The sequence below is a fragment of the Oncorhynchus clarkii genome, unplaced genomic scaffold, assembly GCF_045791955.1.
Source record: "Oncorhynchus clarkii lewisi isolate Uvic-CL-2024 unplaced genomic scaffold, UVic_Ocla_1.0 unplaced_contig_10383_pilon_pilon, whole genome shotgun sequence".
NCBI lineage: Eukaryota > Metazoa > Chordata > Actinopteri > Salmoniformes > Salmonidae > Oncorhynchus > Oncorhynchus clarkii.
Genome location: NW_027261118.1, coordinates 1 through 57,500, shown reverse-complemented (window position 1 = coordinate 57,500; position 57,500 = coordinate 1). Strand labels below are relative to the sequence as shown.

General features: G+C 45.1%; 3 protein-coding genes across 4 annotated transcripts in view; 2 read left to right on the top strand and 1 right to left on the bottom strand.

Annotated features, from left to right (window-relative positions):
* Positions 1-1,089, top strand: part of LOC139404929 (neurobeachin-like protein 2) — a 133,181-nt gene extending 132,092 nt beyond the window's left edge. The window contains exon 60 of the mRNA XM_071147468.1: positions 1-1,089. This exon is cut by the window's left edge and continues 1,777 nt beyond it. The gene's annotated coding sequence lies outside the window, so the exon portion shown is untranslated.
* Positions 1,090-13,001: 11,912 nt separating this feature from the next.
* LOC139404936 (tumor necrosis factor receptor superfamily member 16-like) lies at positions 13,002-28,455 on the top strand. 2 transcript variants are annotated; one of them, XM_071147477.1, is made up of 6 exons: positions 13,002-13,577; positions 23,329-23,461; positions 23,595-23,960; positions 26,186-26,429; positions 26,669-26,811; positions 27,063-28,455. In XM_071147477.1, exons 1-6 carry the CDS (start codon positions 13,536-13,538, stop codon positions 27,383-27,385), a joined length of 1,251 nt encoding a protein of 416 aa, XP_071003578.1. In that variant the 5' UTR covers positions 13,002-13,535; the 3' UTR covers positions 27,386-28,455. The 2 variants fall into 2 exon arrangements, with proteins under 2 accessions (XP_071003578.1, XP_071003579.1); XM_071147478.1 differs by having other exon boundaries at positions 13,030-13,577; positions 26,646-26,811; positions 27,063-27,368.
* An 8,211-nt stretch (positions 28,456-36,666) lies between these two features.
* Positions 36,667-57,298, bottom strand: LOC139404928 (histone-lysine N-methyltransferase SETD2-like; the record flags this gene model as incomplete). Its single annotated transcript, XM_071147467.1, has 12 exons — positions 36,667-39,044; positions 40,028-40,129; positions 41,372-41,446; positions 51,379-51,496; positions 51,683-51,831; positions 52,252-52,377; positions 52,549-52,755; positions 53,010-53,670; positions 54,897-55,215; positions 55,358-55,406; positions 55,501-56,952; positions 57,170-57,298. Coding segments are annotated over 12 exons (3,549 nt in total), but the record flags the coding sequence as incomplete, so codon positions are not given.
* Between the last annotated feature and the right edge of the window lie 202 nt (positions 57,299-57,500).

Sequence of the window (57,500 nt, the reverse complement as noted above, 5' to 3'; positions counted from 1 at the left end):
ACCTGTCGTCTTTTCCTCCAGCACTGATTGGCACGAGATGAGATGATCCCCCCTCCTCCTTCTTTTTTTCGGTCTGTCATCTGCTTGCCACCTTTCCCTCCCTCCCTCCTGCTCTGTCCATCACTTTTTCTTCTGTAGCAGGCCGGTGTTTCACAGTAGCTCCGGTCTTCGTAAGGACCTGCGTGTCCTCGGCAACCAAATCTGCATCACTTGTAACTAACGGTCATATTGTTGGTAAACTGTTATACAGACAGCTGTGAAAGTGTCCTCATCCATCAGGGCGATTTAACCTTTTATACAACTAGTATCTTGTTATTTTCTGAAGCACTGAGTTGAACCCTTTTGAACTAGAGATGGCTTGTGTCCCAAATGACACTCTTTCCCCTATTATAGTGCACTACTTTTGCTCAGGGCTCCGGTCCAAAGCACTGCACCATATAGGGAATAGGGTGCAATTTGAGAGGCAGTCGTGGTGTCTGTAGAACACATGGGTGGAAAGATAGACTTGGGCTCCCAACGAGCCAGTAGAGGAATGTACTTCCTGTGAAAACCCCCCTTTTTTCTGCGGTTGGGTTGGAGAGAGACTGTTGTTATGCACTGTCATGTTGGGATGGAAGAGATGCAAAGGGAGCGTTCCAAATAGCGCCATGTGTAGTGCACTACTTTTAAACCGGGGCCCCATATATGGTGGCATTTGGGACTCGGTCACAAAGACAAAAGGGAACCGTTGGGAAAATGCAATGGCAACAAAATCGCGTCTACCAGCTAACGTCTCCAGTCTCTACTAACAGGCTGCAGTCTGTGATTGGATGGAGAGTGAATTTTAGAGAAAAAGAGAGAATATTGCTGTAATCTTTTCCACCATTCCGACTCTCTCAGTAGCACTTGAGTCTGGGAACGAGGTTAATATTGCTGTAACTTTGATGGTTGTTTTACTGCGTGTCGCTATACTATGTGTGTTTAAAAGGTCAAGGGTCACAATATATGGTAATGCATTATTACATGTCTGTGTTAATGATCTGGCTGTGATGTTGACAGTATGTCTGGGTTTTATTGAAAAAGGTGGGCCTGAAATGCCTGCAGAAATTATACGTGTCTGTTTGCTTTATTGTCTATTGTCAATAGTTTCTCTATTGGCCCTGGTCCAAAGTCATACACTATATAGGGAATAGGACCTGTGGAACTCTGACTTGTTTTCATAATCAGTTCATCCACTTTTATCCTCCTGACTGATCTCTCACCAGACCTGGGTTCAAATACGATTCAGAATCATTAAAAATACTTTATCTGAGCTTGATTGAGCATGCCTGATTTGATGGACCAATAGAATAGTCCCAAAATGGGAAACGCCATTTGGCATTCCTGGCAGGCTAGAGCCAAACTCTCCAAATATCTGAAAGATTAAAAGTAGTATTTTGATCCCAGGTCTGTGTCCCACACCACAGTCTAGACACTGATCTAGAATCAGGTCCCTGAGCCCCAGGACACTACTGCTGAATAAAGATCTCCAGGTGGAAGTTGCCTCTAGACACTGATCTAGAATCAGGTCCCTGAGCCCCAGGACACTACTGCTGAATAAAGATCTCCAGGTGGAAGTTGCCTCTAGACACTGATCTAGAATCAGGTCCCTGAGCCCCAGGACACTACTGCTGAATAAAGATCTCCAGGTGGAAGTTGCCTCTAGACACTGATCTAGAATCAGGTCCCTGAGCCCCAGGACACTACTGCTGAATAAAGATCTCCAGGTGGAAGTTGCCTCTAGACACTGATCTAGAAACAGGTCCCTGAGCCCCAGGACACTACTGCTGAATAAAGAACTCCAGGTGGAAGTTGCCTCTAGACACTGATCTAGAATCAGGTCCCTGAGCCCCAGGACACTACTGCTGAATAAAGATCTCCAGGTGGAAATTGCCTCTAGACACTGATCTAGAATCAGATTCTAACCTTAAGTAATAATGGGGAAAATGAAAAATGTATCTAATGGCCGAACCGAACGTGTGTGTGTGCTCGCATACACCCCTAAAAGACCTTCGCTTGAAAAAAATATAAATAGTACTGTTTGTCCATTTTGAGACGCCATAGCCAGTATACACTTCCTCAAAGATAATCAGAATTAGTCTAAGATAATTTAAGAAATCTGTCATTAATTTTTATGTTTTTGCTGCGCAATTTTACAGTGGTGGGAAAAGTACTCAATTGTCATGACTTAAGTGAAAGTGAAATACTACTTAAGTAAAAGGCTAAAAGTATTTGGTTTTAAATGTACTTCAGTATCAAAAGTAAATGTAATTGCTAAAATATACTTAAATATCAAAAGTAAAAATCTTTTTAAATTCCTTATATTAAGCAAACCAGATGGCACAATTTTCTTGTTGTTTTAATTTACCGATAGCCATGGGCACACTCCAACATCATTCACAAACCAAGCATTTGTGTTTAGTGAGTCCGCCAGATCAGAGGCAGTAGGGATGACCAGGGATGTTCTCTTGATCTTGATAAGCACGTGAATTTTACCATTTTCCAAATGGGTGCCATTTGGGATGCATCCCATATAAATACTGTACATATCTGAGAGAGACTAAAAAGTGTGCTCATTTGCACCCAGCACAATCCCAACTGAAACCTGATGTGAGGTGAGGTGAGGTGTGGTGAGGTGAGATGAGGTGAGGGCAGGCCTGTCTTGGTTTGGACCTGTTCTACTGCTTCTGAACAACTGTTTTGGTGTCTCTAATGTTCTTCTAAGCTGTTGAAATAACAAGCTTTTCTAATCAAACTGCTTGTCTGTCATGTGCAACTTTTCCATAAGCACACAGCTCACATCGTCAAGGTAATTCTCTGTGAGGTTGTCATTTTTCTCCAGTGTGAGGATCATCAAAATCAAGACAGTGCCGATCTGATGTTACTTCTTCAACTCAGCCCATTTCTATCTGATGTTACTTCTTCAACTCAGCCCATTTCTATCTGATGTTACTTCTTCAACTCAGCCCATTTCTATCTGATGTTACTTCTTCAACTCAGCTCATTTCTATCTGATGTTACTTCTTCAACTCAGCCCATTTTGTTGTCAATGCAGAAGATCATTCATTCACATTTATTCATTCACTCAGAGGAAGAGAGAACATTTCAACACTGTTTATTCTGCCGCTCATCTCAACAGTCTTTCTGTTGTAGAGTTGTATGTTTTTGTTGAGAAGTTCACAGCAGCTACACCACATTTACTTAAAGGGGATCCTTTGAGCCAACATCCTGTCAGCCGGCCCATAAACACCTCTAGGGGACAATTCAGCAGGCCGTGGGGAGGGGGGGTAAAACAGGCCTGTAAGCCCTTCCAGTCAATACAAGCAGAGAAGACGAAGGGGGAAGTCAGGATGGGAGGGATGGAGGGGAGGAGGGATACAGAGGCTATTCTCCCTCTGATGTGGTCCTGTTGACAATGGGAGGAGGGCTTGACACCTTGCTCTCGGTTCTAGCAGGTAGATTGCTCCTCCTGTCCTATCCTGACCTCTCTAGTCCTGAGTGGAGACTGATGGTGGTGGGAGGCAGAGGTAGAACCAGGGCCCATAGTGTCCTGACCTCTCCTGTCTTGGGGAGACCTTCCCTCCGCGTCTCCCTGTCTCGCTCCCTCCCTCCCTGTCTTCTTCTCCCCTTCCCTCCCTCCCTCCTTCTCTCCTGTTTCCTTCCCTGTCTTCTCCCCCTCCCTGTCTTCTCTCCTCCCTCCCTCCCTGTCTTCTCCCCTTCCCTCCCTTCCTGTCTTCTCTCCTCCCTCCCTCCCTGTCTTCTCCTCTTCCCTCCTTCCCTGTCTTCTCTCCTCCCTCCCTCCCTCCCTGTCTTCTCCTCTTCCCTCCTTCCCTGTCTTCTCTCCTCCCTCCCTCCCTGTCTTCTCCCCTTCCATACCTCCTTGTGTATTCTTGGCTGTAGGACAGACAGATCAGGGTTGTATTACTGCCTGACCTCTCGTCCTGAGGGAAGACTGAGGGAAGCAGAGTATGGCGGTCAGGGGGAGGGGAGGAGGAGGGTGGATATCATGAGTTCCCCCTATCTTGGTGGTCTTCCTGACCAGAACCACAACTACCCTCAAACTATCTAACTATCCTCTGCTCTGACCTCTAGCTCCCTCCCTCCCTCTCTGTCTCCCTCCCTCCCTCCCTGTGTCTTCATCCTCTCCCTCCCTCCCTGTGTCTTCTCCCTCCCTCCCTCCCTGTGTCTTCATCCTCGCCCTCCCTCCCTGTGTCTTCTCCCTCCCTCCCTGTGTCTTCTCCCTCCCTCCCTGTGTCTTCTCCCTCCCTCCGTCTTCTCCCTCTGTCTTCTCCCTCCGTCGTCTCCCTCCCTCCCTGTCTTCTCCCTCCCTCCTTCCCTCCCTCCCTCCCTGTGTCTTCTCCCTCCCTCCCTCCCTCCCTGTGTCTTCTCCCTCCCTCCCTCCCTCCCTCCCTGTGTCTTCTCCCTCCCTCCCTCCCTCCCTGTGTCTTCTCCCTCCCTCCCTCCCTCCCTGTGTCTTCTCCCTCCCTCCCTCCCTCCCTGTGTCTTCTCCCTCCCTCCCTCCCTGTGTCTTCATCCTCTCCCTCCCTCCCTGTGTCTTCATCCCCTCCCTCCCTCCCTGTGTCTTCATCCCCTCCCTCCCTCCCTGTGTCTTCATCCCCTCCCTCCCTCCCTGTGTCTTCTCCCTCCCTCCCTCCCTGTGTCTTCATCCTCTCCCTCCCTGTGTCTTCATCCTCTCCCTCCCTCCCTGTGTCTTCTCCCTCCCTCCCTCCCTGTGTCTTCATCCCCTCCCTCCCTCCCTCCCTGTGTCTTCATCCTCTCCCTCCCTGTGTCTTCTCCCTCCCTCCCTGTGTCTTCTCCCTCCCTCCCTGTGTCTTCTCCCTCCCTCCCTGTGTCTTCTCCCTCCCTCCCTCCGTCTTCTTGGTTGTAGGACAGACAGACCAGGGTTTTATTATGTCCTTTACACTGAGCTGCTATTTCTCACCCTGGTATGATGACCACGGCCTGACCACTGACCTCCACCCCAGCCACTGGACAATATGAGGATGCTGATGGTTTGGAGAACCTAGTCATCTCTGACAACCGTCTATGTTCAAAAAGACGCCCTTTTCCCTACGTAGTGCACTACTTTTGACCAGAGTCCTATGGGCCCATCACCACATTGTGATGGGGTGCCGTTCGGGACTCAGCCCTAGTAATCACTGACTGTAGCCTATTGTTGTCGCAAGGATTTAGTCCCGAAAATGTACGATAAACTCACTTTTTGTGAAGTAAACCATTTTGAAAATGTATAAAGTAGTGGTGTTTATTTGTTATGTGTACTGTAACTGTACTCTGACTATACCAAACATTAGGAACACCTTTCTAATGTATATTTTTTGTCTTGCCCATTCACCCTCTGAATGGCACACACACAATCCATGTCTCAATTGTCTCAAGGTTTAAAAATCCTTCTTTAACCCGTCTCCTCCCCTTCATCTACACTGATTGAAGTGGATTTAACTTGTAACCTCAATAAGGGATCATATCTTTCACCTGGATTCACCTGGTCAGTCTGTCATGGAAAGAGCAGGTGTTCTTAATGTTTTGTATACTCAGTAGAATCCATACAGTATTTCACTGCAAAGAGTCATTTTAGAAAAACATTTTTACAAGGCTGGTTGGAAAACAGAGCTGAGCCTGAGAGAACGAACCACCAGAATAAACCAATGGAAATGTGTCAACTCGACCTGTCAGCACAAGCAGCTCACAGATGTTGTACTGGTCTGTGTTGAACTAACACTTGATGTTGTACTGGTCTGTGTTGAACTAACACTTGATGTACTGGTCTGTGTTGAACTAACACTTGATGTTGTACTGGTCTGTGTTGAACTAACACTTGATGTTGTACTGGTCTGTGTTGAACTAACACTTGATGTTGTACTGGTCTGTGTTGAACTAACACTTGATGTTGTACTGGTCTGTGTTGAACTAACACTTGATGTTGTACTGGTCTGTGTTGAACTAACACTTGATGTACTGGTCTGTGTTGAACTAACACTTGATGTTGTACTGGTCTGTGTTGAACTAACACTTGATGTTGTACTGGTCTGTGTTGAACTAACACTTGATGTTGTACTGGTCTGTGTTGAACTAACACTTGATGTTGTACTGGTCTGTGTTGAACTAACACTTGATGTTGTACTGGTCTGTGTTGAACTAACACTTGATGTTGTACTGGTCTGTGTTGAACTAAGACTTGATGTTGTACTGGTCTGTGTTGAACTAAGACTTGATGTTGTACTGGTCTGTGTTGAACTAACACTTGATGTACTGGTCTGTGTTGAACTAACACTTGATGTTGTACTGGTCTGTGTTGAACTAACACTTGATGTTGTACTGGTCTGTGTTGAACTAACACTTGATGTACTGATCTGTGTTGAACTAACACTTGATGTTGTACTGGTCTGTGTTGAACTAACACTTGATGTTGTACTGGTCTGTGTTGAACTAACACTTGATGTTGTACTGGTCTGTGTTGAACTAACACTTGATGTTGTACTGGTCTGTGTTGAACTAACACTTGATGTTGTACTGGTCTGTGTTGAACTAACACTTGATGTTGTACTGGTCTGTGTTGAACTAACACTTGATGTTGTACTGGTCTGTGTTGAACTAACACTTGATGTTGTACTGGTCTGTGTTGAACTAACACTTGATGTTGTACTGGTCTGTGTTGAACTAACACTTGATGTTGTACTGGTCTGTGTTGAACTAATACTTGATGTTGTACTGGTCTGTGTTGAACTAACACTTGATGTTGTACTGGTCTGTGTTGAACTAACACTTGATGTTGTACTGGTCTGTGTTGAACTAACACTTGATGTTGTACTGGTCTGTGTTGAACTAACACTTGATGTTGTACTGGTCTGTGTTGAACTAACACTTGATGTTGTACTGGTCTGTGTTGAACTAACACTTGATGTTGTACTGGTCTGTGTTGAACTAACACTTGATGTTGTACTGGTCTGTGTTGAACTAACACTTGATGTTGTACTGGTCTGTGTTGAACTAACACTTGATGTTGTACTGGTCTGTGTTGAACTAACACTTGATGTTGTACTGGTCTGTGTTGAACTAACACTTGATGTTGTACTGGTTGTACTGTGTGTGAACTAACACTTGATGTTGTACTGGTCTGTGTTGAACTAATACTTGATGTTGTACTGGTCTGTGTTGAACTAACACTTGATGTTGTACTGGTCTGTGTTGAACTAACACTTGATGTTGTACTGGTCTGTGTTGAACTAACACTTGATGTTGTACTGGTCTGTGTTGAACTAACACTTGATGTTGTACTGGTCTGTGTTGAACTAACACTTGATGTTGTACTGGTCTGTGTTGAACTAACACTTGATGTTGTACTGGTCTGTGTTGAACTAACACTTGATGTTGTACTGGTCTGTGTTGAACTAACACTTGATGTTGTACTGGTCTGTGTTGAACTAACACTTGATGTTGTACTGGTCTGTGTTGAACTAACACTTGATGTTGTACTGGTCTGTGTTGAACTAACACTTGATGTTGTACTGGTCTGTGTTGAACTAACACTTGATGTTGTACTGGTCTGTGTTGAACTAACACTTGATGTTGTACTGGTCTGTGTTGAACTAACACTTGATGTTGTACTGGTCTGTGTTGAACTAACACTTGATGTTGTACTGGTCTGTGTTGAACTAACACTTGATGTTGTACTGGTCTGTGTTGAACTAACACTTGATGTTGTACTGGTCTGTGTTGAACTAACACTTGATGTTGTACTGGTCTGTGTTGAACTAACACTTGATGTTGTACTGGTCTGTGTTGAACTAACACTTGATGTTGTACTGGTCTGTGTTGAACTAACACTTGATGTTGTACTGGTCTGTGTTGAACTAACACTTGATGTTGTACTGGTCTGTGTTGAACTAACACTTGATGTTGTACTGGTCTGTGTTGAACTAACACTTGATGTTGTACTGGTCTGTGTTGAACTAACACTTGATGTTGTACTGGTCTGTGTTGAACTAACACTTGATGTTGTACTGGTCTGTGTTGAACTAACACTTGATGTTGTACTGGTCTGTGTTGAACTAACACTTGATGTTGTACTGGTCTGTGTTGAACTAACACTTGATGTTGTACTGGTCTGTGTTGAACTAACACTTGATGTTGTACTGGTCTGTGTTGAACTAACACTTGATGTTGTACTGGTATGTGTTGAACTAACACTTGATGTTGTACTGGTCTGTGTTGAACTAACACTTGATGTACTGGTCTGTGTTGAACTAACACTTGATGTTGTACTGGTCTGTGTTGAACTAACACTTGATGTTGTACTGGTCTGTGTTGAACTAACACTTGATGTTGTACTGGTCTGTGTTGAACTAACACTTGATGTTGTACTGGTCTGTGTTGAACTAACACTTGATGTTGTACTGGTCTGTGTTGAACTAACACTTGATGTTGTACTGGTCTGTGTTGAACTAACACTTGATGTTGTACTGGTCTGTGTTGAACTAACACTTGATGTACTGGTCTGTGTTGAACTAACACTTGATGTTGTACTGGTCTGTGTTGAACTAACACTTGATGTTGTACTGGTCTGTGTTGAACTAACACTTGATGTTGTACTGGTCTGTGTTGAACTAACACTTGATGTTGTACTGGTCTGTGTTGAACTAACACTTGATGTTGTACTGGTCTGTGTTGAACTAACACTTGATGTTGTACTGGTCTGTGTTGAACTAACACTTGATGTTGTACTGGTCTGTGTTGAACTAACACTTGATGTTGTACTGGTCTGTGTTGAACTAACACTTGATGTTGTACTGGTCTGTGTTGAACTAACACTTGATGTTGTACTGGTCTGTGTTGAACTAACACTTGATGTTGTACTGGTCTGTGTTGAACTAACACTTGATGTTGTACTGGTCTGTGTTGAACTAACACTTGATGTTGTACTGGTCTGTGTTGAACTAACACTTGATGTTGTACTGGTCTGTGTTGAACTAACACTTGATGTTGTACTGGTCTGTGTTGAACTAACACTTGATGTTGTACTGGTCTGTGTTGAACTAACACTTGATGTTGTACTGGTCTGTGTTGAACTAACACTTGATGTTGTACTGGTCTGTGTTGAACTAACACTTGATGTTGTACTGGTCTGTGTTGAACTAACACTTGATGTTGTACTGGTCTGTGTTGAACTAACACTTGATGTTGTACTGGTCTGTGTTGAACTAACACTTGATGTTGTACTGGTCTGTGTTGAACTAACACTTGATGTTGTACTGGTCTGTGTTGAACTAACACTTGATGTTGTACTGGTCTGTGTTGAACTAACACTTGATGTTGTACTGGTCTGTGTTGAACTAACACTTGATGTTGTACTGGTCTGTGTTGAACTAACACTTGATGTTGTACTGGTCTGTGTTGAACTAACACTTGATGTTGTACTGGTCTGTGTTGAACTAACACTTGATGTACTGGTCTGTGTTGAACTAACACTTGATGTACTGGTCTGTGTTGAACTAACACTTGATGTTGTACTGGTCTGTGTTGAACTAACACTTGATGTACTGGTCTGTGTTGAACTAACACTTGATGTTGTACTGGTCTGTGTTGAACTAACACTTGATGTACTGGTCTGTGTTGAACTAACACTTGATGTACTGGTCTGTGTTGAACTAACACTTGATGTTGTACTGGTCTGTGTTGAACTAACACTTGATGTTGTACTGGTCTGTGTTGAACTAACACTTGATGTTGTACTGGTCTGTGTTGAACTAACACTTGATGTTGTACTGGTCTGTGTTGAACTAACACTTGATGTTGTACTGGTCTGTGTTGAACTAACACTTGATGTTGTACTGGTCTGTGTTGAACTAACACTTGATGTTGTACTGGTCTGTGTTGAACTAACACTTGATGTTGTACTGGTCTGTGTTGAACTAACACTTGATGTACTGGTCTGTGTTGAACTAACACTTGATGTTGTACTGGTCTGTGTTGAACTAACACTTGATGTACTGGTCTGTGTTGAACTAACACTTGATGTTGTACTGGTCTGTGTTGAACTAACACTTGATGTTGTACTGGTCTGTGTTGAACTAACACTTGATAGCTGCTTTATTGACTGTCGTGTTTTTATCGTACCAAACATTTGTTTGTTTGTTTCTTTACATTCCCCTCAGTTGAGTCACACTGTTAATCTTTGTTGACATGTTCCTCTTGCAGTGTGAGAGTCTGATGTGCAGCGTTTTGGCCCCGAGTTCTTCAAGTGGTCGAGTCACTTTCAAAGCCTATAGTTATTTTTCCTAGTGGTTACTGATATTTATATTTGTGGCTAATATTCTCCCCTGCCAGTATTTTTATTAACATGAATAACACTAATATTAGCCTATAGTTTTTGTAAATACCCTACATGACCAAAAGCATGGGCATTAATATGGAGTTGGTTCCCCTCTTTGCTGCTATAACAGCCTCCACTCTTCTGGGAAGGCAGTCCACTAGATGTTGGAACATTGCTGCAGGGACTTACTTCCATTCAGTCACAAGAGCATCAGTGAGGTTGGACGCTGATGTTGGGCGATTAGGCCTGGCTCGCAATCTGTGTTCCAATTCATCCCAAAGGTGTTCGATGGGGTTGAGGTCAGGGCTCTGTGCAGGCCAGTCAAGTTCTTCCACACCGATCTAAATAAATCATTTCTGTATGAACCAAGCTTTGTGCTAGTTGGCATTGTCATGCTGAAACTGGAAAGGGCCTTCTCCAAACTGTTGCCAGAAAGTTGGAAGCACAGAATCCTCTAGAATGTCATTGTATGCTGTAGCGTTAAGATTTCCCTTCACTGGTACTAAGGGGCCAAGTCCGAACCATGAAAAACTGCCCCAGATATTTATTCCTCCTCCACCAAACTTTACAGTTGGCACTATGCATTGGGTGGGACAGGTAGTGTTCTCCTGGCATCCGGCAAACACAGATTCTTCTGTCGGACTGCCAGATGGTGAATTGTGATTTATCACTCCAAATGACGCTTGGCATTCGGGTAGGTAGCGTTCTGGCATCCGCCAAACCCAGATTTGTCCGTCGGACTGCCAGATGGTGAAGCGTGATTCATCACTCCAGGTAATGTGTTTCCACTGCTCCAGGGTCCAATGGCAGTGAGCTTTACACCACTCCAGACGACGTTTGGCATTGCGCGTGGTGATCTTAGGCTTGTGTGCGGCTGCTCGGCCATGGAAACCCATTTCATGAAGCTCCCGACGAACAGTTCTTGTGCTGATGTGGCTTCCAAAGGCAGTTTGGAACTCTGTAGTGAATGTTGCAACTGAGGACAGACGATTTTTACGCGCTACGTCCTTCAGCGCTCAGCTATCCCGTTCTATTAGCTTGTGTGGCCTACCGTTTTGTGTGGCCTACCTGAGCCGTTGTTGCTCCTAGACGTTTCCACTTCACAATAACAGCACTTGGGGCGGCTGGTAGCCTAGTGGTTAGAGCGTTGGACTTGCAACCGAAGTCCAATGGAGATTACATGGCCCTGTGCTCAATGTTATTCACCTGTCAGTAACGGGTGTGGCTGAAATATCCGAAGCCACTCATTTGAAGGAGAGTCCACATACTTTGTATACATAGTGTAGGTACACACTTATAAAAGTATATGTTGTATACAAATTATATTGGATAATTAGGATGTCAATGTATAATATTGTAACCTAGCACTTGTAAAACCAGTATGTAGGCTAAGCTCTACTGTCGTAGCATGTTGAAGGACAATCACTGATATTTAGCTTAGGCCTAAATAATGTCTGGGCTATTTAATAGGCCTATTAGTTACGATCAGAGGTCATCCATTTTATGGGCGTGACCCAGGCATGCAGAAAGTAGCAGCTTTTCAAGTTCATGTTAGATCTTTTAAATGATACAAAAGGATTTCTAAGACAAACATTGGGTGAATGACACACCTTGTAAATAGTTAAGAAGGCACCGCATGGGGTCCTGGGGACTTCAGAGGGGGACAAATGGAGACGTCTCTCAGACACAATAGCAGTACCACTTCAAAGACTGTCTGGCTGCTGGAGAGAGAGAGAGGCAGAAGAGGAAGAGACAGCCAGGATAGAACAATCAACAGAGGAGGTCACTGATATGTTACAACTCTGGTAGGCTACTGTCGGAATGTCCCAATGGCACCTTATTCCCTATCTAGTGCACTACATTTGAGCAGGGCACCATATAGGGAATAGGGTGCCATTTGGGACGTAACAATAGGCTGCTGTGTGAGACTACTTTCTAGGCTACTAAAATTAAGTACCTGAAATGAGTTATGTATAGAGGCAGCTGGTCCAAAAACCTAAAATATAGAGGCTATACCATATACCTTCCCTGAATATTTGAAAACTGTTTAAATAATGTCTGGGCTATTACATCTATATTTTAGTCATTAGCAGAAGCTGTTATCCAAAGCGACTTGCAAATAGTACATTAATTAAATAGCCCTGACATTATTTAGGACTAAGCTAAATATCTGTGTTTGTGCTTCAATAGTCTATTACGGTATAGTTTAACCTACTTACCGGTATTACAACTGCTAGGTTACAATATTCTACATTGATATCTTAATTATCCTATATCATTTATATACAACATATCATTTTATAAGCATGTGCTTATTTACATATATACAAAAAAAATATAGGCTATTATTTGTGTTATTATTGTTAATAAAAAAAGAGTGTGACGGAGAATATTAGCCACAAAATAGTAATTTCTGTAACCCCCCTGGAGAAATAACCGGGGGTTTAAAAATTAAGACCGCAAAATACAGCCCGGGCTACATCAAAGTCCCAACGTCCATTCTTTAAACAGATCCCTAAAGGCATCTTCCGGAATGTATCCCCTTTATTTATTACAGTGTATCAAGTTTCATCTCCATTTGAATATCACTTCAATGTGTTTATTGCCGTCGCGTATCAGCCAATCACAAAGCGAGGACCCGGGCTCCAGCCGTAGAGAGCTGAAGGCGTCGAAAGTGAACCAAGCGCTTGAAGATCGAGGGGCCAAAACGCTGCGCTTCAGACTCACACTCTGCAAGAGGAACATGCCAACAAAGATTGAAGTGTGACTCAACTGTAGGGAATGTAACAAAGAAACGGTCTACAGTAAAAGTAGATGGTGTGTAGCCTAAAGAAGAGGATTTTTTACTGTTTTCCTGACGTTTTCTTTCATGGCAGTTGATTTCACTTAAGAGAAGCGGCACTCGGACTTGCTGTTGAGTTCTGAGGCAATTTTTCTTCCGCGGTATGTGTAAGGATACTTTGATGCAGTTAAAAAACATGCTCTCGTTTGGTCGTGTTCTTGTTACTCTCAAAGTGATTTCTTGACAGCTGTGAATAGTTTTTAGGAACCTAGGTGCGCTTTTTTGGCATTTACCTGGGTTACGTCTCACGGAGTAGGCTATTGAAGCCTTCTTCGGTCCCAAAGACTTTTGAAGGGGTATAGCCAACTCATTGTACGGGATTTTCCATCGGCGAAGAACTGTGACATGGATGCGCTTTGGGTCTGCACACTTTTTCTGTTCGTAAATGTAAGTGTCATGTCGCTCCTGTTCCTGATATACATAGGCTGTAACTCACTAATATATCTCATAGGCTACTGTACAGTAATACACGAACAGATCAATTCCCTCCCTGTTATTTTCTGCTGAGAGTGCAATGTATAGTAACGCACATTACTGTCCAACATGAGGCGAATTCATTATTTAGCCAATCTGCATAAAGTTAATGATTTTGGCTACATTGTAAACTATGTTGGCATTACGCACGCGCTACATTGTAATTACATGAATTTATTTTATGTAACCCTTATTTTACCAGGTCATTTGACTGAGAACACATTCTCATTTACTGCAACGACCTGGGGAATAGTTACAGGGGGGAGGAGGGTGGTGGTGAATGAGCCAATTGGAAGCTGGCAATGATTAGATGCCTTGCATCTTGGTTGTGTTACATTGTAATCTAGCCAACTTCTCACTCTACATTGACAATGTTCTGTATAGCTACAGAATGTGACATATTGTCATTATCTACAACTCTCCTGCTTTTACTCAGAGATAAACTCTATTTTTCTGATCTGAGTTTATCTTCCATACCAATTGATAAGGCTTAGGCTGTATTATAAGTGTGTGTCATTTAAACGTTAATGCAGGTAGTTAAAGTGAGAGATTTGATTTGTACAGATCAAAGTGTCAAAATAATCCTTTCCACAGCTGGAGAAGATGACAATTTGACACTCCATCTCCTTTCAAGTCCAACAGACCCGAGGGCCTGTAGAGGAGAGGAGAGGCGGCATGTCTTGTCATGTTCCCAGGGCCTAACCCTTTCTTCAAGATCAAAGCACTAGAGATAAAACTCCATCAGATCTTAATTCACTCTGCATTCATGTGACCCCGGAAAGATATTTATCTGTTTAATGAGGGGATAAAAACAACAAACGTTCATTTTAAATGGAAAACAACGGTTTGTTTCCCCAAAACACACCTTTGTTTCTATCACAGAGGTTTGTTTGAAAATTTTAAAAAAAACTTTTTTTTTTGTGAACTTCAGCAATTAGTTTTCTCTGCTTAATATGAATGTTTTTTCAAACCTCAATGTATTAAATATCATTATACTTGTCGTTGAATCACACCGGCCCACTAATGTTAGTGGTTTGATTGTCCAAGGTCCTCTGTTACATTACCAAACGGTATTACAATTCATAGATAGTGCCATAGTCCTTCCTTGCGGCAATTCCTGGTAGAAATGCGTCATGAGTAAAACTATCGCTGCGGTCTGGATATCCGGAGCAAAGAAATTATAATTTCTCTCAGTCTGTGGCGAGAGAAGGGCGACCCTGTTTGTAACAGAACAGTAAATGTAATTTCCATGTTGACGCTAAGCAGTTTTCTGGTTGGTTTTCACTTGAACTCACGACCGCCACTTTGCTTTCCCACAGCGACATCTTTGAGAGAGTAACTCAGCATTTTGAGAACTTGAATAATAAATTGCAGACAGACAAGCAGGCTTACAGTGGCATGGCTATTGGTATCCAGTAGTTTGTCATGCTGTTAGGAGGAGATGGAAAGCTCAGCATATTCCCTGACTGGAACAAAACATGGTTAACAAAAAAAAAGTTCCAGATTCCAAACGTTGACTTTTTAAAGATGACCTGCTACTGCTGATGACAGTAATCAGTGTGCAGATTAAAATCATGGACCAATCAGACAGGCAAGCAGCGCTAGCTCCACCCTCCCTACACTTCCCTCTGCCTTAGTGTGTCTGTCCCAAAATGGCACCCTATTGCGTATATAGTGCACTGCCTCCCAAATGGCAACCTATTCCCTATATTGTGCACTACTTTTGACCAGGGCCGATAGGTCCACATTTTGACCAGACTTGCCCAGATAATGAGTCATGGAGGCAATTATATGCATCCCAAATAGCACCCTATTCCCTACATAGTGCACTACAGGACCTCTATCTACATCTCCTGTTCTTCTGTTTCTGCTGGACGTCTCAGGGTGGAGCTGGTGACACCACGCTGCTGTCCTCAGGGTGGAGGTGGTGACACCACGCTGCTGTCCTCAGGGTGGAGGTGGTGACACCACGCTGCTGTCCTCAGGGTGGAGGTGGTGACACCACGCTGCTGTCCTCAGGGTGGAGGTGGTGACACCACGCTGCTGTCCTCAGGGTGGAGGTGGTGACACCACGCTGCTGTCCTCAGGGTGGAGGTGGTGACACCACGCTGCTGTCCTCAGGGTGGAGGTGGTGACACCACGCTGCTGTCCCCAGGGTGGAGGTGGTGACACCACGCTGCTGTCCCCAGGGTGGAGGTGGTGACACCACGCTGCTGTCCTCAGGGTGGAGGTGGTGACACCACGCTGCTGTCCTCAGGGTGGAGGTGGTGACACCATGCTGCTGTCCCCAGGGTGGGAGGGTCAGGGTGGAGGGAGAGCCCTGCCTCCTGGGGCTCCCCACCCTTTTATGTGCTCATCACTCTCACGTGGAAACTCCATGCTGCTGCAGCCAAGGAGTCAAATATCATGTCAAATGGGATCGCATTGCAAAAAGGCCAAAGGGCGGCTTTAGGGAGTGTGTGTGACTGCGCGCTTCTGTGTGTACATGTGCTTCTGTGTGTATTCACCCTTTTGTGTGTGTGTGTGTGTGTGTGTTGCTTATGTGTGTGTTGACGGAGTGACCGTGACAGCCGTGGAGTTCATAGCACCTTTTGAAAGCAGAGAGGGCTCCATGGAGGTCTCCTCTCACCAGGGAATCAAGTCCTCTAGTACTGAAGTGGAGAGAGCAACTGCGGCCCCTCAACTCTCGCCAGTGGCCCTGGTGCAGACAGATCAGGTCTATGTGTTCTCTTTTCTCATGGTCCTTGAGCCAAGGAGGTGTCGACTGTGTAGGCTACTTGGCTCTGTATGTAAGCAAGTCCTGAGCTACCCCATAACAGTCTGAAAATGGTTTATATAAGCTAGCATATAACAGCACAGTACACAATGATTCTAATATAGTTCATCAAAATTCTAACAAGTCAGCACTTTTTTTGGAACAAGATTCCACTCTGATGTCATATGCAAATCGGGTCACTTTTCATGTTGACTTTCTCAACTGCCTTTTCCTGTTCAGTAGGCGAGTACGGAGACCTTTTACACAAATTCCCTCTGAGGTCCATAAATCAGAGCTCTGTTAGTCCCAGTCCTGATTACTGTGGTCATTAAGCCCTGGGCAGGGTGGATGTTTATACACACACACACACTACACACGCGCACACACACACACACACTCCACCCCATGAACTGGTGCACGGAGGGGAATATTTAACTCTATATTTGGTCAGCACAAGAGGAAATGCCAATGGGTCTGGCTCTGCAGAGCAAAGTAGAGCTGGAGTGGACCATGTCTGGACTTTCTCGTGTGTGTGTGTGTGTGTGTGTGTGTAGTGTGTGTGTGTGTGTGTGTGTAGTGTGTTGTGCGCGTGTGTGTGTGCGGTTGCCAGTTTCTGGTCTACAGCATGATGAAGCAGCAGTTGGAGACACTACCAGACAGCATCGCTGCCACAAAATATTTATAATTCAGTGGATGAGTAATTGTATGTGTGGGGTACAGAGATGAGGTAGTCAATCAAAAATCATGTTAAACACTATTATTGCACACAGAGTGAGTCCATTCTACTTATTATGTGACTTGTTAAGCAAATGTTTACTTCTGAACTTATTTAGGCTTGCCATAACAAAGGGGTTGAATACTTAATGACTCAAGACATTATGGGGTCTTTTGTTTAGGCGACTTACACAAAATCTGAATCCAATCCATTTTAAATTCAGGCTGTAAAACAACAAAATGTGAAAAAAGTCATGGGGTGTGAATCCTTTGTGAAGGTGCTGTACGTTCCCAGTTTAAAATGATACCAGTAGACAATGTACACCAGATTTTGTACATGCCTTTTAAGTGCTGAAATATAAAATAGTTTAGTGCAAATCCAAGCCTTGTAATTTAGGTGCAAATCCAAGCCTTGTAATTTAGGTGCAAATCCAAGCCTTGTAATTTAGGTGCAAATCCAAGCCTTGTAATTTAGGTGCAAATCCAAGCCTTGTAATTTAGGTGCAAATCCAAGCCTTGTTATTTAGGTGCAAATCAAAGCCTTGTAATTTAGGTGCAAATCCAAGCCTTGTAATTTAGGTGCAAATCCAAGCCTTGTAATTTAGGTGCAGGATGACATTTGTTTTAGATGACAGTTAGGCTACAGGAGGTGAACATTACAGGTAATATTCAAGATGTTGTGAAGACCAGCGTGCTGTAAACATTCTAAAATGTTGTGAAAACCAGCGTGCTGTAAACATTCTAAAATGTTGTGAAAACCAGCGTGCTGTAAACATTCTAAAATGCTGTGAAACCAGCGTGCTGTAAACATTCTAAAATGTTGTGAAAACCAGCGTGCTGTAAACATTCTAAAATGTTGTGAAAACCAGCGTGCTGTAAACATTCTAAAATGCTGTGAAACCAGCGTGCTGTAAACATTCTAAAATGTTGTGAAAACCAGCGTGCTGTAAACATTCTAAAATGTTGTGAAAACCAGCGTGCTGTAAACATTCTAAAATGTTGTGAAAACCAGCGTGCTGTAAACATTCTAAAATGTTGTGAAGACCAGCGTGCTGTAAACATTCTAAAATGTTGTGAAAACCAGCGTGCTGTAAACATTCTAAAATGTTGTGAAAACCAGCGTGCTGTAAACATTCTAAAATGTTGTGAAAACCAGCGTGCTGTAAACATTCTAAAATGCTGTGAAAACCAGCGTGCTGTAAACATTCTAAAATGTTGTGAAATCCAGCGTGCTGTAAACATTCTAAAATGTTGTGAAAACCAGCGTGCTGTAAACATTCTAAAATGTTGTGAAAACCAGCGTGCTGTAAACATTCTAAAATGTTGTGAAAACCAGCGTGCTGTAAACATTCTAAAATGCTGTAAATCCAGCGTGCTGTAAACATTCTAAAATGTTGTGAAATCCAGCGTGCTGTAAACATTCTAAAATGTTGTGAAAATCAGCGTGCTGTAAACATTCTAAAATGTTGTGAAAACCAGCGTGCTGTAAACATTCTAAAATGCTGTAAATCCAGCGTGCTGTAAACATTCTAAAATGTTGTGAAATCCAGCGTGCTGTAAACATTCTAAAATGTTGTGAAAACCAGCGTGCTGTAAACATTCTAAAATGTTGTGAAAACCAGCGTGCTGTAAACATTCTAAAATGTTGTGAAAATCAGCGTGCTGTAAACATTCTAAAATGTTGTGAAATCCAGCGTGCTGTAAACATTCTTTTGTCACCAGTGCTTGTTTTGTTGAACTGTTGTCGTCCTCACTGTTGCTCCTACGGCACTAATCTGGTGAGCACCTTTTGGAGCTCCGCCCAAGCAGGTCATTGGATTGGTTTGACATGTTGTGAGGTGTCACTGATTTCCGGGTTCTGACCCCTCTTTAGCTGATTTCTGCCATGGAACTTCCCCGGGAAGCCTGGTTCACAACAATGCTTGTGCATTCCAAATGGAACCCTATAGGACTCTGATCTAAACAAGTGCACCAAGTAGGGAATAGGGTGTATTTGGGACACAAGCTAAATACACGGCCGTTGAAAGAGACTACAAGCCATTGGCCAAGCTCTTCTCACACAACTCACTGTGATGGGCCATTCTCACATGTACATTTTCTGTCATTTAGCAGACACTCTAATCCAGAGTGATTTACAGTCAGTAGTTATTTAGCAGACACTCTAATCCAGAGTGATTTACAGTCAGTAGTTATTTAGCAGAGACTCTAATCTAGAGTGATTTACAGTCAGTAGTTATTTAGCAGAGACTCTAATCCAGAGTGATTTACAGTCAGTGGTTATTTAGCAGAGACTCTAATCCAGAGTGATTTACAGTCAGTGGTTATTTAGCAGACACTCTAATCCAGAGTGATTTACAGTCAGTGGTTATTTAGCAGACACTCTAATCCAGAGTGATTAACCGACAGTGCATTCAACTAAGGTAGGTAGAACAACCACATATCACAGTGATAAGACAACCACAGCTCACTGTAGAAGCGCATGTGATAGCTGAGATGAATACCTGTTGAAACTGAGCTCCCATCACCCTGATACTGCAGATCTGTGCTAGCTGAGGTTCACATGTTGTCTGGCTCCTCAAATAATGGTGCAATAAAACCTCTGTGCTGTTTTTCTTGGCATGAAATGTGCCCTCCTTCCCTTCAAAGCTGTGATGTTGTTCTTGGAATGAAACATACCCTCCTTCCCTTCAAAGCTGTGATGTTGTTCTTGGAATGAAACATACCCTCCTTCCCTTCAAAGTTGTGCTGTTGTTCTTGGAATGAAACATACCCTCCTTTCCTTCAAAGCTGTGATGTTGTTCTTGGAATGAAACGTACCCTCCTTTCCTTCAAAGCTGTGATGTTGTTCTTGGAATGAAACGTACCCTCCTTTCCTTCAAAGTTGTGCTGTTGTTCTTGGAATGAAACGTACCCTCCTTTCCCTTCAAAGTTGTTCTGTTGTTCTTGGAATGAAACGTACCCTCCTTTCCCTTCAAAGTTGTTCTGTTGTTCTTGGAATGAAACGTACCCTCCTTTCCCTTCAAAGTTGTTCTCTTTCTAGTGGTGGAATTGTTTCGGTGCAGTTTTGTGACTGGAATGATCAAATTAAATTAAATGTTATTTGTCATATTGGCCAAATACAACAGTGAATTCTTACTTACAAGCCCTTAAAAATAGTGTTATATTTACTAAATAAACTAAAGTAAAAATGTTTTATTAAATTAAAAGTAGCACAATAAAATAACAATAATGAGGCTATATACAGGGAGTCAATGTGCAGGGGTACAAGTTAGTTGAGGTAATTTGCACATTTGGTCCGCACATGCTCTGAGTACACATCCTGGTAATCTTTCTGGTCCTGCGGCCTTATGAATGTTGATCTGTTTAAAGTTCTTGCTCACATCGACTACGGAGAACGTGATCAAACAGTCGTCTGGAACAGCTGGTGCTCTCATGCATGCTTAAGTGTTGCTAGCCTCGAAGCGAGCATAAAAGGCATTTAGCTCATCTGGTAGGCTCGCGTCACTGGGCAGCTCATGACTGTGTTTCCCTTTGTAGTCCATAATAGTTTGTATATGCCCTGCCACATCCGACGAGCACCAGAGCCAGTGTAGTATTCAATCTTTGTCTTGTATTGACACTTTGCCTGTTTGATGGTTCGTCTGAGGGAATAGCGGGATTTTTTATAAGCGTCCGGATTAGTGTCCTTCTTATTGAAAGTGGCAGCTTTAGCCTTTAGCTAGGTGCAGATGTTGCCTGTAATCCATGGCTTCTGGTTGGGATATGTACGTACGGTCACTGTGGGGACGACGTCGCAGATGCACTTATTAATGAGGCCGGTAACTGAGGTGGTGTACTCCTCAATGCCATTGGATGAATCGCGGAACATATTCCAGTCTGTGCTAGCAAAACAGTCCTGTAGCGTAGCATCCACATCATCTGACCACTGGCATGGTGTGTGTGTGCGTTGGTTCCTGTGTGTGTTGGGCTCGTTGGAGGCTCCACATGTTGACACAAGCTGCTTCTTGGAGCAGACATCGGAGACAGCGGTTTCTCCCAAATGGCACCCTATTCCCTACGTAGTGCACTACTTTTGACCAGAACCCTATTGGCCCTCGTTAAAAGTGTGTACTATAAAGGGAATAGGGTGCCATTTGGGAGTGAGTCGGGGAGAAATCAGAGGGTTGTTTAGCTGTTAGCAGGAGGTTAGTTGTTAGACATCTGTTAGTTCCTGTCTACCCTCAGGCTCCAGGGATAATGGCTAGTGGGTCAATCAGCCCTCAACATGGGCATGTTTCAGATGCCTGACTGCCTTAGAGGAGGGCCTTGATGGGGGGGGGGGGGGTGTGCGTGTGTGCGTGTGTGTGTGTGTGTAAATCTCGTTCTTAGACATAGTGAGGGGCAGTCGGGAGGGAGCGACACACACACACACACACACCTGCAGGGCTGGGGGGGGGGGGGGGACATCAAAGGCCCCCTCAAAATAGACACACATGCTGGGCTGCGGGGGCTAACTGACACACCCGCCTGGGGCTACAACGGTCTCCCCTCCTCCTCACCCTCCCTCCCTTCCTCCCACCCCTCACTGTGTCTGAGGACAAGAGACACACACACACACATTGTGACTATAATGTCATTCACACCCATGTGGAATGTGTCAATGTGGGAGGGAGGAAGCCCTTTCTACTCCTTCCTTCTTCCTCATGTCTCAGTGTTTTCCTTCTCCTTTGTTTTATTCTTTCCATGGGATTAAAGCCAGTCTGATTATAGCCAGTCTGATTTAAAGCCAGTCTAATTGAAAGCCAGTCTGATTTAAAGCCAGTCTAATTGAAAGCCAGTCTGATTTAAAGCCAGTCTAATTTAAAGCCAGTCTGATTATAGCCAGTCTGATTATAGCCAGTCTGATTATATATAGCCAGTCTGATTATAGCCAGTCTGATTATATATAGCCAGTCTGATTTAAAGCCAGTCTGATTATAGCCAGTCTAATTAAAAGCCAGTCTGATTATAGCCAGTCTGATTAAAGACAGTCCCTCCTGCTAGGCTGCACTGGGCTCTATAAGCCCTTAGGAATGTCTGATGTATCCCTCATGTTTAACACACACTGGGGCTGCCTCCCAAAAGGCACCCTATTCCCTATAGAGTGCACTACTTTTGAGCAGAGCCCGGCGAGCCCTATAGACCCTGGTCCAATGTAGAGCCCCATATAGGGAATAGGGTGCCATCTGGGCCTCAGTCTGGCCCCTCCATTACCCGGCCGGGGCAGATAAGCGCTCAGCACTCTGAAAACAGAGCCAGATCAAAATATAAAAAAAGACTATTTTCAATACGCCCACCTTCTCCCCATTCTTTCCATCTGATGTCGAGGCAGGAAAAGGGGTGTGTGTAATTGATTTCCTGATTTCTACACAAACATTGAGGTCTTATTTTTGAGTCTTTGGTTGGTGGAACTGGACTGGCCTTGACTGAGACCAGCCGAGAGAGACGCTTGTGCTCTTACTCCTCCAAACATAGCTTGTCACCATAGTTTCCATCATAATCTTGAACATGTCTATGTGTTGGCTTGTCACCATAGTTTCCATCATAGTCTTGAACATGTCTATGTGTTGGCTTGTCACCATAGTTTCCATCATAGTCTTGAACATGTCTATGTGTTGGCTTGTCACCATAGTTTCCATCATAGTCTTGAACATGTCTATGTGTTGTCACCATAGTTTCCATCCTAGTCTTGAACAAATCTATGTGTTGGCTTGTCACCATAGTTTCCATCATAGTCTTGAACATGTCTATGTGTTGGCTTGTCACTATAGTTTCCATCATAGTTTTGAACATGTCTATGTGTTGGCTTGTCACCATAGTTTCCATCCTAGTCTTGAGCAATCTATGTGTTGGCTTGTCACCATAGTTTCCATCATAGTCTTGAACATATCTATGTGTTGGCTTGTCACCATAGTTTCCATCATAGTCTTGAACATATCTATGTGTTGGCTTGTCACCATAGGTTCCATCATAGTCTTGAACATATCTATGTGTTGGCTTGTCACCATAGTTTCCATCATAGTCTTGAACATGTCTATGTGTTGGCTTGTCAACCACTTAGCACTCATCAGTTTGATCTATAAAAGAGTTCCCTCGTCACTGGCATCTGCAGATAAATACATCACTATATCTATCTGATCATTGATGCTAAGCTAACTGTTTTGTTTATCCTTCCAGGTTGCCCTGGGAGATGCCTGTGTCAGTGGGCAGTTCAGCCAGTCAGGGGAGTGCTGTAGCCCGTGTCCTCCAGGCCATGGGGTGGAGGTAGAGTGTGGGATGGAGGACACCAAGTGCCAGCCTTGCCCTGAGGGTGAGTCATGGAGGCAATAGGGTTTAGATGCTGTTGTTTATACCATTCCCCCAGTAGACATACAGCTATAGTACAACACATACTGATAACACTGTGAGATACATTCAAATCACCTATACCTTGTATGTTCTAGGAACATTCTCCCCATCAGACGGTCTCTCCCCGTGCCTCCCCTGTGCCCGCTGCCCGGCTGGCATCCCAGAGCTGACCTCCTGCAGCGCCACCCAGGATACCCACTGTGACTGTGACCAGCACTTCTACCTTTGGCGGGATGGGAAGAGTGTGGCAGGGCTGTGTGCCGCCTGCACCATGTGTGGACGGGGCGAGGGGGTGGTGAGGCTGTGTGGTGCCCAGGGGAACACCCAGTGCCAACCATGTCGCCCAGGAACGTTCTCAGAGGAGAAGAGTGATATCAAGCCCTGCCAGGCCTGCTCTCAGTGCTCTGACACTGAGGTGGAGATCAGAGCCTGCCAGCTCAACTCTGACACCCTCTGCATGGGTGAGTCTCTGTGTGTATGGTGTGTGCGTATGGACTTAAAGTTGACCGGGGCAGCTCTAGCAGGGCAGACATTTGACAAACTGACTTATTGGAAAGATGGAATCCTATGACGGTGCCACGTTGAAAGTCACTGAGTTCTTCAGTAAGGCCATTCTACTGCCAATTTTTGTCTATGGAGATTGCATTGCATTGCTGTGTGCTCGATACAGTTGTCAGCAACGGGTGTGGCTGAAATAGCTGAATCCACTCATTTGAAGGGGTGTCCACAGACACTATATATACAAAAGTATGTTTCCCATGCCAATAAAGCCCCAGAGAGAGAGAGAGAGAGAGAGAGAGAGAGAGAGAGAGAGAGAGAGAGAGAGAGAGAGAGAGAGAGAGAGAGAGAGAGAGAACACATGTGGCCAACACCTGTACCCACACCTAATCTGAACACTTAGCAACACTTGAGGAAACATGAGCACAGTCCAACAGAGAGAAAACACTCTTAAGTGCTGCAGTCAAATGGCTCGGAGCCGACAGCTCTTAAAAAGGGCCTGACAATCTAACTACCCCCACACCAGACCCCAGGGCCTTGGCACATTGGTGACCCCAACATGGTAACCCCTCACCGGCTCCAAATGACCAAGCCTTGGTCTAGTGGCCTGGATCTCCCCAGGAGTCTGGTCATCTGAACACACAGGTCACCCCATCTGACACTGTAGATAGAGGTCAGGGGAGTCCCCAGTCGTGTTTGATCCTAAAATGGGCCGGCTGTAGAAGGAGTAAGGAGGGGTTTGGGGGGGGGGGGGGGGTGACTGAGTCAGGGGCTGTAGAAGGAGTAAGGAGGGGTTTGGGGGTGACTGAGTCATGGGCTGTAGAAGGAGTAAGGAAGGGTTTGGGGGTGACTGAGTCAGGGGCTGTAGAAGGAGTAAGGAGGGGTTTGGGGGGGGGTGACTGAGTCAGGGGCTGTAGAAGGAGTAAGGAGGGGTTTGGGGGGGGGGGGTGACTGAGTCAGGGGCTGTAGAAAGGGGTAAAGAGGAGGGGGGGTTGACTGAGTCAGGGGATGGTAGCTGACTGGGTCGGGGGGGCTGGTAGCTGACTGGGTCAGAGGGGGCTGGGAGCTGACAGGCCCTCACAGACTACTGCTGCTGGATTAAATTTGGCAACAAGATCATTATTCAGATAGCTGGTAGTGTTATCAAATATGTTCACTGTTTGTGACTGTGTTTGCTTCAACTGTAGGTATGAAAGCCCTCACATTCTTTACACAGTCATTGACTTATTACAAAAAAACATTGTGCCAATGGTAGATGTGTCAAGGCCCTTGATTTGATGTTGAGACGGGGATAAGGACAGGGCAGATATGTTGAGACGGGGATAAGGACAGGGCAGATATGTTGAGACGGGGATAAGGACAGGGCAGATATGTTGAGACGGGGATAAGGACAGGGCAGATATGTTGAGACGGGGATAAGGACAGGGCAGATATGTTGAGACGGGGATAAGGACAGGGCAGATATGTTGAGACGGGGATAAGGACAGGGCAGATATGTTGAGACGGGGATAAGGACAGGGCAGATATGTTGAGACGGGGATAAGGACAGGGCAGATATGTTGAGACGGGGATAAGGACAGGGCAGATATGTTGAGACGGGGATAAGGACAGGGCAGATATGTTGAGACGGGGATAAGGACAGGGCAGATATGTTGAGATGGGGATAAGGACGGGGCAGATATGTTGAGACGGGGATAAGGACAGGGCAGATATGTTGAGACGGGGATAAGGACGGGGCAGATATGTTGAGACGGGGATAAGGACAGGGCAGATATGTTGAGACGGGGATAAGGACAGGGCAGATATGTTGAGACGGGGATAAGGACAGGGCAGATATGTTGAGACGGGGATAAGGACAGGGCAGATATGTTGAGGACGGGCAGGTTGAGACGGGGATAAGGACAGGGCAGATATGTTGAGACGGGGATAAGGACAGGGCATCTATGTTGAGACGGGGATAAGGACAGGGCAGATATGTTGAGACGGGGATAAGGACAGGGCAGATATGTTGAGACGGGGATAAGGACGGGGCAGATATGTTGAGACGGGGATAAGGACAGGGCAGATATGTTGAGACGGGGATAAGGACAGGGCAGATATGTCAAGTGGCCCCCTTCTATCCTTAGTGTTTCCTTCATGGTTCAGTGGTTCTCTAATCAACAGTCTCCCATCTCTCTCCAACCAACAGATAAGAAGCTCCACATCCTGTCTCGTCCCCCTGAGTCTGACGGCCCTCTGGCCGCTCCTCGCCTGCCTGGGTTAGGGTTGGTGAATGATGGAGAGGAGGCCAGCCCTGCCCCTGGAGGAGGAGCAGCCCCCAGGGCCCCCGGGTTCACCCCTCAGGATGATGGGAGCAGCAACCACATCCTGGTCTACGTATCTGTTCTGGCTGCTGTGGTGCTGGGCCTGCTGCTCTACGTCGCCTACAAGTGGTGAGTTGACAGGAGACACGCTGCCGTCTCATTGGCTGCATCCTGATTCTCCACACTTGAAGCATTGCATTGGTGTGAGCATTGGCTGGAGGGAGTTGTTAAATGCATAACGGGGGTGGAGAATTGTTTGCAAACCTTTCGATTGCCGTCGTGTATTTCCGTTATAGGTTGTGATAAAAATGATCCTGTTGTTATGTTTAGTAAAGAGTGTAGAAGTGTTTCCTCCCATGTCTCGTCAGCTGGACGTCGTATAAGCAGAAGCAGGCGTTGGGTAAAGCCCGCGCTGCAGAGCTGGGGACGTGTCCTGAAGGAGAAAAACTCCACAGTGACAGCGGCGTGTTCCTGGACTCACACAGCCTGCAGGATGGCCAACCAAGTAAAGGTAACAACCAACAGCCATCTCACGACTACGCCACAATTAACCTCACTGCACTACACTGTTACTGGAGTGAGAACAGAAGCCCAAGTTAAATACATGTTCTCATCTCTCTCAATGTAGAGCACATTTAGCATTTATCAGACACTCTTATCCAGAACAACTTACAGACGTCTTTTCTTATTGGCTATTCTCATCTATTATAACTGTTGAATGGACTTGTGACGATCTGTGTCTGTTGTGTATTCTACCCCCAGGTAGTAAGAGGGACAGTAAGCAGGACGGCCGTCTGTACATCAACCTGCCCCCCCACAGACAGGAGGAGGTGGAGCGTCTGCTCCAGGAGGGGAGCGGGAGCCGCAGAGGCTCCTGGAGGACCCTGGGGGCCGCGCTGGGCTACGAGCCCGAGCAGATGGACCTGTTTGGGCACGGCGAGGCCCCTGTACACACCCTCCTTTCCAACTGGGCTCAGCAGGAGGGCTCCACTCTGGGGCTTCTGTGCTCGGCGCTAGCCCGCATCGAGAGGCCCGACGTAGCTGCCGCCCTCACCTGCCCTGCCCAGGGGGTGTCTGTGGTCTGAGGAAGGAGCCATGTTTAGTCCCAAATGGCACCCTATTCCCTATATAGTGCACTACTGGTAAGCTAAAGGTCAAAAGTAGTGCACTATGTAGGGTGCCACAGAGCCTTCCTCATGAGCCTGATAAGACTGGGTGGCATTCATTAGGAACCAAACGCAAGAAAACGGACTGAATCAGGGAGTGACGACCTGAACTTGAACCAATAAGAAATGTTTGTTTTCCGTTGCGAAACATACTGCTGCGGCGTGTACTAATGAATACGAGCCTTGTGGACATAGGAGAGGATGGATGGGGCAAACAGCCCTCCTTCTCGCCCAGTGGGAGGGCATGGCATGCCAGGGGAGGTACTCGGCGAGGAGTACCCATAATGCCCCATAATGCCTCAGACATTTGAACTGAAGAGGACAGTGGAAGTGTTGTTGCTGGCTCGTTGAGCTGGGTCATCCTCTATTGGAAATGTACAGTATATCCACCATTCTGCCAGTATATATATATATATATTACCATACTTGTGTATAATCTGCCCAAGCGTTCTAGGAATGGGTATTTATTTGCAGCAATGTCAGAAGGATCCACTCTCTTTCCTGATTTGTTTTGTAGCAATGTGAGGAGGATGCACAACAGCTGACCGTAACTAACTGAACAGGCATGGGAATGAAATACTCTGTAGAATATTCTTTACATGAAATAAAGGCATTCTGTTCATATTAACAATCAGTGGTGAATTTTAAGACCTTTGTAAATATTTGATCATACATTCATTGTAATATAGTGTTAGAAAGGTTTTCAAGCGTGAAGGGGCAATCGCAAACATCTTTGACTGAGGATGCATGATGACTCCCTCTCTCTCTCTCTCAGCTACTCCATCTTAAAGACATTGGGAGGCCTCAACTCAGTGATGTACTATCAGCGTTGTTAGCCACTGCCTCTCTCCTATCATGGTTTCTGGTGTGGCTGGCTATCCAGAACATTATCGTGATGTAACAATCAATCACTTATTCTTGTGTATATTCTAACGTCATGGTGTGTGTTTTTCTAAGATGTCGTTTTATATAATAAATGCTTTTGAAGGTGTGAGAGAGTCAAACGGTGCTCTCTGAGCTTGTTGTGTTACATGCTCTGACAAGTACAGTGGTTTCTGTCCTACGCGGACGTAACAGCAAGCAGCTACCTGCTCTGTGGTAGTTTATTCTGGAGATAATCAATGGCCGTCTTTGTTTGTCTCAGTCACCTAACTGAACAAGGGGTGTGACTTGTAACATAAATTAAACAAGTATGTGGTCATGTCAGAGGAAAGTATGGAAGACTTCTATTTACAGTTGAAGTCGGAAGTTTACATACACTTAGGTTGGGGTCATTAAAACTCATTTTTCAACCACTCCACAACTTTCTTGTTATCAAACTATAGTTTTGGCAAGTCGGTTTGGACATCTACTTTGTAAACGACACAAGTAATTTTTCCAACAATTGTTTACAGACAGATTATTTTACTTATAATTCATTGTATCACAATTCCAGTGGGTCAGAAGTTTACATACACTAAGTTGACTGTGCCTTTAAACAGCTTGGAAAATTCCAGAAAATGATGTCATGGCTTTAGAAGCTTCTGATAGGCAAACTAACATCATTTGAGTCAATTGGAGGAGTACCTGTGGATGTATTTCAAGGCCTACCTTCAAACTCAGTGCCTCTTTGCTTGACATCATGGGAAAATCTAAAGAAATCAGCCAAGACCTCAGATAAATATTTTTAGACCTCCACAAGTCTGGTTCATCCTTGGGAGCAATTTCCAAACGCCTGAAGGTACCACTTTCATCTGCACAAACAATAGTATGCAAGTATAAACACTATGGGACCACGCAGCCATCATTCCGCTCAGGAAGGAGACGCGTTCTGTCTCCTAGAGATGAACGTACTTTGGTGCGAAAAGTGCAAATCAATCCCAGAACAACAGGTACTTGTGAAGATGCTGGAGGAAACAGGTACAAAAGTATCTATATCCACTGTAAAACGAGTCCTATATCGACATAACCTGAAAGGCAGCTCAGCAAGGAAGAAGCCACTGCTCCAAAACCGCCATAAAAAAACATTCTACGGTTTGCAACTGCACATGGGGACAAAGATCGTACTTTTTTGAGAAATGTCCTCTGGTCTGATGAAACAGAAATAGTGTGATTGGCCATAATGACCATCGTTATGTTTGCAAGCCGGAGAACACCATCCCAACCGTGAAGCACGGGGGTGGCAGCATCATGTTGTGGGGGTGCTTTGCTGCAGGAGGGACTGGTGCACTTCAAAAAATAGATGGCATCATGAGGCAGGAAAATGATGTGGATATATTGAAGCAACATCTCAAGACATCAGTCAGGAAGTTCAAGTTTGGTCGCAAATGAGTCTTCCAAATGGACAATGACCCCAAGCATACTTCCAAAGTTGTGGCAAAATGGCTTAAGGACAACAAAGTCAAGGTCTTGGAGCGGCCATCACAAAGCCCTGACCTCAATTCCATAGAAAATTTGTGGGCAGAACTGAAAAAGCCTGTGCGAGCAAGGAGGCCTACAAACCTGACTCAGTTGCACCAGCTCTGTCAGGAGGAAGGGGCCAAAATTCACCCAACTTATTGTGGGACGCATGTGAAAGGCTACCAAAAACGTTTGAACCAAGTTAAACAATTTAAAGGCAGTGCTACCAAATTCTAATTGAGTGTATGTAAACTTCTGACCCACTGGCAATGTGATGAAAGAAATAAAAGCTGAAATAAATCTCTCGCTACTATTATTCTGACATTTCACATTCTTAAAATAAAGTGGTGATCCTAACTGACATAAGACAGGAATTTTTACTCTGATTAAATGTCAAGAATTGTGAAAAACTGAGTTTAAACTTCCAACTTCAACTCTCGCCATTAGTACTGAATCTGAGGAGACTTCCATTTAACTCTCCCCAATAGTACTGAATCTGAGGAGACTTCCATTTAACTCTCCCCATTAGTACTGAATCTGAGGAGACTTCCATTTAACTCTCCCCATTAGTCCTGAATCTGAGGAGACTTCCATTTAACTCTCCCCATTAGTCCTGAATCTGAGGAGACTTCCATTTAACTCTCCCCATTAGTACTGAATCTGAGGAGACTTCCATTTAACTCTCCCCATTAGTCCTGAATCTGAGGAGACTTCCATTTAACTCTCCCCATTAGTACTGAATCTGAGGAGACTTCTATTTAACTCTCCCCATTAGTACTGAATCTGAGGAGACTTCCATTTAACTCTCCCCATTAGTACTGAATCTGAGGAGGTTTCCATTTAACTCTCCCCATTAGTACTGAATCTGAGGAGACTTCCATTTAACTCTCCCCATTAGTCCTGAATCTGAGGAGACTTCCATTTAACTCTCCCCATTAGTACTGAATCTGAGGAGACTTCCATTTAACTCTCCCCATTAGTACTGAATCTGAGGAGACTTCCATTTAACTCTCCCCATTAGTACTGAATCTGAGGAGACTTCCATTTAACTCTCCCCATTAGTACTGAATCTGAGGAGACTTCCATTTAACTCTCCCCATTAGTCCTGAATCTGAGGAGACTTCCATTTAACTCTCCCCAATAGTACTGAATCTGAGGAGACTTCCATTTAACTCTCCCCATTAGTAATGAATCTGAGGAGACTTCCATTTAACTCTCCCCATTAGTACTGAATCTGAGGAGACTTCCATTTAACTCTCCCCATTAGTACTGAATCTGAGGAGACTTCCATTTAACTCTCCTCATTAGTACTGAATCTGAGGAGACTTCCATTTAACTCTCCCCAATAGTACTGAATCTGAGGAGACTTCCATTTAACTCTCCCCATTAGTACTGAATCTGAGGAGACTTCCATTTAACTCTCCCCAATAGTACTGAATCTGAGGAGACTTCCATTTAACTCTCCCCATTAGTACTGAATCTGAGGAATATAATTCTATACTAGGAATAAGCTAATTTGTTTTTCCACAGAATGATCAGAGGGCACATATGGAGATAATAATTTACAGTTATTACATGTTGGTCTTGAATCGTAATACAACTCGTAATAACAGGTTTATTAAATACTCCTCAATTAAACCACTTGTTGGGTCACACAGTTAAGAGGTTTGGATGTAGGAGGGTATTTAAAGGGGTTGTGACAGAGACAGTATTAGGAGGGTATTTAAAGGGGTTGGGACAGAGACAGTATTAGGAGGGTATTTAAAGGGGTTGTGACAGAGACAGTATTAGGAGGGTATTTAATGGGTTTGGGACAGAGACAGTATTAGGAGGGTATTTAAAGGGATTTGGGACAGAGACAGTATTAGGAGGGTATTTAAAGGGGTTGTGACAGAGACAGTATTAGGAGGGTATTTAAAGGGTTTGGGGCAGAGACAGTATTAGGAGGGTATTTAAAGGGTTTGGGGAAGAGACAGTATTAGGAGGGTATTTAAAGGGGTTGTGACAGAGACAGTATTAGGAGGGTATTTAAAGGGGTTAGGACAGAGACAGTATTAGGAGGGTATTTAAAGGGTTTGGGACAGATACAGTATTAGGAGGGTATTTAAAGGGATTGTGACAGAGACAGTATTAGGAGGGTATTTAAAGGGGTTAGGACAGAGACAGTATTAGGAGGGTATTTAAAGGGGTTAGAACAGAGACAGTATTAGGAGGGTATTTAAAGGGGTTAGGACAGAGACAGTATTAGGAGGGTATTTAAAGGGGTTAGGACAGAGACAGTATTAGGAGGGTATTTAAAGGGGTTAGGACAGAGACAGTATTAGGAGGGTATTTAAAGGGGTTAGGACAGAGACAGTATTAGGAGGGTATTTAAAGGGGTTGTGACAGAGACAGTATTAGGAGGGTATTTAAAGGGTTTGAGACAGTATTAGGAGGATATTTAAAGGGTTTGAGACAGTATTAGGAGGGTATTTAAAGGGGTTGGGACAGAGACAGTATTAGGAGGGTATTTAAAGGGGTTGGGGCAGAGACAGTATTAGGAGGGTATTTAAAGCGTTTGAGACAGTATTAGGAGGGTATTTAAAGGGGTTTGGGACAGAGACAGTATTAGGAGGGTATTTAAAGGGGTTAGGACAGAGACAGTATTAGGAGGGTATTTAAAGGGTTTGGGACAGATACAGTATTAGGAGGGTATTTAAAGGGATTGTGACAGAGACAGTATTAGGAGGGTATTTAAAGGGGTTAGGACAGAGACAGTATTAGGAGGGTATATAAAGGGGTTAGGACAGAGACAGTATTAGGAGGGTATTTAAAGGGTTTGGGACAGAGACAGTATTAGGAGGATATTTAAAGGGGTTAGGACAGAGACAGTATTAGGAGGGTATTTAAAGGGGTTGTGACAGAGACAGTATTAGGAGGGTATTTAAAGGGGTTAGGACAGAGACAGTATTAGGAGGGTATTTAAAGGGGTTGGGACAGAGACAGTATTAGGAGGGTATTTAAAGGGGTTGGGGCAGAGACAGTATTAGGAGGGTATTTAAAGCGTTTGAGACAGTATTAGGAGGGTATTTAAAGGGGTTAGGACAGAGACAGTATTAGGAGGGTATATAAAGGGGTTAGGACAGAGACAGTATTAGGAGGGTATTTAAAGGGGTTAGGACAGAGACAGTATTAGGAGGGTATCTAAAGGGGTTGTGACAGAGACAGTATTAGGAGGGTATATAAAGGGGTTAGGACAGAGACAGTATTAGGAGGATATTTAAAGGGTTTGGGACAGAGACAGTATTAGGAGGGTATTTAAAGGGGTTGTGACAGAGACAGTATTAGGAGGGTATTTAAAGGGGTTAGGACAGAGACAGTATTAGGAGGGTATTTAAAGGGGTTAGGACAGAGACAGTATTAGATAAGTCTTCACCCAACCTGTTTTTTAAGATATGCTTTCCCTTTCCTTGAGATTCCTGCTCCCTCCCTCCCTCCCCTCCATCCCAACCCCCTCCTCCACGACTTCTACTCACTCTGTCCTCAGCTGAAATCTGTTCATGATTTCTCTCTCTGCCTTTACTCTGTGCTCTAAGTGGGAGCAGGCCTGCGTCTCTCTCTAGCAGGGCCCGGGGCAGGCAGCGTTCCATGATTTCTCTCTCTGTCTTTACTCTGTGCTCTAAGTGGGAGCAGGCCTGCGTCTCTCTCTAGCAGGGCCCGGGGCAGGCAGCGTTCTATGTCGTCATGGACACCAGACACTCCAGCTTAACTGTGGTCTGGAGCACACAGGCATGGGGCTGCGGAATGCACATTAACTCAGAGTGGGATGGAGGTGAGGGGGGGACCCGATACCCTATATAGTGCACTTCTTTTGTCCAGATCCCTATGGGTCCCATTTGAAATTTAGGGTGCCATTTGGGATGCAAGTCAGAGGCTCTCTGCCAGAAATGTTCCATACGCACAAAAAGCTAATTTCTCTAAATGTTTTGGCACAAATTTGTTTACATCCCTGATAGTAAGCACTTCCTCTTTGCCAAGATAATCCATCCACCTGACAAGTGTGGAATATCAAGAAGCGGATTAAACAGCATTGTCATTACACAGGTGCACCTTGTGCTGGGGACAATAAAAGGCCACTCTAAAATGTTCTGTTTTGTCACACATCACAATGTCACAGATGTCTCAAGTTTTGAAAGAGCGTGCAATTGGCACGCTGACTGCAGGAATGTCCACCAGAGCTGTTGCCAAATAATAGATTGTTAATTTCTCTACCATAAACTGCCTCCAACGTGGTGAACCGTGGTTTAAGAGAACAACCGCAGACTACATGTCCACGCGTTGTGTAGGCGAGCGGTTTGCTGTTGTGAACAGAGTGGCCCATGGTGGCGGTGGGGTTATAGTACGAGCAGGCATAAGCTGTGGACAACGAACACAATTGCATTTTATTGATGGCAATTTGAATGTAGAGATACCGTGACGAGATCATGAGGCCCATTGTCGTGCCATGTTTCAGCATGTTAACGCATGGGCCCATGTCGCAAGGATCTGAACACCATTCATGGATGCTGAAAATTTTCAATTTTTTTCATGTTCTATATACTCAGACATGTCACCCATTGAGCATGTTTGGGATGCTCTGTATTGATGTATACGACAGCATGTTCCAGTTCCCGCCAATATCCAGCAACTTTGCACAGCCATTGAACAGGAGTGGGACAACATTTCACAGGCCACAATCAACAGCCTGATACACTATGCGAAGGAGATGTGTCGTGCTGCATGAGGCAAATGGTGGTCACACCAGATACTGACTGGTTTTCTGATCCACGCCCCTATCTTTAAAAAAAAAATGGTATCTGGGACCAACAGATCAGTGTCAGTGGAGGCACCTCAGATGAGGACCACCCTCAGTAAATTTCATAAAAATAAAAATGTTAAGACATTGAAAAAGTTGACCTTTTTAGATAGACCTACACTAAATATATTCACGTCACCAAACAATTGATTAAAACACTGTTTGCAATGAAGGTCTACAGTAGTCTCAACAGCAGTCTGTAGGGTAGCACCATGGTGTAGCCGGAGGACAGCTAGCTTCCGTCCACTTCTTGGTACATTGACTTCAATACAAAACCTTGAAGGCTCTTGGTTCCCACCCCCTTCCATGGACTCACACAGTAATTATGACAACTTTCAGAGGACATCCTCCAACCTATCAGAGATCTTGCAGCATGAACTGACATGTCAAACCAATAAAAGGAGCAGATAATTAATCTAGAGCTAGCTAGCACTGCAGTGCATAAAATGTGGTGAGTAGTTGACTCAAAGACAAAGAAAATAGTTTAACAGTTGTCAACAAATTAATTTCTTCAAAAATGGAGGAGAAGCAAGAGCGCTAGTGCCATTCTTTCACTTTCAGTTTCACTTACTTAGCTAGCAAATGCAGCTGGCTAGTTTAGCCTATTGAAACACCCTGCTCAAACAGAGGGATGCTATGTTAGCTAGCTGGCTATGACAGATGGATGCCATGGTAGCTAGCTGGCTATAACAGAGGGATGCTATGTTAGATAGCTGGCTATAACAGAGGGATGCTATGTTGCCTAGCTGGCTATAACAGAGGGATGCTATGTTAGCTAGCTGGCTATAACAGAGGGATGCTATGTTAGCTAGCTGGCTATAACAGAGGGATGCTATGTTAGCTAGCTGGCTATGACAGAGGGATGCTATGTTAGCTAGCTGGCTATGACTACCCAACACAACACTGGATCTATTCCAAGTCAAGGTAAACTTTTAGTTGTATTAAGTTTTTGCCCCTGGACCGCTGGTGTAACGTTACTACATGATTGTAGCGGGTTTACTAACACATTAGTTATATTAGCTGTTGACTAGGACATTACTTTAGCTGATAGGAGGACAACAATGTAGGCTGTGTATAGCGGTTATGACATGGTCTGGTTTAGAAAGTTTTTTTCGTCTGGTCACATAAACGAAGGGAAAAGGTTGAGAGGGAATACGTGGCTGCTCTAACACTGAACTGTGTTTATGCGTGATCAGTGGTGTATTCTTCTGTTGAAACACGTTTCTTAAACGAAAGCAAACAAAACAGGGATACAAATTCCATGCATTTGCCCAATATTAATTCTCGTTTGCAACTGTTGGACTAATGATTACACCCTAGATCAGATAGATGCAGACAAGAGTGTGCAAGGCTGTATTGAATGTGTCACTGTCATCTTACATTTTTATCTCGACCTGTGTTGAAAACTTTCATTCATTGGCTAGGTTGTAGCAACCTCATGATGGGTATAGGGAACATTACAGTATCATGTAGTAGCCTAAACCTATCGATGTTACATTGAACTGGGTGAATGGAATATGAATGACAGTCATCCAATATGCTGGAATAGAAATAAGGCCACGCTCATGAAAAATAAAAGTGCTCCCTCAGAGGCACAGACCGCCACTGTAACAGATGCATATCTGTATTCCCAGTCACGTGAAAGCCATAGATTAGCGACCTAATGAATTGTTTTCATTATATGAACTGTAACTAAGTAAAATATGTGAAATTGTTGCATTTATATTTTTGTTCAAATCAGTAAACAGGGCATCTACATCTTGTCAAAAGTAGTGCACTAAATAGGGAACAGGCTGCCATTTGGGATGTAGCCAGCCTGTCCCTCCATGTGCACCCTGTATTGAAGGGGTAAGTACACAGTGAAACAGGGATTGGGTGGAATGCAGTGCACTACTGGGTGTCTAACCATGTAGTGGAGGAACTTCTCAGTTGGTTCTGGGTAAACGCTAGAAATATTTCAATAGTGTGCAAGTTGAAAATGGAATACACATTTTTACAAAAACTTTATTTTTCTTTTAAAATGTTTGTACACTCAGCATGACAATGTGCTTGCACAGTACTTACAGTAGAGTTGGGGTGAAACTCTTTTTGTACAAAAAAAAAAATAAAAGTCTCAAAACAAACAAAACAGAAAAATGCTGCAACCCCCACCACCAAAATAAAACTCAAACAAGAGGCTGTGAATCGGTGGAATCCTGGCTTTAGCTTACAGAGGAAGGGGGTGTTGATTTGAGCTGCTGGAGCAGACAGGGGTACTCACTTCGACCCCCCCCCCCCCCCTTCATTCACCTGTGTTTGGTATACTGACACCAGGCTATTGACAGGTTATATCACGGACCAACAGTCCATCCTTTCACAAAGACTCTGCTTACCTAAACATTCTCAAACTATTTCTCAATATATTCACATATAAAGCACTATAATACATGTGTGTTTGAACATGGTTTTAATGCAATTTAAATGGTGGTGAGAGAGTTACCTAAAGGATTAACGACCCCAAGTCTATGAACCGGTAACCCTGACGACAGGACACAAACCTTGTTACCCCGGAGACTAAGGAGTAAAACAGCTTGTGTAGCAACAAGACGACAGCACAGGCGCCTCTGATGCCCGTCTAAAGGAATTATAATAGTAAAAAAAAGAGTTAAAATGACCACGCCCCATTGTAGAGGAGGGGGGTCGAAACGGAACGAGGGACAGACTGACTGACACATAAGCATCATGTGTCTGATAGCATCCAAATCCTGTTCACTTCATAGTACAAGTTAATTAAAGACAAAAACATTGATCAATAACCCCGTCCCCTGCTGTTCCTTATTCACCACCAAGTCCTGTCTGTCTGTCTGTCTGTCTGTCTGTCTGTCTGTCTGTCTGTCTGTCTGTCTGTCTGTCTGTCTGTCTGTCTGTCTGTCTGTCTGTCTGTCTGTCTGTCTGTCTGTCTGTCTGTCTGTCTGTCTGTCTGTCTGTCTGTCTGTCTGACCCACTACTTGATACAGTCAGACGAGTAGGCGGACTGAAGAGAACAAGCTTCATAATAAAGTTCATTCTTCAATTTTTGTATTAAAAAAAAAATTTACTCAGGGAGGGAGCATTGGAACATGGACTACGTCCCAAATGAACACTATTCCCTACATAGAGCTCTCGTCTAAAGTAGTGCACTCTGGGATTCCCCTATAGGCCCTGGTCTAAAGTAGTGCTCTTTTTAGGAAATAGGGTGCTATTTGGTAAGCAGCCATGGAGGAATTCCCATAAGTACACCAGTCAGCACGATAGAACCGAACCCAGCCTCCATCCGGACCGAACCCAGCCTCCACCCGGACCGAACCCAGCCTCCATCCGAACAGAACCCAGCCTCCATCAAGCATTCATATAACAACAGAGGCGCCGGAGGATTGTGGTCTGAAGGCAGGGAGGGCACCAGATACCCTAGTCCAGTCAATAGCTGGCTTGGGGGTGTGGCGGGCGGGCGCACCAGGGGAAAGCCAGTCATATGGACAAACAGCGATTTTGTCTTTCTTTACACGGATCCATTTTGACCAGTTAATTGCCACTGCTGGACTTCATTCAGCAACATCCCAACAGTGGAAAAACATTGAAGAGCAATTTAAAATGGTGGTATGTCTGACTCTTTCATGAATCCTTTTCAGACAGGGGAGGAAGAGTTCTAGAGAGAATATGTAGATAAGATTTGAAAACATTGTTAGTTAGGTAAGAAAGTTAAACTGGAAAAAAAATGTAGAAAGCTAACATGATAGTGACACTATAGGTCAATGTAGCACCCCTCTCTGGGTCTGAGTGCCAAACAGCACCCTATTCCCTACTTAGGGCACAGAGAATAGGGTGCTAGTTGAGACGCAGCTTAGGTGTCGCACACTTCTCTGTGGACACTTCACCTGGATCCTCCGCCCTTTGGGAGACACCTCCCTCCTCGCCATGATTCTCGCCCCCCTCCCACTAGTCCCCTCCCATTAGTCAGTGGGCCCGGCGGCAAGCCTTCAAGGCATCAGTTTAAGACACCGTCTTAGTCAACATAAATATGTGTCTGGAGTGATCCCACCTCCACAGTTCAGTTTCCCAGCGTGACTTGACTTTAATCTGGGTTTCAGTGGGTCTCCTTTCACCGTTTGTGGGCCCCAAACAACTGTAGCCTAATCATATTTTCAAGTCTTGATCCCCGTTCTGTTCCTCCAGTCAGACGCAGTGTTAGTCCAGCTCAGTGTCCTCTTTGGGCCGGTAGATGTTGTCGAACTTCTGCATGTATTTCTTGATGTACTCCTTGGTCTTGTGCTTGACGTTCTCGTTGCACTCCAGGTCCTCTGGGTTCTTACAGGACTTCAGCTCCTTGTTCATCACGCCGTGAGTTAGCTGGAGGAATAGAAAGGGGGAGACAAGGAAGTCAGATGTTTCTCCTGACAACAACATCGGTAATGGGTAACTTTCCCATAATTCCCAAGTTTTCTAGAATCCTGGTTTGAGGATTCAGGATCTTCTGCTAATTCCGTCCCGATTCCATTAATCTTCCAAACATGATTTCTGGAAAACCTGGAAAGTTATGGGAATTTTACAACCCTGCAACAACAAAAGTGAAACTAGCTCCATCAAAAGGAAGAATGGAGGTTAGGTCACACTGTGAAGAGATGAGGCTTTCATTCTGACTGATCCATTTCATGAGCTTTGTTCTCCTCCTAAAAATGTAGACAGTGAAATATCAGGGCTGCGTCCCCAAAAATCGCAGCTTTCTTTATAAAACGAGTCAATCCAAAACTTTAGCTGGCGCTCTAGTTTTTAAGAGGTTCTGCTTTAAGGGTTTGTTCTGCACGGTATTAAATCAAAATGTGAGCCAGTTTACTTGGCCTCTCTTTTGTTTATTGTGACCATGTGCTCAAGAGTAGTAGTGTGTCCAAATGGCACTCCATTTAAACAAGTCCCCACCGAGTTGTGGTTGTCAACCCAGAGAAACACTCAAAACTACTTGAGGGGGAAAAAAACAGAGCTTTATGCCCTTTGAAAAAAAGAATGCTGGCTGAGCACTGAGTGAGAGAGAGAGAGAGAGTATGTCCCAAATGGCACCATTTTCAATACATAGTGCACTACTTTGGAATAGGGTGCCATTTGGGATACAAATGTGAGCTGAAGGTTCAGGCGTTTAGTTCTGGTCTGGGGGAAGAGCTTTAGTGAGATGTGAAGGGGAAAACCTTTATCCTTTCAAGTTAATTGCTATTCAGGACTTTAATTCAATACTCTGACTGTTGGGAGAGGTTCATGTTTTGGATGGTTTGAGACAATAAAATACAAATATCCAAATTATTGCTTTCCACACACAACCCCCCCCCCACCCTCCCCCCTACCTTTCTGGCAAGGTGTTTGAAATCCTCGGTGTTGACAATGCGTCCCAGTTTGCAGTCTGGTTTCCGGAACGGATTCAAGCAGGTCACAATGAACTGTGACATCTAAACACAGGAAATAGGAGGTCAAATCGATCGTGTAGAGATGACATTCATTACATTTCAGTCATTTAACAGACACTCTTATCCAGAGCCACTTACAAGTCCATTCATCTTAAGATAGCTAGGTGGGACAACCAAGTATCTCAGTCATAGTAAGATGGGCTTGACATTAACTTGTAACTTTTTTAGCCACTTGTCAAATGTGCAAACGCGGCTTTGATCTAAAAAAAATAACATCTCACAAATACATAATTGAAAGACCACTTGTGCCTGTCAACGCAGAACTACTATAATTATACTCTGATGAGCTCTGCAGAGACCGGTAGGACCGAGAGTAAAACATCGCATCCCGGGGACACTTTCCATCCCTTTCTGATCGGAGTAGCCTAATTGTTTGATATTGTTATTTTACTTGTCCATTCAGACAACTTAAAGGTGTTGAAAGCGTTCCACAGGGATGCTGGCCCATGTTAACTCTAATGCTTCCCACTGTTGTGGCAAGTTGGCTGGATATCACCATGTGCAATGCCAAGCGTCATTTGGAGTGATGAATCACAATTCACCATCTGGCAGTCCGACAGAAGAATCTGTGTTTGGCGGATGCCAGGAGAACACTACCTGTCCCACCCAATGCATAGTGCCAACTGTAAAGTTTGGTGGAGGAGGAATAATAGTCTGAGTCTGTTTTTCATGGTTTGGACTAGATCTCTTAGTTCCAGTTAAGGGAAACCTTAACACTATAGCATACAATGACATTCTAGACAATTCTGTGTTTCCAACTTTGTTGGAAGTTTGGGGAAGGCCCTTTCCTGTTTCAGCAGGACAAATGCCCTGTGCACAAAGCGAGGTCCATACAGAAATTATTTGTCAAGATCGGTGTGGAAGAACTTGACTCGCCTGCACAGAGCCCTGACCTTAACCCCATCAAACACCTTTGGGATGAATTTTAACCCAGACTGCGAGCCAGGCCTAATCGCCCAACATCCGTGCCCGACCTCACAAATGCTCTTGGCTGAATGGACGCAAGTCCCTGCAGCAATGTTCCAACATCGAGTGGAAAGCCTTCTCAGAAGAGTGGAGGCTGATATAGCAGCAAAGGGGGAGACCAACTCCATATTAATGCCCATGATTTTGGAATGAGATGTTCGATGAGCAGGTATCCACATACTGTTGGCCATGTGTAGTTGAGGAGGAGGTGAGGAGAGGAGGAATCACAGGAAGACTGAGATATGGACGTTGACTCACCTCTTTCCGGAACGTCTCCTTGCTCCTCTTGGCCAGCTCACTGGATGTGTCTGCCTCTGCTGTCTTAGTAGAGAACTGTGGAAACACACACACACACACACACGATGGGAGAGATGAGAGAGGTCAGGGAACATCTCAGTCTATAGAACAGTCACGTTTCGTTTGACTTGCTTGGTTCGGCCATGGATTAATCTAAAACGGTCGCCTAGCAGTCTGTCTTGGTTATAGCTACTGTCATTTTCTCAGCTGTGGCAGACAGCAGCAGGCGGCAGCCATTTCTTGTAGCTAAAAGGCCCAGATCAAAGGAAGTGAGGCTGTATCAGCCACACCATGGAGACCATGGATGAACCATGGCAGGTGTTGAGCCGAGGCCCTGGACTTCAAGGCCAGTGGGGAAGGCAGGCAGGCCACACCTGGTCACCAGCCCCCTCCAACAGGAAAGGAGGGAGCCACACAAAGCAGGGATATCCTGCCAGGATAAAGGCAGGGCTCCCTCTCCGGCTAACAGTACCCACCCTACTCAGCCCCAGAGACAAGCCGTAGACAGTTGATGATGCCCCCCCCAGAGACAGGCAGTAGACAGTTGATGCCCCCCCAGAGACAGGCAGTAGACCGTTGATGCCCCCCCAGAGACAGGCAGTAGACAGTTGATGTGCCCCCCCCAGCCCCAGAGACAGGCAGTAGACAGTTGATGCCCCCCCAGAGACAGGCAGTAGACAGTTGATGCCCCCCCCCCCCCCCCAGCCAGAGACAGCCAGTAGACAGTTGATGCCCCCCCCCCCCCCCCCCCCCCCAGAGCCAGCCAGTAGACAGTTGATGCCCCTCCCATGCACCAAACCAAGGTGGTGAGGATCAAAGGGAACCACAATAGATTCACACACAGCTCTCCTTCGTGCTTCCTGAGGGGTGGTGTGCCCACGGAGCGTACCAGGGAGAAGCATTCAGACTGACAAGAGAACACTTCATGAGCCAGTGTTTAACCTAGATTATTTTCCAGGTGGGATGCAAAGTCCTCTAACCAAAACACCAAATTATTATCAGGGGTCAACAGAGCTAGGGAAAAGAGAGAGAGAGAGAGAGAGATGGAGACATCTCATCGTAAAGAGAGAGAGATGGAGACATCCCATCGTAAAGAGAGATGGAGACATCTCATCGTAAAGAGAGAGAGAGAGATGGAGACATCCCATCGTAAAGAGAGAGAGGACATCTCATCGTAAAGAGAGAGAGGACATCTCATCGTAAAGAGAGAGAGGACATCCCATCGTAAAGAGAGAGAGAGAAGACAAGACATCTCATCGTAAAGAGAGAGAGAAGACAAGACATCTCATCGTAAAGAGAGAGAGAGAAGACATCTCATCGTAAAGAGAGAGAGAGAGAAGACATCTCATCGTAAAGAGAGCGAGAGAGAAGACATCTCATCGTAAAGAGAGAGAGAAGACATTTCATCGTAAAGAGAGAGAGAAGACATCTCATCGTAAAGAGAGAGAGAAGACATCTCATCGTAAAGAGAGAGAGAAGACATCTCATCGTAAGAGAGATGGAGACATCTCATCATAAAGAAAGAGAGATGGAGACATCTCATCGTAAAGAGAGAAGACATCTCATCGTAAAGAGAGAGAGATGGAGACATCTCATCATAAAGAAAGAGAGATGGAGACATCTCATCGTAAAGAGAGAGAGATGGAGACATCTCATCGTAAAGAGAGAGAGATGGAGACATCCCATCATAAAGAGAGAGAGATGGAGACATCCCATCATAAAGAGAGAGAGATGGAGACATCCCATCATAAAGAGAGAGAGATGGAGACATCCCATCATAAAGAGAGAGAGATGGAGACATCCCATCATAAAGAGAGAGAGATGGAGACATCCCATCATAAAGAGAGAGAGATGGAGACATCTCATCGTAAAGAGAGAGAGAGAGATGGAGACATCTCATCGTAAAGAGAGAGAGATGGAGACATCTCATCGTAAAGAGAGAGAGATGGAGACATCCCATCATAAAGAAAGAGAGATGGAGACATCCCATCGTAAAGAGAGAGAGAGAGATGGAGACATCTCATCGTAAAGAGAGAGAGATGGAGACATCTCATCGTAAAGAGAGAGAGAGAGATGGAGACATCTCATCGTAAAGAGAGAGAGATGGAGACATCTCATCGTAAAGAGAGAGAGATGGAGACATCTCATCGTAAAGAGAGAGAGATGGAGACATCTCATCATAAAGAAAGAGAGATGGAGACATCCCATCGTAAAGAGAGAGAGATGGAGACATCTCATCGTAAAGAGAGAGAGAGAGATGGAGACATCTCATCGTAAAGAGAGAGAGATGGAGACATCTCATCGTAAAGAAAGAGAGATGGAGACATCTCATCGTAAAGAGAGAGAGAGAGATGGAGACATCTCATCGTAAAGAGAGAGAGAGAGATGGAGACATCTCATCGTAAAGAGAGAGAGAGAGATGGAGACATCTCATCGTAAAGAGAGAGAGAGAGATGGAGACATCTCATCGTAAAGAGAGAGAGAGAGATGGAGACATCTCATCGTAAAGAGAGAGAGAGAGATGGAGACATCTCATCGTAAAGAGAGAGAGAGAGATGGAGACATCTCATCGTAAAGAGAGAGAGAGAGATGGAGACATCTCATCGTAAAGAGAGAGAGATGGAGACATCTCATCGTAAAGAGAGAGAGATGGAGACATCTCATCATAAAGAGAGAGAGAGAGATGGAGACATCTCATCGTAAAGAGAGAGAGAGAGATGGAGACATCTCATCGTAAAGAGAGAGAGATGGAGACATCTCATCGTAAAGAAAGAGAGATGGAGACATCTCATCGTAAAGAGAGAGAGATGGAGACATCTCATCGTAAAGAGAGAGAGATGGAGACATCTCATCGTAAAGAGAGAGAGATGGAGACATCTCATCGTAAAGAGAGAGAGATGGAGACATCTCATCGTAAAGAGAGAGAGATGGAGACATCTCATCGTAAAGAGAGAGAGATGGAGACATCTCATCATAAAGAAAGAGAGATGGAGACATCTCATCATAAAGAGAGAGAGATGGAGACATCTCATCGTAAAGAGAGAGAGAGAGATGGAGACATCTCATCGTAAAGAGAGAGAGAGAGAGATGGAGACATCTCATCGTAAAGAAAGAGAGATGGAGACATCTCATCGTAAAGAGAGAGAGATGGAGACATCTCATCGTAAAGAGAGAGATGGAGACATCTCATCGTAAAGAGAGAGAGATGGAGACATCTCATCGTAAAGAGAGAGAGATGGAGACATCTCATCATAAAGAAAGAGAGATGGAGACATCTCATCGTAAAGAGAGAGAGATGGAGACATCCCATCGTAAAGAGAGAGAGATGGAGACATCTCATCGTAAAGAGAGAGAGATGGAGACATCTCATCATAAAGAAAGAGAGATGGAGACATCTCATCGTAAAGAGAGAGACATCTCATCGTAAAGAGAGAGAGAGAGATGGAGACATCTCATCGTAAAGAGAGAGAGAGAGATGGAGACATCTCATCGTAAAGAGATGGAGACATCCCATCGTAAAGAGAGAGAGATGGAGACATCTCATCGTAAAGAGAGAGAGAGAGATGGAGACATCTCATCGTAAAGAGAGAGAGAGAGAGAGAGAGATGGAGACATCTCATCGTAAAGAGAGAGAGAGAGATGGAGACATCTCATCGTAAAGAGAGAGAGAGAGAGATGGAGACATCTCATCGTAAAGAGAGAGAGATGGAGACATCTCATCGTAAAGAGAGAGAGATGGAGACATCTCATCGTAAAGAGAGAGAGATGGAGACATCCCATCGTAAAGAGAGAGAGATGGAGACATCTCATCGTAAAGAGAGAGAGATGGAGACATCTCATCGTAAAGAGAGAGAGAGAGATGGAGACATCTCATCGTAAAGAGAGAAGACATCCCATCGTAAAGAGAGAGAGATGGAGACATCTCATCGTAAAGAGAGAGAGATGGAGACATCTCATCGTAAAGAGAGAGAGAGAGATGGAGACATCTCATCGTAAAGAGAGAGAGATGGAGACATCTCATCATAAAGAGAGAGAGAGAGATGGAGACATCTCATCGTAAAGAGAGAGAGATGGAGACATCCCATCGTAAAGAGAGAGAGATGGAGACATCTCATCGTAAAGAGAGAGAGATGGAGACATCTCATCGTAAAGAGAGAGAGATGGAGACATCTCATCGTAAAGAGAGAAGACATCTCATCGTAAAGAGAGAGAGATGGAGACATCCCATCGTAAAGAGAGAGAGATGGAGACATCTCATCGTAAAGAGAGAGAGATGGAGACATCTCATCGTAAAGAGAGAGAGAGAGATGGAGACATCTCATCGTAAAGAGAGAGAGATGGAGACATCTCATCGTAAAGAGAGAGAGATGGAGACATCTCATCGTAAAGAAAGGGTCTCTCCCTCTCTGGAGACACACATATGAAAACATTTCAGCTCAGAGACAAAAGGGCCCAGTGCGTAGACGCTAAACCAAGAAACCACAAACCTGGTTTCCATTACGATCAAAGAAGAGGGGAAACAAATGACAGAAAAGAGAGAGAGAGAGCGAGCGAGAGCTCAAGAGAGAAATGCATAATAACCATTCCTACAACCCATATAGGCCCCCTCAGATCAGACCTATGACACTCCTGCCTACCCCATGCCCCCCACAAAGAGGGCCTCAACATGGAAGTCACACATACACCCAGGCTAACAGGCCCAACCCCCACTCTTACACTAGCCCAAGCCAATGGCATGTACCAGATGCTCAACAGGCTCTGCTCACACTTACTGGTCTGGGGCCAAACCCCACGATTAACAACATTGGACACTTTATGGAACACAAAGCCTTCACTATCTCATCCTGGAATATCCAAGGCCTGAGGTCATCTGCCTTTGGCCTAAAGAGCAGGAACCCAGACTTCACTAAAGAAATACAGACATTGTCATCCTACAAGAAACACGGTATAGAGATGGACTTCAGTGGTTACCCTCTAGGTTACAGAGAGCTGGTAGTGCCATCCACCAAACTACCAGGTGTAAAACAGGGAAGGGTCTCAGGGACTTTGCTTATTTGGTATAGAGCAGACCTAACTCACTCTCTTAAATGAATCAAAACAGGAACATTTTATATTTGGCTAGAAATTCAAAAGGAAATGAACTAAACAGAGAAAAACATCCTACTGTGTGCAACCTATACCCCCCTACTAGAATACCCATACTTTAATGCAGACAGCTTCTCCATCCTGGAGGGGGAAATCAATCATTTCCAGGCCCAGGGACATGTACTAATTTGTGGCAACAAACACCTACCTGGAAGTGACAGCATTCCCTTACCCATCCATATAACCCCCTAGGCACAACTACGACAATCTAACCAACAAAACGGGTCAACTCCTGCAGCTCTGTCACACGCGGGGTATAGACACATAGTCCATGGTAGGCGTCGAGGGGACTCCTATGGTAGGTACACCTACAGCTCATCTCTTGGCAGTAGTACCGTAGACTACTTTATCACTGACCTCAACCCACATTCTCTCAGAGCGTTCAGTCAGCCCACTGACACCCCTATCAGATCGCAGCAACATCACAGTCTATTTGAAAAGAGCAATACTCAATCATGAAGCATCAAAGCCAAAGGAACTGAATAATATTAAGAAATGCTATAGATGGAAGGAAAGTAGTGTGGAAACCTAACCAAAAAAAAACAATTAGGCAAATTCAATCCCCGTTGGACAACTGCCTGGACAAAATGTAATAGTGAAGATGTAAACTTGGCAGTAGAAAACAAACAGTATTTTTCAGCTTCCCTATAAAATCAAAACTGTCAAGACAACCTAAGAAAAGTAGCAACAATGACAAAATGGTTTGATGAAGCAAAAAAAAACTAAATAAATAAATTGAGAAACCTATCCAACCAAAACCAGACCCAGAAAACCTCAGCCTACGCCTTCACTATGGTGAATCACTAAAACAATACAGAAAACCTGAGTCTACGCCTTCACTATGGTGAATCACTAAAACAATACAGATAACCTGAGCCTACGCCTTCACTATGGTGAATCACTAAAACAATACAGAAAACCTGAGCCTACGCCTTCACTATGGTGAATCACTAAAACAATACAGATAACCTGAGCCTACGCCTTCACTATGGTGAATCACTAAAACAATACAGAAAACCTGAGCCTACGCCTTCACTATGGTGAATCACTAAAACAATACAGATAACCTGAGCCTACGCCTTCACTATGGTGAATCACTAAAACAATACAGAAAACCTGAGTCTACGCCTTCACTATGGTGAATCACTAAAATAATACAGAAAACCTGAGTCTACGCCTTCACTATGGTGAATCACTAAAACAATACAGAAAACCTGAGCCTACGCCTTCACTATGGTGAATCACTAAAACAATACAGAAAACCTGAGCCTACGCCTTCACTATGGTGAATCACTAAAACAATACAGAAATACACTACGGAAAAAGAAGGAACAGCAAGTCTGAAATCAGCTCAATGTAATTGAAGAATCCATAGAATCTAACCACTTCTGGGAAAATGCTAAAGAAACAACACAAAGAGCTATCTATCCAAAAACAGAGATGTGTGGATAAACCACTTCTCCAATCATTTTGGCTCTATAACAAAGAACAGCAAAAACATATACATGATCAAATACAAATCTTAGAATCAACTATTAAAAGACTACCAGAACCCACTGGATTCCAGAACCCACTGGATTCCAGAACCCACTGGATTCCAGAACCCACTGGATTCTAGAACCCACTGGATTCTCTAATTACATTGAATGAACTACAGGACAAAATACAAACCCTCCAACCCAAAAAGGCCTGTGGTGTTGATGGTCTCCTAAATGAAATGATAAAATATACAGACCACAAATTCCAATTGATATGCGTCAACAACAACCTTGGGAAAATCGTCTGCATTATCATCAACAGCAGACTTGTACATTTCCTCAGTGAAAACAATGTAGTGAGGAAATGTCATGTTGGCTTTTTACCAAATTACCGTACGACAGACCACGTATTCATCCTGCACTCCCCACTTGACAAACAAACAAACCTAAACAAAGGCAGTTTTCTCATGCTTTGTTTATTTCAAAAAAGCCTTCCACTCAATTTGGCATGAGGGTCTGCAATACAAACTGATGGAAAGTGGTGTTGGGGGGGAAAACATACAACATTATAAAATCCATGTACACAAAACAACAAGTGTGATAAAATTGGCAACACACACACATTTCTTTCCACAGGGCCATGGGCTAAGACAGGGATGCAGCTTAAGCCCCACCCGCTTCAACATATACATCAACGAATTGGCGAGGACACTAGAACAGTCTGTAGCTCCCATCCCCACCCTACTAGAATCTGAAGTCAAATGTCTACTGCTTGCTGATGATCTGGTGCGTCTGTCCCCAACCAAGGAGGGCCTACAGCAGCACTTAAATATTCTGCACAGATTCTGTCAGACCTGGGCCCCGACAGAAAATCTCAGTAAGACAAAAATAATGGTGTTCCAAAAAAGGTCCAGTTGCCAAGACCACAAATACAAATGACATATAGACACCGTTGCCCTAGAGCACACAGAAAACTATACATACCTTGGCCTAAACATCAGCGCCACAGGTAACTTCCACAAAGCTGTGAATGATCTGAGAGACAAGGCAAGAAGGGCCTTCTTTGCCATCAAAAGGAACTTAAATTCAGCATACCAATTAAGATCTGACTAAAAAAAATACTTGAATCAATCCATTACCCTTTATGGTTGTGAGGTTTGGGGTCCGCTCACCAACCAAGAATTCACAAAATGGGACGAATACCAAATTGAGACTCCACATGCAGAAATCTGAAAAGATATCCTCGGTGTACAACGTAAAACACAAAATAATGCATGCAGAGCGGAGCAGGAATGATATGTGGGTTGGATCTTGTACCTCCTAAACCTAGTTCACCCTTACTTTCAGATGTTGATGAAGATGTGTGGGTTGATTTAACAGCTCCTAAACCTAGTTCACCCTTACTTTCAGATGTTGATGAAGATGTGTGGGTTGATTTAACAGCTCCTAAACCTAGTTCACCCTTACTTTCAGATGTTGATGAAGATGTGTGGGTTGATTTAACAGCTCCTAAACCTAGTTCACCCTTACTTTCAGATGTTGATGAAGATGTGTGGGTTGATTTAACAGCTCCTAAACCTAGTTCACCCTTACCTTCAGATGTTGATGAAGCTTTTAAAAAGATGTGATTCACTGCATCAAATCAACTGCATCTGCAGCTAGAGCTATAGTGTCTGTCTACATCTACTTTAGACCAGGACACATAGGGTAGTGGTGCACTATGTAGAGAATAGGGTGCCATTTTAGGATGTAGCCTCTGCATGACACTCCAGACTAGAGGCCCTTCGGGGGGGTGATTTTCTCTCCCAGGAGAGGAACCACAGCTGAAAATAATCCCTTTTCCAACATCTTCAATTAACCGATGGGAGGAACACCATCATCATGTTTTACACACAAGCACAAACATTCCAGGAAGCAAACCAAGCTCAAATATTTTTTCTTTCGCACCGATGAGTTAGAGTAGATCTGTTTTCCACACCATCATCTATTAGAAAAACCTTGTGTCCAAAAACCACAAGGCAATGTAATGGATATTATAGCAGGGTTTCTACTCCTAGACTCACACCACCACTAGGGGCTCGGACCTAAAGACTGTATGGAACTCTGCTGACCATGTATGACCATAGTCCCGTGGACAAATTACACTTTAGTCCCTGGACAGTGCACTACATTTGACTAGAGTCCTGTGTGAATCTGATTCAACCGTGAGACATGAGATTTGGGTCCTATTCAAATACCTTAATAACCACCCACCCACCCAACCTTCCGTCCTTCCTTGAGGAAATCACTGACCTACCAGTCAGATTGGTGAAAGTAATGAGACATACAGATCAGTGCCCACGTTGTCCACGTTTCCATCCAACCTCCTTATACGAGTAAAGTACTTGTCGGATATTTTGTTGTTGTCATGACAGGCCTGATGGAAACACAGTAAATGTGTCGACAAAACAAAATATTCTTGACAAGGTGAGATCTTTTTGTGTCTATAAAATGAATAACGCGAGAAATGTCGTCAAAAATGCTTTTATGCTCAAATACTGATATAATAACCATTATATGGAAGTAAACTTGGAGTCATGCGATGACATGTTGTGTGATCCTCCCACTACGACTGGTCAGGAACGCCTGCAGTTTATTAGGCTGCAGATGAGATAAACGATTCACTTCACAGGGTGGTGAGCTTGATGCTCCTTTCCAATAAACATCCAGAGAAGAGCATCAATAGAGTTGAAAATGAGAAATTTAACTTGAATTTAAACCGCAAAAAGTATATTTTTTTAACCTTTATTTAACTAGGCAAGTCAGTAAACAACTTCTTATTTTCAATGACGGCCTAGGAACAGTGGGTTAACTGCCTGTTCAGGGGCAGAACCACAGATTTGTACCTTGTCAGCTCGGGGATTTGAACTTGCAACCTTCCGGTTACTAGTCCAACGCTCTAACCACTAGACTACCCTGCCGGTTGTGTAGAAAGCCTCAACCTGAACACACAGGAATAAGTGTTGTAAGTCCCAGGCTTCCTACTGTTGTGGCCCAACGCTCTAACCACAAGGCTACCCTGCCGCCTCAAGTGCACTGTCATCACACACAGCCTTTCATCTGCAACAAGTCAATTTGATGGAAACATCTCTGGAGGGAAAATACACAATGGCTTTTATGCAGATTGTAGAATATTCGTCACCAATTGGATGGAATCTGTCACCAATTGGATATCTGTCACCAATTGGATATCTGTCACCAATTGGATATCTGTCACCAATTGGAAACCTAGCTAGTGATTATATCAAGGAAGGAAGGATGCATTTGAAAGGCCTTGGCCTGTGTGTTTTCAGGGTCAAAGGTCACCTTGGAGGGGTTCTCGTCGTAGGTGGGCGTCCCCAGGTCCATCTCAGCCTCGTGGTCTAAGCTGTGAGAGTCTTCACTGACCCCGTCCCAGCTGCTGGGAGGATCCCACTGAGTCTGCCTGTAGGAGGGAGGGGTTAGATACACAGTAAGACACACAATTCCAGGCAGACAAACGCAGCCAGACACACAGAGCTAGTCAGACATGTGCAGTCAGACCGACAAGCTGACAGATACACACACAGTCACAAACGCAGACGGGCAGAGACCCAGGCAGAGACCCGGGGCAGAGACCCAGGCAGCCTACCTGGTGATGACGTGATAATAGTAGATCTTTCCCTCTCCGTCCCGTGCTACCTTCCAGCTGGGGGGCAGGACAATGGTTTTGGGTTTGGGAGGAGAGGGAGGGGGCAGGTCTATCATACTGTTGGGGACTAATAGAGTGTTGGGCATCTCCTGCACAGAGGAAGAGAGGCAAGTGAAAAGGCAGGAAGTCTCCTCTAGTGGTTAGAAAACAACTTTTTATGAGACCTTCAGCATGATAAAAAACATAGTATGAAACTGCCGGACAAGAATCAAGACGACTATCACGTTGATACACTGCCTCCCCCTTGTGGTAGCTTGGGGAAGGGTACGGCCAGACAGATTTGGTGTATGAGGTAGTGAGACAATGTTTTTGTTTTGTTTTTTCAACGGAGTCATCCGCTGACGGATGATGGACAACCGAGAGGATGTGCAACATGTCGACCTTTGTGAGTCTGCAACTAGTCTGAAAGTCATTGACTTTGTGTGAAGTTTTAACAGACAACTACGGACAACGATTAATGCATATATTTCATCAGTGTTCGTGCCTCTGGGTCTGGCTGGAGGCCTTACCTGCTGGACAGTCTGTGAGGTGACGATGGTAGTGACCGTACCCCCCTGCTGAACCACCACTCCTTGCTGGTGACCTGTGTACACCGGCTGACCATGGAGGTAGTTGGCAGCCGGATCAGCGTAGGCCTGGCCAGAACAGGGTTGACAGATCACACAGAAATCACACAGATACTCAGAGAGAGACCTTCTGATCTAGTCATGAAACAGGTCTTTTTTCATGCGTTGTTTGAAAGCCTCGATCTACGAAGGGCGATATGTGTTGAGTGTTCATGGACACTGTGCAGTGTGTGTGCCTACCTGCAGGACAGGTGTGTTAGCCTGTGGATAGGCCGTGGGGATACTGTAGATGGTCTGACAGGGCTGGCCCTGGTAGTAGATGGCTGTCTGGGTGGGAGGTGGTGCTGGGACAACCTGGTACTGTGGTGCTACCTGGGTCTGTACCGTCACAGCCTGCTGGGTGGTAGGGTCCCACAGCGTGGCGTAACTCCCCTGGCCCGCCGACACCTACAACAATAATATAGGACGTTTGGAGTTAGGGGACCAGACGGAATTTGCAACTTGCACCGATGCGGCCAATTAAAACTGTTTACTCGCACAGTCAAGTCAAAGGACCAAACGAGGCCAATGGCAGCACTCTGGGGCCATGAATAATAATTCATGTTATTTACAGCGCTTTTCAAAACACCGAAAGTCACTTTACAATAAAAAATCAAATAAAAAACCCGTTAAAATGATGAGAAATATAAAAAGTAAAGCACCTGAGGGGGCGCTGACACGGCTGACAGGACGCCTACACCCGGGTCCTGGCCCGCCACGCTGGGCTGCTGGGCATACTGCTGGGCGGTGCCGGGGTGGAGCTCCAGAGGCGTAGTGGGTTGGTGGATGTGTTGGGAGATGCTGGAGAGGTTGGAGACTGGAGGGGGCTGGGAGGTAGAGGAGGGAGAGGTCATGCCCAGCTCGGTGATCAGAGCCTGGGGAGGGGTCTGCTCCAAGACCAGAGTGGCTGGGACCAGGGGCTCCACGGGAGGGGTAGGCAGCAGCACCTTGCCTGCGTTGGGGTTGACGGGGTCCACGTAGGTCTGGAGGGGGTAGCCGGGGGGGTAGTGGATGAAGCCAGCTGGGCTGGTATTGTAGGTCAGGGCTGCATCGTAGGCTAGAGTCTGGAGTTGCTGCTGCCGCTGTTGATGTTGTTGTTGTTGATGGTGTTGTAACTGTTGATGTTGTTGTAACTGTTGATGTTGTTGATGTTGTTGATGTAACTGTTGTTGTTGATGTTGTTGTAACTGTTGTTGTTGTTGTTTCTGGACCTCGCGCTGGGCCACCTCCTGCTCAAACAGCTTCCTGCGCTCCTCTGTGGACAGCTTGGTGCGTTCCTTGGTGATGGAACGGGTCTTCTTACTGCTGTTAGCCAGGTCAAACCTAGAAACACACAGTCATTACTACTGTCTACAGAGATCAACACAACAGACATTTCTACAAGTCAACAACAGGTTTGGTATAAGTCCCAAATGGCTCCCTATATAGTACACTACTTTTACCCAGAGCCCTATGGGACCCTATTCAGTACACTACTTTTAACCAGAGCCCTATGGGACCCTATTCAGTACACTACTTTTAACCAGAGCCCTATGGGACCCTATTCAGTACACTACTTTTAACCAGAGCCCTATGGGACCCTATTCAGTACACTACTTTTGGGAAAAGGGTGCAATTTGAAAAGGAACCTAAAGTCATCAATAGTTTTGTTTCTAAAAGCGTGGAAGTTTTCTAGAATGATTCAGAAAGTCCATTCAGTCATTCAGTCAAAGGACATGTGATCGTTCATAGCTAGTCAGTCTATATGTTGGTATTCCAGCCAGTCCTACAGTCCAAGGACATGTGATCGTTCATAGCTAGTCAGTCTATATGTTGGTATTCCAGCCAGTCCTACAGTCCAAGGACATGTGATCGTTCATAGCTAGTCAGTCTATATGTTGTTGTTCCAGCCAGTCCTACAGTCCAAGGACATGTGATCATTCATAGCTAGTCAGTCTATATGTTGGTATTCCAGCCAGTCCTACAGTCCAAGGACATGTGATCGTTCATAGCTAGTCAGTCTATATGTTGTTGTTCCAGCCAGTCCTACAGTCCAAGGACATGTGATCGTTCATAGCTAGTCAGTCTATATGTTGGTATTCCAGCCAGTCCTACAGTCCAAGGACATGTGATCATTCATAGCTAGTCAGTCTATATGTTGTTGTTCCAGCCAGTCCTACAGTCCAAGGACATGTGATCATTCATAGCTAGTCAGTCTATATGTTGTTGTTCCAGCCAGTCCTACAGTCCAAGGACATGTGATCATTCATAGCTAGTCAGTCTATATGTTGGTATTCCAGCCAGTCCTACAGTCCAAGGACATGTGATCATTCATAGCTAGTCAGTCTATATGTTGTTGTTCCAGCCAGTCCTACAGTCCAAGGACATGTGATCGTTCATAGCTAGTCAGTCTATATGTTGGTATTCCAGCCAGTCCTACAGTCCAAGGACATGTGATCGTTCATAGCTAGTCAGTCTATATGTTGGTATTCCAGCCAGTCCTACAGTCCAAGGACATGTGATCATTCATAGCTAGTCAGTCTATATGTTGGTATTCCAGCCAGTCCTACCGGTCCTCCTGTCTCCTGCTGCTCCTCTCGTATGCTGAGGGCGGTGGGGAGGTGGAGGCACGTCTCCTCCGTCTCTCTGTGATGCGGGGTGTCTTCTCAGAGTCTCTGTCCCAGTCTCTGTCCCGGTCTCTCTCCCGGTCTCTCTCCCAATCCCTGTCCCTTTCTCTGTCACGCTCCCTGTCACGTTCCCTGTCCCGTTCTCTTTCTCGATCTCGTTCCCTGTCCCTCTCCCTGTCCCGCTCCCTCTCACGTTCCCTCTCACGTTCCCGGCTGCCGGAGGGGGTGCGAGCCGGGGCGGCGTCTCGGTCTCGACTACGATCTGTATACGTGGAACAATGGAAACAGGTTAAAGCCTCACCAACGGTAGGCTGTCAGCACTGTTGAAAATAAAACGTGACACTGTAACAGGTGTGGACACAGAATGGTGAGAGAAAGAGCAGGAGAGAGGGGCAGAGGCCTACCGTGTATCTCTTTCTCCACCTGGCTCTTCTTGGGGATCCTGTACACCTCCTGAAGGATGAGTCACACACCACACATGTAAAAAACAATAAACTCAGTGTGTGTGTGTGTGTGTGTTTATTTATTGATCAGTGTTTGTCCTTGCCTTCAGGTCCTTCCAGCTGTCCAGCAGCCTAGCAGCCATGTCTCCTATATCCACAGCACTGAGCAGGGCTTCCTGGCTCCTCTCGCTCTCTACATCAGACACACCCTCCTCCTCATCCTGCGAGGGCGTCCCCACCGCCGCAGGCTCCACGGGGACCACCGGAGAGGGAGGTGGAGGGGCCTCCGAGGCAGGGGTCACTACCTGGGCAGCGTCCTCAGTGCCAGGGGCCACCTCCGGGGGACCCTCGGGGGCCACCTGGCCTGGATGTTCCTGGCTGCCTGGAGCCTTTTCTGTATCTTCAGTCCCAGTCTCTGCTGTGGTGGTCTCCTCTTCCTTCTTCTCCTCAGCAGGCTGCTCCGCTGAAGGGGTCTCAGTAACTTCCGTCTGAACTGGCTGAATAGGTGATGATTCCTGGACCTCCACGTTGGCCTGCTCTCCTGCCACAACCTCCCTCTCCTCCACTGACTGACTTGCCTGCTGCTGCTCCTCCTCCTCTCTGCTCTCCTTCTGTCCCTCACTCCACTCGTTTTTCACCACCTCGTCACCGCCCTTCTCATTCAACTCCTCCTGATCTGTAGCGTCTTGGCTCTCCGCTTGGGGTTCTGTGATCTCCATGGTCTCCACCACCTCCTCTGGTGTCTCCTTCAGCTCTGTGACTGGCTCTTCTGGCAGCTCCTCCGTTGTGGGAGTCTGAGCCTGGACCTCAACCACCAGCTCTATGACTGGCTCTTCTGGCAGCTCCTCCGTTGTGGGAGTCTGAGCCTGGACCTCAACCACCAGCTCTGAGACTGGCTCTTCTGGCAGCTCCTCCGTTGTGGGAGTCTGAGCCTGGACCTCAACCACCAGCTCTGAGACTGGCTCTTCTGGCAGCTCCTCCGTTGTGGGAGTCTGAGCCTGGACCTCAACCACCAGCTCTGTGACTGGCTCTTCTGGCAGCTCCTCCGTTGTGGGAGTCTGAGCCTGGACCTCAACCACCAGCTCTGTGACTGGCTCTTCTGCCGGCTCCTCCGTTGTGGGAGTCTGAGCCTGGACCTCAACCACCAGCTCTGTCTTGGACCGTTTGCTGCTCTCCACTGGAGGCTCAGATCGCAAGACCTCCTCGTCCTCCATCTCCTCTTCATCCTCCTCCTTACCGTCCGAGGCCTTGCTGGCGTCCGACATGGCGCTGTCCAGGCTGTTCTCGCTGATCTTGAGGCGACGGTAAACGGCCCGTTTGGGAGTGTCGCTGTCCAACTCAGGGCCCAGTTTGGCGACGGAGGCAGAGGAGCCGTCGGGAGTGTTGAGAGGGGTCTGGGCGCGAGACATGTTCTCACTGGAGTAGCCGTCCTGTTCGGCCCCGGGGGCCTGGGGGAGGGAGTGTGTTTGGGCCCAGCGCTGGATGAGGCTCAGGACATGACTCTCCTCCAACATGTTCTTAGTGGAGATAGGCAGCGCTGACAGGGTCTTCATGATCTGGAGACACAGGGAATAGTCAGTTGGTTACAACACACACACACCTTGTTTTGATATTCCTAGGCCCTTTGTTTTAATTCAGTCTGAATTGGTTTATTCTAAAGTGCATTCTCATATAGATTCAGTGATCATGTTTGTCATGATCACAAGTGTGAGGGATGAGCAACCGACGTTAAATATACATTTTTTTTGGACTCCGAACAGATTTAATTGTCACCTGAAACTGCAGTTTGATGTTGTTGACACCGTTGCCCTTGGCTTCAGAGAGCTCCACCATGAAGATCCACAGTAGAGACAGACCGTGATGGTCCAGGAACTGCTTCAGACAGGATGGGCTCTGGGTATCCTGTTCATACACAACCACCAAGTCAACATTATGGTAGAGAAACCCTCCACACAATAACACAGTACACAGACATCCCCAATACAATACACCCTCCACACAATATAAATATAACAACTTATTAAATCACATTCTATTTGTCACATACAAAATAAATAAAACTAAATAAAACAAGCAACTGAAATAAAATGTTGGTCCCAAATGA

Coding starts and splice junctions, on each gene's coding strand:
- LOC139404936 (XM_071147477.1), top strand. CDS start 13,536: ATGGATGCGCTTTGGGTCTGCACACTTTTTCTGTTCGTAAAT. Junction 23,462..23,594: donor GTGCCAGCCTTGCCCTGAGG/GTGAGTCATGGA, acceptor TGTATGTTCTAG/GAACATTCTCCCCATCAGAC. Junction 26,812..27,062: donor GGATGGCCAACCAAGTAAAG/GTAACAACCAAC, acceptor TTCTACCCCCAG/GTAGTAAGAGGGACAGTAAG.